The sequence below is a fragment of the Thermobia domestica genome, chromosome 8 (genome assembly GCF_964235325.1).
Source record: "Thermobia domestica chromosome 8, izTheDome1.hap1.1, whole genome shotgun sequence".
Classification (NCBI taxonomy): Eukaryota; Metazoa; Arthropoda; class Insecta; order Zygentoma; family Lepismatidae; genus Thermobia; species Thermobia domestica.
In genome coordinates this window covers 151,111,497-151,172,444 of record NC_137461.1, presented here as the reverse complement: position 1 = coordinate 151,172,444, position 60,948 = coordinate 151,111,497, and the positions used below count along the sequence as shown (strand labels likewise).

At 32.5% G+C, this 60,948-nt stretch overlaps 1 protein-coding gene across 1 annotated transcript; it reads left to right on the top strand.

Moving 5' to 3' along the window:
- Positions 1-19,949: 19,949 nt before the first annotated feature.
- Positions 19,950-49,793, top strand: LOC145693285 (alpha-tocopherol transfer protein-like). The gene is made up of 8 exons (XM_081769134.1): positions 19,950-19,968; positions 21,721-21,885; positions 23,149-23,240; positions 37,689-37,839; positions 42,469-42,662; positions 45,368-45,478; positions 47,210-47,354; positions 48,500-49,793. The coding sequence occupies exons 2-8, from the start codon at positions 21,732-21,734 to the stop codon at positions 48,532-48,534; spliced, it is 882 nt and encodes a 293-aa protein (XP_081625260.1). The 5' UTR covers positions 19,950-19,968; positions 21,721-21,731; the 3' UTR covers positions 48,535-49,793.
- The last annotated feature ends 11,155 nt before the right edge of the window (positions 49,794-60,948 follow it).

Below are 60,948 nucleotides of genomic sequence, written 5' to 3'. Positions count from 1 at the left end.
GTTCGATTTGAATAGAAAAATTAATATATAGATACTAAAACTTATTGTTGTATCGCTCAATCCAAATAAAATATATGATTATCGTCATTTATTACCGTTTTTCTTCAATAGGGATCAATATTGAAACCGGAAATTGCATTTAAAACCATTTCCGGTTTTAGTAGAATGATAAGGGCTAAGAAAGAATATATTCTTGACGCACTAAATACATAAAAAAATTAGCTTCTTTCTATCTTTTATCATTTTTGCTTTTTGGTGATTAACATTGAAATCGAAAATAGCATATTTCTAACACATCTGGTTGACGAAGAGGGCTAAGAATGGGTATAGAAAGTATTCTGGGATGCCTCATATAAGAAAACAGTTTCTCCATATATATATATATATATATATATATATATATATATATATATATATATATATATATATATATATATATATATATATATATATATATATATATATATATATATATACCATTTTTTTGCTCTGATACCTATCGACAGACAAACTGATAGGTGGATATAGTTATTTCATAAAACTTCCCATACTCATGCATAGCACAGTTTGGAACTCCAAAAGTGTAGGTTAAAATATTATCGGTAAGAATATTAGTCCTCAAATCTCAAATTTGTTATTCCAGAACTTTAAAAAAAAAACTGAAAGTATACAGTAAGTCCTAATTTATTTGGATTAAGAGTAGAGTAAATGTTTCTGTTCAGATAGTTCATTTTTTCCTCCTTAATAACACATGGAAACTAAAGCTGTGTGTATCTGAATATGCGATTTTTTAGACTGTACATATGAAAGTTTACTGTTAGTCTTACCAATTCAAATTCAATAATACTAATTTTAGTGAGTTGCTTCGTGTTGAGTATTGTATTATATGGGTCAGAAACATGGACATTACGCAAAAATGATGAAAAACGACTGGAAGCTTTCGAAATGTGGATGTGGAGAAGAATGGAGAGAATTAGTAAGGTCGAGTGGAATGAGAAGGTCTTAGAAATGGTGGGGGAGAAAAGAGCACGTTCAGATATTATTGAGAAAAGGAAGAGAAACTGGTAGGGACATTAGCTAAGAAAGAACGGTATCATGAGGGACGTATTAAAGAGTGTGGTGGCAGAAAAAGAGGAAAGGGATGAAGGAAGCTACAATCAGTAAAAATATAAAAACAGAAAGATAATACATGAAGACGAAGAGGTTAGCGCAGGACCGTGGAGCCTGGAATTTTCTCAGTTGCGGCAAGTAACCTGCCAATACTGGCAGAATACCTTTGATGATGATGATTATGATCATATTATTTGGACACTTCAATTACAAAACATCATATTTTAAAGTTTTAGAATTTAATTCATGAGTGTTGTAAAGCCAAGTAATCTGGCAAAATAACAGTAGTTTAAAATGTTGGCTACCTAATCTAGTCTTCTTATTTTTTTGTAAACGTTTAACATTAAATAGAACTAATATTATTTTCATGTACAAATAACAATAATAATTTTTAGTGTATAAAATAATTTACGTACAATGTTCATTTGGAATATTCTGGATATTCATTACAATAGTTTTTGTAATAATAAAATATCAATTGTTATTTATATAAGTATTGCATGGCATAATATTAGGACAAAGTCAGAGATGCAGAAATCGTCTTTCCGCGTAATTACTTGAAACAATCAATGGCGTACAAAGAATTTCATCAATGGGGTACAAGTTCCCAAGTTCATATCGTTTCAGGATCTTTGTATCCATATCTTAATATGGTAAATATTTATTTTTTCATGTCTTGTTAAGGGGATGGGTTAAAATCCGGAACCTTTTCTTTGTGTACACCACTGGGAACAATGTCTTATTATTCTTAAAGTTGTAAATAAATATTCTGATATACGTAATTGAGTTAATTAGTATCATTATCCCTAAGAGTTTAGTGCATAAATTATATTATGGAAAGTAATATATTAATGATATAGTTGGAAAATTAAAAATTCTTGTCCATGTACTGGAATTCTTATAGTGTCTCATACATCCTCGAACTCGACTCTTCATAGGAATCCAGAAAAGTCATAATTTACTCAGCATAATAAGGCAATTAGGGATGAACTATTGAATTAAGTAATAGCGAACTCCAATCTAGAAAGCCAGAAATAGTTCTGAAGATATATATATATATATATATATATATATATATATATATATATATATATATATATATATATATATATATATATATATATATATATATATATATGCTGACCACACATCGCCAAACGAAAGGAAGTTTGCTCAGTTAATATTACAGAAGTTGGCCTTGCAAAAATCTCTAAATTGTAAACATAATTGGTTATGCTCTAAGGTTAAATTAGCTAATAATTGCAAATAAATTGTTTTGAATAACATGTAGGGGGAGGGAGAAAATTAAAGAAAGTTAAAATGTGTTTGAAAACAGTGATGATTCCAATGGCGCCTCTCCACTGAGTCATATCTCCGTTTGTACTCAATATGTAGGTTAACAATATTTTTACAATACTAATTTTCACCCTGAATGTATCGAACCCTTACCCACGCCTCAGAAAATTCTGTAAAATTATCACTGTTTGAAAATCACATGCATAGACTATAGTGTTTGTCTGTGAAAAAAATGCAGATAGAATCAACTTCCAACGATAAGTGTTCTATAGGACTTCCAGAGGTAATCAATCATTCAAGCTTGCCTCTATGTATGTGTCTCGCTACTCTTTTATGAGGCACGGTAGCTCAGTGGTAGATTGCTTAGCTCTGATGTGCGGGATCACTGGTTCGATGCATGGCCAAGTAAATTGTGGTGGACAACGTTGTGTCCATGCGTTTTCTCGGAATGCTCCCGTTTCTTCCCGCATTCTCATTCCACCAACTCGTCCATCATTCATTCACTTCCCTGGGACCGCGGTGGTTTAGTGGTAGAAAGCGTTCACCTCTGGTGCATAGTTCGATCCCAGCTCGTGCCAAGTGAGCTTTGTGGTGGACAAACACCGTGTGCGTGGGTTTACTCGGGATTCTCCTGCTTCCTCCCACTTTATTTATTCCACCATTTCATTCATTTCTCATTATCACCGTCACCTTTAGCCTCGCCGGTACAATCGTGGTACGTAAAACTTAAAGATTTCATTTTATTTTTCATTCACTTCCCCAAATCATCCATCTCCCTTATTCTAAAGGGCATAATCATGGGACGTTAAACTAAAATATTTTATTTCATTTCGTTACTCTGTTGCCTAGATTATACTTGTAGTTTGTAATGAACAACTTCTTGTCTGTGGGTCTTCTTGGACTACATCCGTTTACATTACTCCTCATTGCACAACTTATTCCATCATCATTCACTTGCTTCAAGCATCCATCTCTCTCAGTCGGAAGCGCAAAATCATGGGACCATAAAGTGAAAGATTTCATTACATTTCGCTACTCTGTTGCATAGATTGTAATGTAAAGTGTGCGCATTGATTATCTTCTACGATTGCGTGCAACCGCTACTTCCTGTCATCGTTGTTCATGACCTATTAAAAGAATATTGACACAGGCATAAAAAGTGGCTGTAGCTATTAAGTATTTCTTCCGGACATTGTGTTTCAGAATTACTGAATAGAAATAGATATATGGCTTACAACGTATTTAACAACGAGTAAGTAGTAAAGTTTCTAATTTATAGTAAAGTTATTAGTTTATAAAGTTATTAGTTTATACTATTATATAAAAGAGTTAAAGTGGATCACTCATGTACTTCCAGGCCATTCTACTACTAGAAACGTGAAATTTGAATAGAATACTGGCTTTGTTACGAAAGCAAGGGGTAAGAATTTTTTTAATGCTATATAATTAAGGTAAAGGGAGATTCAATATTTATGCCACAATAAATCTCATGAATCCCTGAAGCTAGGGAGTTGAAACTCTATCTATAAAATCCTCATTAAAAGTAAATAAGTACGTGTGTGTTCGAGAATTCCGCTCCTGACAGGGAAAAGAGGTGAGCAATTTCTGTAACATTAAATTTACCCTTCATTCATTCAGAAACTGTCCAATACGAGGACCCCCTTAAGTTGAATGCGTAACACTCAGTAGATATATGCAGGGTGGTAGGTAACCCCACCGAAAAACTTCGGGAGACGATTCCTTATATAAAATGAAAGAAAAAAGATCTAATAAACTTGGGCCGAAAAACGTCTCCTTTCAGAGCTATGATCCATTGAAAATTCGAAAAATCACTTTTGAAAACTCCCTAACTTAGAAACTATAGGACCTATCCCAAGCACTTTAAGGAATTACACAGGAACCAGTATGTGCTCTATCTAAATATCCATGTTGTACCATCCTCCGTTATCGGTGAAAGGAACTGTAAAAAGGAAGTTGAAGTATAGGGATACTCCTTTAAGTACTAGTGGTGCGTTCGTTTCGCTGGTACTGGTGAATTATAAAACATGGATATTTAGATAGAGTGTATACCAGTTTCTGTGTAATTCCTTAAACCGCTTGGGATATGCCCTATAGTTTCTAAGCCAGAGCGTTTTGAAACGTGATATTCCGAATTTTCGATAGTTCACAACTCTAAAAGGAGACGTTTTTCGATCCATGTTTATTAGGACTTTTTTCTTTCATTTCGTATAAGGAACCGCCTCCCAAAGTTTGTCGGTGGAGTTACCTACCACCTTGTATATAGAGCTATATAAGTAACTCTTCATTACGAATAAGGTATGTGTTTCAGCGTTTTTGAAAATTCCGCTGCTAAAATTCAAATGTCTCGTTTTTTATTCAGAAAATGAAAACTCACTCAAGTTTCATGTGGGAAATTCGATATATAAACTTTTTTAAAAAAATGAACGAACGCGTGTTTCAGCTCTGTTAAATATTCCGTTTCTAAAGGGATCAATTTCTTCAGTGTTTAATTTCCCGGTTTTATATTTATTAAACCTCATTCATTCTGTGCGAAGAATAGCACTTCTGCTAGTATGAGAATAATTAAATAAATGTGACTAAAGACTGAACGTTAGCACAAAACCATTTCACAAATAAAGTGTAGAACTTTCTTCATATTTTGCAGAATGAAGAAATCAAAGTTTACAGATAATATCCATATAAAGAACCTTTGTCTATCTGTCTGTGTGTTCTACCAGAGATAGATTCTAGTACACTTGCCTTAAGTGGTTAGTAAGGCCACTTGGTCATTAAAGCAAGGGTAGGATAAATATTCCTTTACCAGGTAACTTTAAAAAATGTGTATATGGAAAATTGAAAATAAGATGTAGTGGAGCGATGTTTTAAAATTAGTATTAGAAATTCTGATAGCTACACTTTCACACTTCAATTGAAATTCTTCTAATATAAAGAATTTTAACTTTCTGTAGCATCAAGAAACTAGATCTTTGATAGAGGTATGAAGAGGTGACAATTGAAAATATCATATCATAATATGATATTTTCATTTTTGAATATTTTTTATGCTTCCCAATCAACTCCACTACATGGTGTTAATCGTTGGAGAATGAGGCGTGAATCTTCCTGCCTATTTTTTAAGTGTTTCGTGTTCAACATTCGCTTCAGTTTGAATGAGCCCGTAATATTTTATCCCGCGAGATCTTGGCCACGCAAGACTGTAGGTGATGATGTTTCAGCCGCGAAGGTTTGTTCGTATACCATGTATACATCGAAAATAATCCTGGAGTATTTTACAAATGATTCGTTCATCAAATTAATGCATTTTGGCCGCAGATTTAGATCGTACACTCTTTGCTATGCTTACCTCCACGCAGAGCCGTGCCGTGGACAGTCAGCGCCCGGGGCGAGAGTATACGACGGCGCCCCCATATATTCCAAGCAATTTTTCCTATCTTTTTCCTTTTCTCTCTCGAATTTTTCGCCCGCTTACTTCGGCGCCCGGGGTCATCGCCCCGCTCGCCCCCCCCCCTCCACGGCACGGCTCTGCCTCCACGTTTTTTTTTTGTTTGTTTTTTTTTAATTTTAGTGAATAAGTTAATGGCAATTAGTGATAGCTATACAATGATACAAATGTTTCTGTTGTATTCAGAAATTACGTTAAAAAGTATAAGTAAACATATAAGAAAGTTATTAAGATAGCAAAGTTAATGCATAATTCGAAAATTTTTGATTAATAATTATAGAAATAAAATTAAAACTATGTGGAATATTATTCACCAGTCGGTACACACAAATAAAGGTAATATTGCTAATTTGAATCACATCATTTTTGACAATAAAAGAATTACAAATCCTGCTGAAATTGCAAGTAAATTTAATAATTATTTTATAACTTCTCCTTAGGTAGCTCTTAGTGCTCTTTCCCACCAAGCTGGTACAAGTGGTTCTTCAAATATACCTTCTTATACAAAATGTATTTTTGTTACCCCAGAAACTATTAATGAAATATTAACTATTATAAGAAAGATGAGAAATAGCAGTTCTGCAGGTCTTGATAAAGTATCATTTACTATTATAAAACAATTTGCTTCGATAATTGCTCCCCACTTGGCTCATGTAATAAATTTTCCCCTAGAATCAGGCATTTTCCCACAGCGATTAAAAGTGGCTAAAGTGATTTCCTTGTTCAAAAACGGCAGTCGTTACAATATTAATAATTATCACACTATCTCAGTTTTGTTTGTATTTTCAAAAAAAAAATGAGACGTTAATGTCAAATAAGATAAGGAATTACTTACATTCCAATAATCTAATATCATTATCACAACATGTGTTTTTAACTGGCAAATCTACTGATTCTGCAAGTTTTGATTCTCTTAGTACTGTTATGCTCCCAATAAGTAATAAAAATGGGCAATTGGACTTTTTGTTGATCTTACTAAGGAATTTGACACTGAAAATCATAATTGCTTAAAAAATTATGCTTTTATGATATAAGAGGGACTGCCAATAAATGGAACGAGTCTTACTTGAAGGATAGGTATCAGATAGTTCAAATTACGAACTAAAATGATGGCAAAATTCATTAGTTTAGTAGTTATAAAGGTACAATAGTAACTGGTGTACCTCAAGGATCAGTGCTTGGTCCATTCCTCTTTCTTATATACATTAATGATTTGACACACGAAATTTTGCCTAATAAACGTGTTTTATTTGCTGATAACACCAATGTTATTATTACAGGTAACTCACATGATATTGAATATAATCTAAACACTGCATTTTTACGATTAAGTAATTGTACGATTAAGTAGCAATAAATTAGTTTTAGACAGGGATAAAATTTCCTTGCTAAATTTTTATTATCCTCTTCAAAATAAATTTATTCCTTATGTAATGGTAAATAACAAAAAAGTCGACTTTTCTATTTCAACTAAATTTCTTGGTGTTACCATTAGTTTGAAACTAACTTGGAATGAGCATATTTCTCAACTCAACAAAAAATTAAGTAGTATTTGTTTCGGCCTCCGTAGACTAAGAGGTAATGTCACAAGACAGGCTTTAGTTTCGGTGTACTATGCAAAATTCCATTCTTTAATAACTTACGGTATTATTTTTTGGGATTATTCTACTGAATGTATTAGCACGTTTCGCTTACAAAAGAAAGCACTAAGAGTTGTGTTTGGGTTGTCACCAAAGTCTTCTTGCAAGCCCATCTTTTGAGGACAAAAGATATTACCATTACCTTGTGTGTGTCTACATAAAATTATCTTGTTTACCGTAACAAACACTTATTTATTGAAAATAGTAACGTCTATAAATACAATAGGCTACTCGATTCGTTAATAATTTGCTTGTTATTTTCCAAAATTTCTCGTTTTTTCAAAAAAGCGTATATATTAAATGTACAAAAATTTTCAATAAGTTACCTGACTTTATAAAGCAAAACAAATCATGTTCTATGTTTAAATCTGATCTTCATAAGTTCTTAGTAGATAAGTGTTACTACTCGGTAAAGGAGATTTTTGAAGACAATATATAAATGTCTTTTGTTAATTATGTTATGAATGTGTAAGCTTTAAAAGTCATAGTTATGTATGTATTATTCTATTTGTAAGTTTTTTATAGCATATATATATATATATAATTATTTTGTAATTTTGACAACTATATGCGTACTCGAAAATACTCTCATTTGTATGCAAAACAGGCAAATAAGTAAATAAATCCTACAACAGGGAAGTCACATCGGCAATGGCGGTGAAACTGGCTTTACAGCCCCCTGGCTTTGGGGTTTCCAGTGATGTTTACTTTGAGGTCATTCTTTAAATTTTAATATTTGGTTCAAATACTACAGAAAAAATTGCCATTGTATAATCACATATCCAGTATATACCGGTATGCATTACATATGGAATTATTTAACTTTACTTTACATATTTTAATCAGAACAAATAATTCAAGTTATTCAACAAGCGGAAAGCAATTGATGTCAACGCTGCTCAACCTATTTTTTCAATGAATTTTATCAATCGATACGTAAATGGCACGACATTTCTAGTTGTATGTCCCATGCTGCTGTTCTTTAGGTAGGATAAAGGAGACAAATTAATTAATGAAAGTACATTATGAAATAATTGGCGGAATGAGAATGCAGGAGAAAAGGGGAAACTCGGAGAAAACTCACAGACACGATGTTGTCCACCAGAAATTCACATGAGCGGGACCTTTCGCACTAGACATGATCACTCTACCACTGGACCATCATGAACTCCCCTTAACCGACTCATAGGCATATATATTTAACCCAATTTGAAAGAGACACAAAAACTAAGTAGTAATGGTGAAAAATTAACAAACTTCGTTTCTTTTTTATTTACATTTATTCATTACTAAAATAGGAACATGATAATGTTTTCATGATCCATTGAAACAAGTATGTGTACGCTCTCGATCGTTTCTAAAGCAAATGAGTAATTCATTCAATCATTCATTTTCAGCACCAAGAGACAGATCAACTGTTTAACGTAAACTCTGAATCACACGTGTGCCTATCGAGAATTGAATCCTGGTATCCCATCCCAAAGACTATTTGCAAGCCACATATCTTCGAGGAATTAGTTCACAAGTCTACCGGGGACAGAATATACTGAACCCCTTGAGTAATGTCCCTCTTAAACCTACCGTAAATGACTTCACTACTGACTATTCTCTAGTTATTTTATAACAAGCATTGATTACCCCCTTCACTGGGCTGAAATAAAAACTTTAAATGCACAACTCCTTATGTCATGTGTTCGATAAAAATAACAGTAAAAATTAAATAGTATTGTTGTAGGCTGAATTTGGATTTAAATGGCATCGGAAGTGTCGCTCTTCATGTCAGCGACCCCGAAAACTGTGGATTCGACACTAATATAAGTCATTCCCGATCATTTTTATCTACCTACCCTTCTCCTAAGTTGCAGGGCTGAATTTGATTTAAATGGAATCGGAAGAGTCATTGTTTATCTCAGCGACCCGAAAACTATGGATTCGACACAAATATTGGTCAATTTCGGTCATTTTTAAATATCTCTTCCTCCCTCTCCCCCCTGAGTTGCACCATCAAAGTGAAATGATAAAAACACTCCCAGGCCTGAACCTCATCTATGTTGAAAATTTTATCGAGATCGGTCGGGAGTTGAAGACTTATTAAATCACAAAGGCAGTCACTTTCACTTTCATTTTCATTTTTTAAAAATATATTCCCCCCTTCCTTCTCCCCTACGCTGCACCGTCAAAGTGAAATAATGGAAACTATCTCAGGCTTGAACCTCACCTATGTGGCAAATTTGATAGCGATCGGTCTCGTGGTTCAGTTGTTATTAAGTTTTATTGATTTTTATATTTAAGTTACCTTCCTTCCCCTCCCCTACGCTGTACTGTCAAAGTGCAATGATTAAAACACTCTCAAGCCCGAACCTCTCCTATGTTGAAAATCTGATCTGATTGGTCGGGTGGTTCAAGAGTTTAAGTCACAAACATAGTCACTTTAATTTTCATATATAAGAGATTTTGAATTAGAAATGTAACACACCTATATATCTTTGGTTTCTCATGTTTGCTTTCACAGTAATATTTCAGTAGTAAATCAATTTAAAATTTATTTCAAAAATATTCATTCGTTTCCTAAATGCTTAAAAAAAAGGAAAAAGAAATCTGATTAAGTAAGAAGTACGACCCTGTTTGGAAAGCAGAACACTCCATTCGATACAGCCTTTAAGTTTTGCCCTTTCACTTTTTGCTTTATCCTTTTACTTTTTTTTTAATAAGCACTGGACATTTTATGTGAAAACCCGGTATATGTTTCAATATGAATATGTATAGGAGTAGTATGTATGTTCCGTCACGAAAACAAACTTAAGTAAAGTCCTTAATTTAAACCGGAAGTCAGTTGCATACGTACACGAACTGCAGGCCTATATTTGAAATGTAGAACAAAACGATTCACGTGACATGTAAGAAATAGTTTGTACTCATAAAATACATTGAAAGAGCCAGATACGGAATTTTTGAGGTCGTAAACAAGACCTCGAAGGATTAGTAGCGCTCTCGCTAGCTTGGTAAAGAGATGGGACATTAACCTCCTAAAACTTTGAGGTCATTGAATCTAGTTCTCTGATCTCAAAAAGGAATCGTGCTTGTATAATGATATCCACTAGTTACACCGCACATTAAAAGCAGAATAATTGACATATTTTGATAGCGAATTCAGTGAACCACAACTTAAATTACATTACTCTATTATTAACATTATGATGTAGAGTAAGACAATTCTCAAACGCTATGGATTTGTATAGTTTAGTACGACTGCGTTGCAATTCATTTATTAATTGATTGATTGTTTTTTAAAAAATATATCAACTTACTCCTTCCTTGTCTCTGTTACTCCATGTTTCTTGATTTAACAATTATTCAAAATCAAGATCTATAAGCTTATTTTAATTAACTGATGTAGATTGCATCAAACTCAATTATCTTAAATTTACTTCCTTTCGAGATTTAAGTCAGCTAATGTCAAATGCGAGATAACGTGGAGAAAAAGATTGAGAACATATCCGTTGTTTGTATGATTGAAATTACTTTCCTGTCAATAACTGGCTAATTAAAAGTTGTTTATATCATATTTAACAAAATTTGAAATTATATTATGCGCAATTACAGTATTCTCTTTCCATTCAATGTAAAGCATGAGAAATATTGATTGAATAAATAACACTATACTAAATATATATTTCAATAAATAATACAAATGTATGTAATAATTTTCCCTCTGTTATAGTTTTTAAGACTAATTCAAACACCAGATATTTCCCTCATTATTAATTTACTTCATTCTACTGTTCAATGTAGGAAACTTTTAAGCGTTCTAAGAAACAAATTTTAAGTTATTCACTTAAAAACGAATTTTCACAACTCAGTAGTTGAGATACTCTGAATATTAATCTTATTTTTTTCTTTAAAAAACTGCTTACATTTAACCTCGTTGTTGTTATTATATATTCAGTTTTAAGAAAAGAAATGAATAATTTTCTAATTTACCAGTCGCAGGAAGTTTGTCTTTGTTTACAGTTAAGTTTTATTATTATTATTATTTTTCAATACAGAAAATCCTTATTCATTCATCTATTTTTACTCAAAATAATTTCTGTTAAGATTTTTATTTTCAAAACCAAGAGAAGTTACACGTTAACCTTCGTTATTTATTTATTTATTTATTTATTTATTTATTTATTGTTTTTACTGAATCATTTTACTTTCTTTATAGTTGAAAAAGTCAAATAGTAATTTAGGCAAACTTTTTTTAACTTTGAAACGTTACAAATTTCTGTTTTCGAACACGTTTTCATTTGTGAACTATAATATGTTTCTGTATTTTTTTTAAAAAAAATCATGAATTATGTTATGTATTTAATTTTATGAATGATTTACTACAACTATTAGTGTTTCCAGGAATTGTGTTACCGAAATGTTTCGACTTTTTTAGTTATCATATTCTTTGGCTATGTCGATGAAATGATGTCATAAAATTAAAACAAAATCATATTTTAAAGAAATCAAGATAGATGTTGAACTTATGAAGCTCTTAAAGTTATCTGTAAATATTTGAATTTAGTCTACAACTTCAGAGATGTTCGGTTGTGAAGAGGATTTCTATTTTAATTTGATTATATCGGCACAACACTATGGTTCTTTGAGAACTAGATTTAGAGAAAAGTTTCCATAAGGGAAAAAATAATCTCCTTTTTACAACATGAACACGAACGTAGATATTTTTAGCAAGAAATGGTTTGGTTACTTTGCTCATGAACCTATTGATACACAATTTTGGTTTAGGTCATTTGTTCTTGCAATATAAAGATGGGTTTAAGGTCGCTGGGCGTAAAAGCTGAATTCGCGAATTTGAACATCCTGTTTTACATAATTCCTTTTGCGACAGTGTGATTGAAAGAAAGAAAGGAGGAAGACTACGCGTGCATTTCCATTTGTGTGTATGCACAGTAACATCATTATTGTTCATATAGTTGTTGACACATCATATTGTAACGTATTTTAACTTATTGTAAAAATACTGCAAATAAGCTTCTGACATTGTGACATACATCGCTATACATTAACTTGATGTGGAGTATCCTACAAATGAGTAAAAACGTCATTTAACACATGACATGACCCAGTTCAAAGGTAATCTGATCTAAAAAAATAAATAAATAAAAATAAAAGGACTACGTCACCTTGTTTATATTATTGAGTAAGTAAAATATATTAAGATCATTTTGCTTATACATTATCTTGTTTTAAGTTTTAATTTATCTATTACACATCCAAGAGAAATGTTCGCTTTAAAAAATCAAGAAGAAATAACGCCGCAGTGGTAGCTATTGAGATTTAAACTAATATAGGAAGTGGTTTAGCGTCATTTGTATGTTCTGACAATTAATCTGCAAGATTTGCAATATTTGGTAAGCAATAACTATATAGGTAAACAAGTTTCATCTTCATTCTCTTATTGATTTAACTATTTTTATACTATTTATACTGTCACTGTACTTGTATTTTCATGTTTCGTGATGAATTCAATAATTTACCACACAAATATAAACGTTTATGGAAGCTGCTGGAAGAGTTTAACAATAGAAAAACTGAGGATAAGAGTTGTCTCTGTAAATAGTACCTAGTTACATCTAATCGAATTTTATTAGAAATATCATAGACGTTCAGCATTTAACAAACTAATACATTTTAAAAGTTCAATTATATACTCATGCAGCTATAGAAACTAACTTCATCAACTGAAATATTTACGATTTTCTATACAAAAATAAGCAAAAGTCTATGTCTGATTGACAACTCAGCGCCAATGACAGATGGGTGAAGAAGAGTATGTAAGCTGTCGTGGAACCGCGGGAAAGAGTTAAGTATTTCCGTGTATTGCTCTACATTTTTTCTAGAGAATTTCATGGATCTTGGATTAATGTTGTTATTCTTGCTCAGTAAAAGAAGGAAACTAAACAGCACTTGCAAATCAATAAACAAGGAACCTTACAATTTAGTAGCCTCTGAAAGTATTTTATGACACTTTCTTTTTATTAGAAATTTACTCCATCCCATGGGAAAAATCTATTGAGGTATCAAAGATTAAGGATTAAATATTGATTCGACTTGGTGTAAGAAAATTATATAAACTTGGTGTAAGAAATAAGTCACCAAAACATATTGCATTTCCAAATACTGATACTTCTAAAACCAGTTTAAATGGAAGAATGAAAAGCTGAAATACTCTCTAACTACACCAACAAGGTATGCATGGAGATTAAAAAAAAAAAAGAAAGAAAGAAAGAAAAAAAAGACAACAGGATGTTCTGTGCGCAAAAATAAAAACATTTAGAAACAAGTAGAGGTCTGTATCTGGTTAGGGTTCCTAGATTGAACTGAAGGCAAACTTGGAAGTAAGCAGAAGTAGTGTAATTAGGGACAAATTTGAAACTGAAGATTTCTGCATTTTATTATCATCGTTACTTCTAACGCTTATAATCACTATTACTAACATTACCATTACAAGTAAACAAATGTATACTTTCTCCAACTAAACGAAAACAATATAAAATATTGGTGAATATTGGCACCTACTTTATTATTCACATTCTTGGGAGTTTCTCGCTGCGTGAAGAAGACTCCTATTTTTCAGAATCGTTTTGTGAAAATTTTGGCATATCTATCCATCACGATTCTGGAATTCACTAAATGGAATAATAAACACTTCTGACCAGAGTATATACATTTATTTATTAAAAACTAAATTACAGTGTAACTGTTTCGACAACTTAACGTTGTGTTCATCAGACACTAACTGAAAGAGATATCATAGGATCACAGACATTTATACTAAAAGTGAAAGTACTCAAATTCATTGTCTGCATGGGAAGCCCCCTGAGTCGTACTTCCCCTGGTGTCATCTGTCGACCACCTGTCCTGACTTAATTACTCTCCCACCTGTGGTAATTTAGTTTTTAATAAATAAGTGTATATACTCTGGTCAGAAGTGTTTATCATTCCATTTGACAGATCATTTTTACCAGGAGCATGACAAAAAAAAGCCGATATTTAAAAAAACAAGAAAATGATATAAGAAAATTATTGTGATTGATAAAGAAGTACATATCTTCGCTATTTTTTGAGGTAGTGACCATGAACCTCCAGACATTTCTGGTAGCGTGACACAACCTTCCGTATACAGGCTGTGAAGCCAGTCCAAAACTGGTGTCTTGAGCACTTTACTGTCGTTGAAACGTTTCAATTCAAGCCACTTTTTCAGGTAAGGGAAAAGAAACAAATTGGGGCAAGGTCGGGACTGTAAGTGGATGATTGAATAGTTCCAATCAAAATCTTTGAATTGTTTTAACAGTACGAACAGCTGTGTCTGGGCAGACGTTGTCACGGCTAGGAAAAATTTCATAGTGTAGCAATCTTTTGTGCCGAATTTGGATGGCACGTTATTCAGTGTTTGGGAATATACATATAGCGTAGTCGTTCGTTCTGGTTCTAAGAATTTCGCAAGAATCATACAACCATACCCTTTTTTGTTAGAAAACAATTGTCATGATTTTGTGAACATATAAAGTTTGAATTTCTTCATTTTAGAAAAACCAGAATACCGCCATTGCCTTAATTGCTGCTTCACTCTCCAGTGGCGTACGATATCCAGGTTTCATCCCCCACCACTATGTAAGAATATAAATAATCCCCATCTTCTCCCTAGCGGGTCAAAAAATCACACACAGCTATCATTCTTTGCTCTTTGTGAGTGTCTGCCAGCATTTTTGGCACCTACTTCACACAGAGTTTGTGATAACCCAACTTGTCGGCCATAATTTGATACAATGTTTTCGCAGACACTTCTGGAAACATTTTGTTGAGTTGAGTTAATGTAAATCGGCGATAAAAATTACTCATAATTAAATTTAATTTTCAAGAAGTAAAGAGCATTTAAATGGATTTGAAGAAAAAAATTAATAAAATCACATCTTTAATATTTTAGTTTATTTCAATAAAAATACAAAAACAACTCCCCATACTATCAATGGGTAAGAAAAACAAGGATGACGTATGCAGTCAACATCGTTAAACCCATAGCTTAGTTCATTAGCCCGTAAAGTCGTAGAATAAAACAAAGATGACGTAGACATTCAACACCGTTAAACCCACAGCTTTACTCCATTGGCTCCTAGTATGTATTTCGAAGCCCGACACTCCTGAAATTCCTTTCTCTGATTGAAACTACAGCACTAAAGACTTGTGAGTAAGATAGGGTGTGTCAGATGTTCGAGTTGAAAGTCTTTAGTATTACCATACATTCTTCTATACTTTTCTTTTCTACAGAAGTTCATGCATTAATGCTGATATTTTTACTTAAGTTGAAAAGACAGCCACAACATACAAATCAATAAACGAAGAAACCTAAATAATATAGTAGCCCTTCAAAAGAGTTAAGCACTGCTTATAACACACAATGTACTCTCTTCTTACTGTTATAACCTGAAACCAAAAGTTCGAAAATTCAGCCTATAATGTTCCAAAATTAATGTTCGAGAAATAATAAATAATAAGTTCAACTTTTGACAGGAGAAATAATAAGCCAATGGACACATGAATTTGAACGCTGTGCAATGAATGAAAATTAATATTTCATCATGTACTTAGAGTACAAAAGCATTATTAGATTAGCCATTCTTGCGTTAGATAAGGGTGTTGTTGGATTGCCTATTGATATATGTATGTTTTTCCAGAATTACATTTTGTATATATACAAATATTAAGTATTTAGTACATTCGATTTTTTTCATTAATTTTATATTTAGTGGAAGATCGTTTATTAAAATCCCTTTCGTTATGGTAATTTAATTTCAAAGAATTATCGGACAACGTTTTGTATGAAAAAAAGAAATATTCTGTTGTTTATTTGACAGTTTGAGAGCTCACACCAAAATGGTGCCCATACAATTTCAAAACTGTTTAAAATCACCACTTATTCAACGTTTTCACCAATTAGTGTTTACAATTTGGGCACGTTTTTTATACATTGATTATTATGTGTAGCTCAACTAGAATGTATCCAGAACAATTAATGTCATTTAAAATCTACTACTGTTTAACAGATTCAGGTTTATGATTGTGCCCTCTTGGTTGCAGCATATGCTGTAACTATAATTTATATCTTCTAATACCATTCTATTTTGTTTCTACTTAGTGATGTAGAGGCAGTGCCGAACTGGCCAAGTTGTCTACTTGGCGATCGCCAAGGGTCCGTAGCCCGAGGGGCCGTGCAGGGATCGCGAGGCGCAAGACTTGTAGGACTTGGTCGAATTTTCGCGATCGCAAGTGCTTTCTTGAGTCTTCCAACCTAAAAGATTGCGGAAGCCTAAGTTCATCTTTCCGAAAGAAGTCTTCTGGGGCCCGGCTCTCCTTGATCATACTAGTATGGTTCCGTGAGTCAGTAAAACTTCGTACTTAGCAAAGACCCCCCTCTAGTCCGTAGCGTTAAGTGTATATATATGGGAGAGGGGACATTGGTACGATTTTTATTTACCCGAAATTTTAGAGCATATCGTCAGCTTGAAAAAGATGATTTTTTTTTCTACTTAAACTGTGATTCTTTAGCTACATTTTACAATGTACAATATTGTTTCTACTAATGTCCTACCTGGAGTAAATTACATTTTACGAAAGGTCTGCAATCTGTACCAATCTTCCCCATGTACTGGCTTGGGACAGATTGGTACGAGCAAAGTGAAATATCGCACAGACTTAATAGAGATAACGTAATTTTTTGTTTTATTTTTCCATGAAATATTTTGAAATATAATATTAAACTTCCACAAACTCAAGTATTTTAACAATAGATTTAAGGACCTACAGCAGCAGAAATGCAAAAAAAAAAAAAAAAAAAAAAAAAAGAAAAGAAAACACGTTTCATAAAAAGAATGTGAAGATTTGTCAGAATCTTTAGTAATTAAATATATCTAGTTCAACCTGTTACAAAAAGAAATAAATAAATAAAAATAAAATAAAAAGTCTAATGCTTGATTGTGTTCTCATCAAAATTTAAAATTTCCGAAAGGTATTTACAAAGATAAAAACGTAGTATAAATGGGGTTATGTCTCTATAAGGAAAAATAGAAGTAAATAATCCAAGGGCTACCTACAGTTTACAAAATTTTGAAATCTTTCATACCTCAACTACTAACTGGAAAAGATGTTATAATTTTGATTCGAGCGTCCCCTTGTCTCACAAGGGGGGGGGGGGACTTTGTTATTATAAAGGTAACCAAAAAAGTTCTGTCGCTTTGTCACCTACAACCTTCGAACATCGATATGTCACCTAAGACGTACTTGGAAGATCAAAAATAGTCCCACCAGCATCGACGACCTTCAACCAACGCTCTGGAAGGCCATAGATTCCATCGCGGTAGAGCAGGTGGTAATAGGATGGTGCATTGTCCGGGGAGTATGGCGGATGCAGTAGTGTTTCCCATAAAAGGCATAGAATGTTGTCCCGGGTCATCCTAGTCACGTGGGGCTTAGCGTTGTCCTGTAATAGGAGGACCACTTTGCGATTCAGATATGCTGGCTCTAGAGATTTGAGTTGTTCTCGAATACATACCAACTGCTCACAGTACACAGTTGCATTGATGTTCTGACAAGCTGGTAACAGTTCCCGATGCACGATGCCACGAGCATTCCACCAAACACACAGCAGGACCCACTTCTCATCATATGTCAACACCCTTCCAGAAATTTCTCCTTCCTCATACAAGACAGCAAAGAAACACAGGTATCTGCTCGCGTTTCATTCTAGCTCGGATCCAATCATGTGGAACCCAGCGACCCAACAGTGCTTCCCAAGTTGATGGAGGTGCTTTCGAACGGTTTCTTCACTCACACTGAATTGTAGTCTCAGTTCCTCACATATCTGGCCACTGTTCGCCATAATTGCTGCCTGAAGATATTCATTTTGTAAATGTGGTGGTATTTCGGCACGTGGTGTGTCTTCCAGTGTTTCGTCACCGTTTTTAAACTTGTTAAACCGCCGTTGTACTGTCCGTGTAGTCACGACACTCTCACAAAAGGCCTGCTATATCTTCTCTCTTGCTACAGCGGCGTTTGGCCCCAGTTTGAACTCATACACCATACTCGCCCTTAGGGCTCTCTGTTGAGGTCCCGTGTTTACTCTGTCTCTACGCAAGTTCACTGTGTAACTGAACTGATACAACCAGGTAGTATGTTGGGTATATCAACACCAACAACTGATCTTCGCCTTATCTCCATTCGCATTCAACTCACGGTGTGAGGGCCAATTGAACACAGACCTCCACAAAAAGCAACAGAACTTACCTTTATAATATTAAAGTTTCAAGAACTTCGCCGAATAACTTTCAAATAGGTTGCTGAAAGTCGAATAAATATGACACTTACTACTCGCTTGCTTTTAGCGTCCATGTACAAATATATATATTTGAGGTTGATTTTTGTCAGACATGTGCCTATTAAAATCTGTCGCATGTTATGACCTGGGGGAAAGAATATTCGCATTTTTGTTATCAATGCTCCTAAATGGTTAAACAATTTTCCATTCGAAAATTTGTGTACCTTTCGCTACATCTATAGTTTCGTAAAGTCGAAAATATAATAATAGGAAAGTTTTCCATATTATTTTAGTTTATTTATTTTTATGCTTTGATTACGGAAATCAAGCGATCACACATGAGATAGTCTCTTATTAGTAACTTTTTCTACTTGATGTTAAACACAACGAAAACTGTGATACATGGGAAATGTACAAATAGTAGTTTACCCTTATAATTACAAATGGAAGAGGTAGATTGGTACAGAGCAGTGGGGGCACATTGGTGCGTACCAATCTACCCACATGCATGTGTACTAATGTGCCCCACCCGAACTTCAGGATCATTAATTCCTATAACTGAAAAATTACTCCACTCAGGGCAATTAAACATAAATGAAATTATTTGTAAAGAATTACACTTCCATGCAACATACATAAGTTTTCAAAACTCCAGTGCTTATTACAAATATTAGCTTACAAAGACATAAGTAAAAACTTACTTTTGCTCTAAGAAATCAAGTTTTTTCTGCACAGAGAAAAGAACGCTGCGTACATCCATCAACTGTGCCTCACGATGTTCTTTTGTCACCAATGTTGCCAACACCAAACTGTTGTCCATTTACCTCTTCACAGTGGAAAAACATCTACCTTGTACCTATGTGCCCCGTGTACCAATGTCCCCTTCTCCCCTATATATATATATATATATATATATATATATATATATATATATATATATATATATATATATATATATATATATATATATATATATATATATATGGGTTAGGCCTTTAAATACCCGCGCCAAGGGCCCTCAACTGTGTAGAGGACACGGCCTAACTTAGTGCCTCGGTACATTTATAACGTTTAAAAGTCTAGAAGAGAGAAAGCAGGTAGTTCATATATGTTATGGTTGATGTTACAAAAGTTGCAGCTAAGAATATAATTCGATTTAATCGCTATCTTTCAGTATAATCCTTCATTATCCATGAATGTTTACATTAAAATTACTGTATCACATGACAATTATTTATAGCAAAACTTTTTAATACTAATGACTGAGACCTATGTTTGCACCTGATGGTATAAAATTTGAATTGAGATTAAGAAATAAAAAATATATGATTGAAGTTACTAGTTTGAGTTATTGATTAGTTATAGGTAATATTTCTAGGCTAGTTGTTCGGAATATGTAATATAGTCAAATATTATGAAAAAAAGTCGGTACTGGTGTAGTTTTGGAAAACCATGTTTTGGAAGATATACAGATAAAATTTAATATTTTGCATAAAAAGACATGTTTATAACGAACAAATTTCTGCAGGCGACAGAGTTAAATACAAAGTAATACAGCTGTATTGTATGTTTACAGTGTAGGGTTACTAGTGTAAAATCATTACAACTGCTTTAGGATGAATAAAATAAGTGAGTGCATATAAAAGATGACTATTAAATGTTTTTCTTTTACCGCTAGTATATTTCTGCACAGTGTACAGAACCTGTATTTTATGTTTACAAGTGGAGCGTTACTAGTATGAAACCATGACAAGTGATATTAAAACTCGTATCATCTACAAAACCCATTTCTTTTCACTAAGCTCGCTTGTATGCATACCCACCATCGCTGACGTGCCTGCTTTCTTCAGACGCACTCCCGCGCTAACGCACGGCCTCACCAGTTTTGACCTTCCCTGACTCGATTAGATAACACGTGTGCTTCTAGTGGCCACCTAGCACAGGTTGGTTAGTGTATTCCGCACTGTAGTTTTCATGCCATACAGCCGGAAGCCGTATTTATACGCAAATCGTAAAATAATGGTAAATTTTCAACAATTACTTCTGGTGGCCCTCTTGAATTTTATCTATGCCAAGTGAGATATTTTCACGTTGCCTAGCGGAAACCTTTTAGAGGACAATAAGAACCAAATTAGTGAAAGAATTATAATTTTTCAACAATTAGTTCTAGTGGTGCGCCCATAGTAAACCAGTACGAAAAAAATCAGTATTGAAAATATGAAATAAATAGAAATCTAAACTATGTAAAAAGTAAAAAACTTGAGGAGAGTTAACTTACTTGTATAAGATTATAAAACCATCTTGTAACTTGTAAAATTGCAATTTCATCAAAATTGTATGAAATGCTATCTCATAATGATATTTTTAATGGAAAACTTACGTATATCTCTAAAATATTTTATTCTGATATTTTTAGTTTCGCAATGTTATCTAACATTCATGCCAATGATGTATAACAATGTAGTAATTGATTATTTTAATATTGGAAAACTAATAAAAGTATCTTTCGTTGAACACTTCGAGTCGGTTAGGTAAACGTTAGTGTGTTATCGGAGAGGAGGTGATACTTATCTGTCATATATAACTTATAAATATATTCAATTAGAACTTTTATCAATATTTTCAGAGCTTAATTTAAATTTTAAATGTACCTATATCATACATCCAAAACTTAGGTTAAGAACCCAAAATTTCAAATTCTAATAATGATATGTCATTTATTAGCGGCAGTATTTTTTAACCTAGAAGGAGAAGATAATATTGGGTAAAACTTGTAGTTAGAATAAACGGTCAAAGTGAAGTTCAAAAATGTATATATTCATTATTTTGGTTCTTCTTTCTATTTACAGTATTAGCAACAATGAACAATAAAGACAACAATATCTGTAAACTTTGTTGCTTGGAGACTGATACTAATCTACCTGATGAATATGTACAAATTGCAGAGCAAGAACTCAGAGAAACTCCAGATTTACGGGCAAAGAGCATAGAAAAATTGCGATGCTTGATTAAAGGTATGTTTTCTCAGTAAAATTATATAAAAATCCTGCGTGCTATAAGTTTATTTTTAAAAAAAAAGGGTGTTTTAAATCATTTTTCCCAAAATGTGTAAATATTAAATATGCCTATTCTTTCTGACTTGTTAAGAGGAATCAACCAAATTAGAAACATAATAATACTCGGTAAGGAATGTTCTACTAGATCTGAATTTTCGAAAATATTTTAATAATGTAAACTGTATTAAATCTTCGTTGTACTAATTGTAGAATGTAATTCAAGTTTCCTTTGTGTTCATTTATTTTTAATTACTAATTTAGCAAAAACTTTTTCATCATGGAGAAATTGGATTAGTTCAAAATATATAAATGTAGCACTCCCAGCACATTAAGGGCTTTTATTATTCAGAAGGCGCAAGATCCATTTTGTAACACTGTAAATCGTTACTCCTGCCGTAAATCTCAATGTTATTACTCCTGCCTTTCGTAATTGAAGTAACTATGAAATTACATCACGGTGCCAGATGTTCTAGTGGCTCGAGTGCACTTCTGATGCATTTGGTCCTGGGTTCTATTCTCGATGGTTTGGTCCTGTGCAAAGAACGGACACTTAAACTAGTAGAAATTAAAATTAAAATGCTGAAACAAAAGTGTTTCATTATTTTCAGTTGCAGAACAATTATTGCGGCAGAGAAATTAGTGTAGAACAGTTTGTGAGAGAAGTCACAACGGTAAATTTTAGAATTTGATCGTAACAATTTAACGAAAGAAACTTATTTTAATATCCTAATTCTTGCATACATTAGGTAAGTTTCATTCCCTGAGTTCCTCGCGATAAAATTGTAACTTTTACCGATGTGATTTTCTCAGTGCAGCTACTGAGAACAAACAATGTAATGTAATTAACTTTGTTATTTTTATCCGTCTACATATTTCGCAAAATGTTATCTATTTTTACAGTGATGACCAGTTAACATACATTGATCAATAATAATAATAATAATAATAATAATAATAATAATAATAATAATAATAATAATAATAATAATAATAATAATAATAATATGATACTAAATGTTTTCATTCTGTTAATTAATATTTTCGTGAATAGCAGCAGAAACGAAGTTTGAAACACAAAAAGCACAAAAATTAGCCCTTTAGTTAGTACATGTATATTATTGATGAAATTCGAGATAAGGTAATGGTCTTTCATTTTTTGAAATAGGAAAAATATTTTCACTTTGACTATTGTCTAAAGAGAATTATTTGATTTTATCACAGGCGAATCAAACTTGTATTGTCCAACGGATGACCTATTTCTTATAAGATTTTTGAGACCTTGTAAATTTTATCCAGAAAGTGCCTTGGATTTGGTAAGTATATTCTATAGTAACTTATTTTAGAACCACTTACTTCTATATTATAAGAGGAGTTTACATGTGATTATGACAGAAGTAGTTATGCGCCTGTCCTTTTTTTTATCATTTTATTTTATTATTAACTCTGAACTTTATTATAAATGCAGCTTGTAGCTTATATAATGTGTAACAACACAAGTCTGTGTAACAAAATTTTAAATTTAAAAATTCGACTTATGAAGAAAATAGTCCCGAAAAGATTCATTATAGGTAAAATATATAACAATATCGACTGAGAAGTAATAAATCATTAATTATTTAATAGTTCAGTTGTACAGTATATGATAACTTACTTCTGATGCTTTTTTGTCTTCATGAATTTCAAATGAGAAGCTTATTTTTAAAAGGAAAAGATTTCTGTTTTCAAAATTCACTTTTCAACGTTTTTTTCAATCTTTGGTATGGGCTCTGTCGGATTATGCAGCAGGGTTTATGCAAACTGTAATATTTTGGATAGAAATCAATATAAAATTAATATTTTCTACCAGAAAGAGCTTATTCACTTTCCTTTTGAAACTAAGCTCCTCAAATACTCTAAACTTTTCAAAATATAATATACCATAGTCCGAGATTCAACACCGCGTACAACCAATTTTGGCGAATTTGAGTTTTTGATACCATTAGAATCAGTATAGGATGGCGCACATTCTGGTACACCTATATCACGACAAATGGCTCTGTTATTCCCTCAAAGTAATATCGCGTATATTGAGGCTGAAGCTAGTTTTTATAGTTTTTTGTCTCTCCTGTGAAGTTGGTGAAATGTTACGTATGCGGTATTGAATCTCAGACAACGATATTTTATTCTCAAGTCCGAAACGACTTTAAAACGTATGATGAACATGTTCATGAAAATATAAAGATTTCTTTTCTTTGACAAAATACGAAACCATATACAATAATGTATTATTAAATAATAATAATAATAATAATAATAATAATAATAATAATAATAATAATAATAATAATAATAATAATAATAATAATAATAATAATAATAATAAAGTTGCCATCCATACCTCTGTATTCTTACACATAAATAGTATTGAGTTTAAACAAATATGAGCTTCTCTTGGCCAACAGAGAACTTTTACAAGCTAAAATATTAAAATTTCCTACTGCACTTGCAATGAGCATGTGGTTTTCAAAGGAGACATGGATGTTTTTTCTAGAATAAAACTGTATTTTAATAAAATACTTAAAAAATCTCCCTACAGAACTGTCTTACTCTCTAGAAAATAGTTATAACGAAAGAAAAAGTAAATGATATTTTGCATGTTGTTAACTTATTGCTTTCTTTTACTTTCGTAATTTTACAGGTGCTAAAACATAGTAGGTATGCTTGATTTGATAGTTTTACTGTATTCTAGTCTCTAATAACTTCTGCACGTTTCGAATTTCCTTTTTCCACTTTGGCATTAGGAACGAATAACAATGCTTCTTCGCTGTACTTTCAGCAAATCTATAGTATTTTTTTTTCCACTTTTCAATTGAAGAAATCAAAATAAGAAGAGAAATGAGAAGACAATGCTGTAATAACTTATTTTCTTTAAAATTATTTGCGTTCACAAATTTTATCGGATAAGAAAAACAATAAACTAAATCAAAAGTAAAGAAATCGAAGAAATATTTATTGGATTCAGTATCAAACTTTTTAAAAAATCAACACAGTCAAGAAATGATAATTGATCATTGTCATATATTTCTACTTTGAGGCCTTTCTGGATAGTCAGGAGAAAACTATCAGATAGATCAATATGCCTGTAAAAGATGTGTCTGTTTCTGTGATTCTCTGAATTTCATGTGTGTCTAGGTTTGTCTCTCTTTACTGTTTTCTCTTTTTTATATATATGTTTAGTATTTACGCAAGCTGGTACTATGTCGATTGAAATATTTGGTGTTAATGGCATATCAGTGGAAATACATGATGACGTTGCTGCATAACCCGTTTATCAGTATTCAAAACATCTTCTGATAGATCATGTAAGGGAAATTATTCTGGTTGATTGCTGAACCCGGAGAGAGTATGTCACTCCCAAAATTTGTTTCTGACATTTACGAAAATGCTCTTGAGACTCTGGATTCTTGCTCCTCGTTCTGTTGTGTCGTTTATCTACTTCAATTGGCTAGTTTTCTTTCTACGTGCACTTCGTTTTCATTCACATTCTCTCTGAGCAGCCTGTTGTGGTGGGTTTTCTTTCATTTTTTTCCTCGTTGCCTCCTTTACTTCATCTATTCTTTCTCCGTCGAAAGGATTGTTCCTTATGAGACAGTGTTGTTTCAATTTATACTTGATAGTGCATTTCTGCTTTACATTTTTCACTTTTAAATCAATTCTGTTAATCATTATATAAGGACATACCAGAAATAACCAGCTAATCTAATAAACAACTACACAATATTTGTTCTAGAAGTTAGGTACGTACGAGATAGTGGAAAGAAACCGTCTAGGCATCAAAGAATATTTCAAATTGCAAAATGATTTGCAATTAAAAGTAAGACGAAGATTCACATGCTAGTTATTTGCGGGACATAACTAATTACTTCAGTACTTTGTTTATTATAACATCAATTTGAACGTCCGATTATATCTTCACTACACTGCATGGAACCCAGGGCTTGTTAAAAGCGTGGCATGCAAAACTGTCAGGCCACAGGAGAGTTAGGTCAATAGTGAACCAGTTATTTGAATGATTACCCAAGTAACTTTCAATCTACGCATATCATTATGAATTTTGAAATAAATACTAAAAAATGTATCTATAGTCTCCATTGAAAATCAATAAACGTTGTTACACATATTTGCATCAAGTTTCACTTTTATATCGATGCATTATATTTTTCGTATCCAAATTTTAAATTAAAGTCAAGACCGTTGGTTAGCATTCAGGATATTCTCCATTATTGCCAAATAAAACAGTCGACGGTCTTAATGAGGACGGTCGTGAAAAAAGTTCCAATTTTAGTTTAAAAATGTCAGATATATATATATATATACGGGGTGTTAATGGACTATACCGACAAACTGTAAGAGGTCATTCCTCACATTAAAATAAGAAAAACGTTCATATGGACCTATGGTGAAAAGTGCATAGTTTCAGAGCTAGGGCTGTCCAAAATCGCGAAAAAGCTAAATTTCAACAAGCCCTATTTCGAATTCCAGAAATGTGGATGGTAGTCCTTATCAGCGTAAAAGAAGTCACGCATACACAATCCAAAATTGCATATTACATAAATTTTCAATTTGTTTCTACGATATTCTGTACAGGGTACAATTCTCAAATATTCCCTCAATAGAGTTTTTAGCTATACCTTGATTTCAAGGAGGGTCCAAAGTAGGCAGGAGGTAAGCCTTGACAACAATTGACATCCAGTGCTTCAGAGGGAAGTCGAAAGTGTTAGGAACCGGCAGCTTCATGTTTCTTTGTGTGCGGAATAACGTGTGATGCGATGTATTTTGTCATGGTATACTTTACGTTTTCTTCACTTATAAAGTGCAAGATAACATCATAGCATACTTTTTCCCGAGTACGAGAGACTGTGTTGTTAACGAACCTTAACACTTCCGACATCGCGCCAAATGATTCCGTGTTCACTGCTGTCAAGGCTTATCGTTTGCCTATTTTGGGCAAATCATAAAATCAGAGCATATCTGAAAATTCTGGCATATCTGAAAATGACATGTCTGGGAATTTCACCCTGCAGGGAATATTCTGCATACCCATTGAGCATTAATAAAATATACATTTTTGGATTGTGTATACATGATTTCCTTCACGCCGATAAGGACCACCACTCCACGATTTCTCGAATTCGAAATTGGGAATCTTGAAATTTGGGTTTTTCGCGATTTTGGACAGCCGTAGCTCTGAAACTATGCACTTTTCCCCACAGGTCCATAGGAACTTTTTGACTTAATTTGACGTGAGGAAATATATATGTTTCAGTTTGAACTTCGGTATCACTACACCAATATCTACCACGGCAAACAACAATTTCATGAATAAACCTGCGTAAACGTACTGAACCTTACTGTTTAAGCACTTAAGACGGTCTTAACAGAAATAAAGCACACATGAAATCTCCAACATAAGTTTCTACTTATTTCAAAGGAACCACTTCTTTCATACAAGTTTACGTTTGTACGATACACGCTGCCATATTAGTTTCTCACGTGATGTGTTTTTCACTGTTATCAGCGCCAACTAGTAGCGTTTGATTAAGTCATAAATAGGGGAACATTTTGACATGAATTTGTTGGGGACAAAAAAGAATATATTGCCAAAGGTTATGAAAAGTTATTTAAACACGCAACCTAAACTGATGTTAGAAAAGACTGAATATTATTTTCAAGTCAAGGTTTGCTAAACACGAGACATTTAAAACTGAAAATTAATTCAAGAAACAGGGGACAGTCATGATATATTAATGTCTTTCTTTTCACTTAAATAGCAAAATAAATCCTAAATATAAATATTTACAATGTATTTTGTTGGTAACCAAGTATCCCATCTAGGAGCAAATACTGAGGAGTTACTCATGTATAGTATCGCACCCCAGAAAAACTGTCGTAACTAAAATGTCAATTTTACAAGGTAAACCAGAAAAAAGTCTTTGTGTCTAAAGTTAATTGATTATCTTTTCTAATTTGGAAAATTGCAATGCTATTTAAATGTCTAATTATTATAGAAAAAAACTTTTTTAAATACATGAAAGTGACAATTGTTACACATTATATGATAACAATTTAAACCTATTTTGAGCTACCATAGTCTTATCCAAGGGGTTTGATATATTTTCAGAAAAGTATTCGTAAGGTGGGAAAACAGAAAGTGTTATAGCTCAAGTTTCTTAGTATTTCTTAAACCTTAAATGAAAGAACTGCGGGTGTTTAATGGTAAAAAGTGCTCATGCTGAAATAATTTTCCAATTGCTTTTTAATATTAATTTGAAGTCGTTGAATCCAATGGAATTAGATTTAAACATATCCCTCCGTGGGACAACGAGAAAATAATCTCAAGTTCAAATATAAATAAATATAAATATCCAAATTTTGATTTCATTTTTGTTGGAACACCATGGATGGGTGACTAAATTTATTTCCATGGGTTAGCACTCTCAGCTTAACAAAAAAAAGTATATATTTTAAAAAAAATGATAGGAGAAGAAATTTATTGTGATTGATATACAAGTACGTGCATTTTCTATTTTTCGATAATAGTCACCATGAACCTCTAGACATTTCTGATAGCAAGACACAAGCTTCCGTATACACTCTGTGTAAAAATCTGCCGCTTCAAAGTGCAGCCAGTACACAACTGATGTTTTTAGTACTTCACTGTCATTGAAACGTTTCAACACAAGCCATTTTATCAGGTGAAGGAAAAGAAAGATATTGCTGGGGTCAAGATTGGAGCTGTAAGGGATATGATTGAATAGTCCCCATGGAAATCTAATTGTCTCATCAGTACAAGCAGCATGTATGGATAGGCGTTGTCATGGATCGGAAGAATTTCAGAGCGTAGTATTCCTCTCCGCCGATTTTAGTGGCACGTCGCAGATTATTCTGTTCGTCAAAACACATTTTCTGTAATTGTTCGTTCCGGCTCCAAGAATTCCACAAGAATACACCCTTTTGGTCTAAAACTACCGCTGTCATCCATTTGTGAACTGATGGTATTTGTTTAGATTTCTTTGCTTTACGAGTACCAGAGTGCCACCACTGCGTTGATTGCTGCTTCGACTAATCAGTGGCATACGATAGCCAGGTTTCGACCCTCGTCACTATGTAAGAAAAAAGGTCATCCCTATTTTCACCCCGTGAAAAAAAAATCATGTGGAACTGTCATTCTTTGCTCCTTGTGACCGTCTGTGTCGTAATACCCCAAACTAGAACTTTTAATAAGACGGAATCTCACATTTTAACATGGTGCAGAGCTTGGGTTCTCGATTCCAAATTTATAGAGAAACAGTACCATTTAAACCTATTAATAGAGTGAAGGCTTGTTGTGTGGCTTATGTCCACTGTTTGATCCCAGAAAAGCAGTTCTACAGTGCTTAAATATAGTTATTTCAATAGCTCCAGCAAATTCAATATGCAGGTAGAGATTTTAAAACCCAAACCTGCCCACTCTGGATTGGTGGCTAAGGAATTTTAAGGTGGTTTAGAATTTTAAGTCCGGAGACATTAGATATTATATGAATTGTAATTATTAACTAGTAACTAGAAGTAAGTTAGATCAAAACAGCACTATGAGTAGTACTAAAATTTTGCATTGCCTAGTTTTGAGAAATTATGGTAAAAAAGCAAGACCTGAATCAAAAAGCAGGTACTTTAAGCTTGTTTGCAGATTTCTTACTTTTATAAAGTACTCTCCTAAGTACAAAAATTCAGTTGAAAATGAAGTCAGGGAAGCTTATTCAATAGATCTAACAAGGAGAAAGCAGACTTTGGTAAATGAACTTCGGAGCCATGTTTTGCAAGGTGATAGCGCACATTTAAAGTGTTCATATTACCAACTGGGAGAGATCAATTGCCTAACAGAGAAAAAGCGTCTTAAAATTTTCGACTCGCCGCATATATCGTAAGTTGCGCAAATTTACCAAGTGATGGCGTGGCAGAATCGGTAGCATCTTTGACTCACTTGTGAAGGGTCCCGGGTTCGATTCTTGCTGGAGTCAACTTTTTTGTTTTTGTTTTTTGCTTCAACCAATAAAGTAGCCACTTGTATGGTAAAATGTTAATTCACCATATGTTTAAAATTAATTTAAACAATAGAAATATTCAAATCAGTTGTAAATCTTTCAATGTTTCATGTTAACTAGCAACGAAATGTAATCTATTTCGTAAATATATTGATATCACGAGTTATATTATGGTTACAACAGTAGTTGTGTTAAAAATGATCTTGACGCTTCGTGTCTACATCTGTTGACAGTGTGTGTATTACAAGCACTGGCACAAATGGCACGGGGTTGATAAGGGGGACATGTCCCCTCCAATCTTGGAACTGAGGGACTGTCCCAACCAACAATCCGATTTGAAATGTGTTTTTTTGGGATCCTCCACAGCATTGTTTTTCAACTTCATAAATATTTTGAACATCACTTTAAAAAAATATGGAAACGGTCTTACCCTCCTCTCCCCAATGTTGGAGACAGATTTTCGCCGTACATTATAAGCGGAATAAGGGGGAAATCTCCTTTGGTTATAGTAACATCCAGTATTACCAAAGGGGATTTCCTTCTCATCCCCCTTGTAATTCTCACACTGTCAACAGATGCAGACACGAAACATCGAGAACATTTTTTACACAACGACTGTGGTGACCATAATATAACTCGTGATATCAATATATTTACAAAAGAGATTACATCTCGTTGCTAGTTAACATGGAACATTGAAAGATTTTACAACTGATTTGAATATTTCTATTGTTTTAATTCATTATAAACATATGGTGAATTAACATTTTACCATACAAGTGGCTACTTTATTGGTTGAAGCAAAAGACAAAAAAAAAAGTTGACTCCAGTCGGAGTCGAACCCGGGATCCTTCGCACGTGAGCCATAGATACTATTGATTCTGCCACGCCGTCACTTGATAAATTTGCGCTACGTACGACATATGGGTCGAGACCTTTTTCCCAGTTTGTAATATGAACACTTTAAATGTGCACTTCACCTTTCAGAAAATGGCCCTGAAGTTCATTTAGCAAAGTCTGCTTTCTCCTTGTAAGTAATTTGTTGTTGAAATTGCACCTAGAAATAGACACATTACAATTAAACTTGATCGCAAAGTAAAAATTTCTAGCGACAGTGACAAATCTTATAAAGGCTTGTAGAATTTTTGAATCTGCTACAATGTTCTCAATTAAAGAAAAAGACAGCGTAGAATGTTTGAATCTACTACAATGTTCTCAGTTAAAGGAAAAGCAGAGTAGACCAGAACACGTTAGATAAGTGGTTTCGGATACCTAGTTCGAGATTCAATTTCGAACCTGTCTATCAGATAGCAGATGTTGTAGAAACATTTATGAGATGTCGCGAACGATCAGATTTCCCAGTGTCACTTGAAGCGGTTCTCTTAGGTTTATCAGTTTATGCATATATATTTTTAAAAATCATTCTCGGATTGTTCTTAAAATAAAGCCAAAGAGAAAACTAAAATTAGATACCTAGGATCGTTACTTTATGTATATATAATGCATAGAGATTAAGTGACATTTAGTTACTTTTATTTTATTTCATTATTATATAGACGTAGTTTTGAGGATTGCTTTTAAGCGAGAAGTAATTTTTTCACATTTGTCCACGACAGTTTTATGCTGAATTAATCTATTTCAATATCAATGACCAGACAAAGAATGTACGATTAAGGCATAGTTTCTAACAAAACAAAGAAATTATGCAAAAGGGAAGCAAGTTAGATCAAAACAGCACTATGAGTAGTACTAAAATTTTGCATTGCCTAGTTTTGAGAAATTATGGTAAAAAAGCAAGACCTGAATCAAAAAGCAGGTACTTTAAGCTTGTTTGCATTTCTTTATGTCTTCATGGCATGCAATAAGCATAAAAAGAAATCTTCCTTGATTTTAAGACAATACATAGAGAAAAATTAAAATAAATATAACAACTAGGTCATGAAGGTAGATTTACACATTTTAAAACATGAAAAAAGTAAAAAATTAAAATTAATTAAATCATGAATAAGATAGACATACAACTAGAATAACTATTAATAAGTTTAAAAGATGACAAATGCAATACCAAGGTTATGGAGAACAAACTTGTATTTTTGCGTTTTGATTTGGACAGCGAGAAGAGCAGCTGTTTAGCTTCCAAAGCTCAATCAAGATTAGACTAAATCTTAATATCCCCATTTTTGAAAATCAAAACGTAGTTACCGGGAAAAGCACGATTTAATAATGTATATAGGTCGAATTCATTAGTAGAATATTCAGAATTATAGAGAAATTAAAATCTGGACACGTTGGGCAAATATTTTTCGTAGAGAATATTAGTTAGAAAGAAAAAAGAATTTTTTTTAGCAAACAGTAAATTAAGAGTCCGACAGGCTATTTCCGAAGACTTTGCTATGACATATTTATTATTTAAACACAATTAGTCTTCGACGACAAACTTCGTGAGAGGTCGCTGATGCACAGCGTCCAGGAGGGATAGGAGAAAGCCTCCTTTCATCTTTGGTGAAGCATGTGAATTTTTCATTGTCCATTTACTACTATGATTTCTATCGAATTAGGCAGTATCTATGGAAATACGAATTATTGGAAAACACATTGTTTATATTTAAGAATTATTTCTCAAAGCTTTGGAATAAAATATTAAGTTCTTTTACTATTCCATAATAGAATAGTTAATATAAATTTTAAGCAGTTACTCACGTACTGCAAACACATATATGTATATTTCGACTATGAATCCTAGATGCAGAAAAGTACTAACCTGAAAAGAGAGAGATAATTACAAGGTTAGACAAGAATAATCAACAGATTTTACTAAATTATAACTTTTTAGATAAGATATTTATTCTTATAAGTGTATAATAATGTAGTGATATACTAGTACACAAATATACGAATATATGAGAATATTAAATATTGAATATAAGTATGTACGCAATTTTGATATACTGAATATAATTCTATGAATAACTGCATATGTTGCTTAAGGTAATGGTTGCAAGTAATAATAATAAATATCAAGGCAAGAATTAAGACTACTCAAAGAGAGTAGTAGGTATGCGTCAGTAAAAATTAAATAAATAAATAAATAAATAAATGCATGAATAAATAAATAAATAAATAAATAAATAAATACATGAATAAATAAATAAATAAGTAAATAAATAAAAAACAAGCTTGTTGGGTCCAAGAAAACACTTCAAAGAATTGTATGGTATTCTCAATTTGCCACTTGGATAGTTAAAATAAGAAATAATTTTATTATAGGGTAGTACAAAGTGCGGACTCGGGATATTATATTGTAGCTGGATTTTAATAATATTATTATAAGAATAGATAAAACTTGATTTTTTGCACTTGATAAGTAATTAATTTTCATGATTTTGATGAAACTATATTTTTACGGATATAGATAATATTTTATTCCTGAATAGACTTAGCGCTCTAAAATATAAGATAATTAAGATATATCCTACTATGACAAATAAATTCCTAAGATAGAGACTATTTAGTATTTAATATCTATGACAATTTCAAGGGTACCGAACCTATAACAAATCTATAACTATCATACATTGCTAGATTATGATTGAAACAATTACAAGAATATTCTTATTTAATCTAGTTCTTAATATTCAAGCCAAATAATGAATTAAGATAGTGATTATTTTATAGACAAAATAGATCAAAATAAAGTATCCAATATATAATATTCCATCTTATTTATAACAATATGGTTGTATCCTTTACATGACTTTAGTTATATATATATGCTATATTAACAACTATTATTTTATTTACTAGGCATTAGTAAATAATAGATTTCTATAACAGAAAATATTAGATTAAGATTCATCAAGTAACAATTTTCTTTTTAAAAAATACATTTATTTTACGAAACGAATTCATATTTTATAATTTATCTACTTGCTATGAATAGATTTAGCTTTTATCTTTAATTTATCTTATTAGTTTATAAATTTCGATGGTGAATAGAAATCCCATGTGTTGAGAGGGAACACAGCACTCAAAACACTTAAAACAATGCCACACTTCACTCATTTTTATAATTCTCCATATTCACATTTTTTTAAACACTTGAATGTTAAACGTATCACACATTTTCTACAATAATGACACCTATACTCAATATTATACACGGAATTGAGCATTTGTATCATTCAAATGTCTCTCACTACCTATACATTTATGCAATACAGTGAAGAGAACAATGGTGCATACCACGATTAATTTGCTTTACGCACAAACTGGTAAAGGAAATGTTCTATCTTCTAGTGCAGTAGAGTGATACTACCAATGATACCAATTACACATTGAAATGAAGCTAAAGGAGACATATAACTAGGGCAAGTGAATCATGGTGGAATAAAATGTGGAAAAAACGGGAGTACCTTGAGAAAATCCACGGACACGATGTTGTCTACCACAAGCTTGTTTGGCCGGGGATCTAACCGCGGTAAGATAATGCTGTATGAGGAAGAAGAAAACGCTCCTCAAGTTTCTACAACATAATTTTTCTTTCCTCCTGTTAGAAAGGTGTTCCAAAGCAAGAATAGAAAATGGATTACTTACCGGAAAACGTTGAAAACACAATTACATACACTAGAAAATTTCACTATAAGTACTTTCACTAAAAGCTTCATCAGATAATGAGGAGAAGTAGTATTCCACGACTTTTCATTCCTTCCAACTTATTTTCCTCCTTAGCTGATGAAGCTATATAACATACGTTTTTTGAAAGCGTTATTATGTGTCTCTCCATACTAATATATACGCTTAAAAGACAAACAACTATCTCTTAATCAAATATTAGAAAAACAGTTTTTTTTTAAAAAGAAAATAAAGTTTACATTTCCAACGCTTTGTCACTTACATTAGAATATTTTATTATATTACGGAGTACATATGTATATGAGAGAAGCTCTCCATCTTTTTGTACTTCAATAAAGGTTCTAACTCAAAGAATTCAAAACATTGTCAGAAGTGGACTTAACAGTGCTGAAAGTTTTCATTGCTCACAGAAATGTAATTCATCTCCAAGCGAATGTTACCAAAAGTATTAATGCTAATAATTGAACATTAATGGACTCTTCATTTGAGGTTTATTCCGTATCCATTTCAAAAATTTAGAGAATTGATACCTCTTTGAATTATAACACTAGAAATAATTGATTTTTGCAAGCAACTTCAGATAATGCAAATTGTGTAATAAATCTAATATTTGATTTAATTCTTCTAAACATTAACATAAAGTTATCATTAACTTTAAGTGCTCAACTTGAATTCCATACACAGTTTTCTTGCATATTAAACAGAAGCAAAACATCTATTGCAAGGCAATAATTGTGATTTTCGAAAAAGCAAAGAAATATTAGGAATGTTTACCCAATAAGAAAGAAAGAAAGTTCTTACCACTCGTCTGTTCTGCTATATCTCTTTTTACTACGACAGTGAAGGAAACATTTTATTTAATAATTAAGAATTTTCGTTTACATTTGGACAGGAAACTATAGGACAAGAACTGGATCTTGATCATAAATATTTTCTTAAAACATTCAGAGAATGCTAATAACGTAGATATTGAAAACTCCAATTTCAAGTATGATATGAAAGGGAGAACATAACAGCAGAGTTGTTTGACGCGCGCTAAGTGTGATTATTGTACGATGCTTCAAGAAGATTTTACACTAAGAGCCAAGACGGTTTTACCAATAGTTTTCAGCCGGCTGGCATGGCCAACTGGTGTAAGACCCTATAACGACAATCGCAAGATCTGTTTGCTGCGGATTCTAATCCTGCTCGGGGCGTGGATGTTATATTTTGTCTTTTCATCATTCACTTCTTTATGATCAGTTATCATCATCATCATAGTCTTATTCAACCTAATGAGCATAACCATGGATTGTAAAATTCAAGAATATAATAAAATACCTGTTGTTATTTTCACCCCCCTTATTCACATTCCTAAGACAGTACACAAGAAAAAACACAGGATACGTGTGATCTTGGAGATGACTTACTTCTTATTTCTTAGTTGTATGATTTCCAATACTTTCTGAATTGAAATTACTTTAGTCTCTTCACACTTGTTACGCGTATAAAATTTGTAACATTTATTTTCAGCTATTTTTCTTAGCATTTTTTAATATTTTTGCTGTTGTCTTATAGACCCTATATATGTTGTCTAGGGTTATCAGAATATAAGTTACGAAATAACTTGAAAGAAGTTTTTGAACTGATAGAGTATTGTTTTTCTACTAACTAGTACCAGTTAGTAAATATAAACAGCTTTCCGTGTGCAATATCCTAGATATGTTTAAAGGATACTGTTTATTTTTAATCTAAGTCCATATAATAGAAGTTATGCAATTAGAAATAGTTTTTTTTTTTTTTTTTTCATCTTGGTTGCTACAAATTTTATACAATGTTTAAAAGAAAACTTAAGAAAATTTACTTTTTTAAATGGTATTTTTCCATTGTTCTTGTACGATATGCTTTCCTATACCTATAAACATTTCCGACATGCACTGTACAGTACAGAGATACGGTAACTCTGTGGTTGAGCTGATGCAATGGATCCGTGATTCAATTCCAGATCAAGTGACTTTGAGTGAACATTATCATGTACATAGGTTTCCCGATTTCTCCCTCGTTTTCAAACGACAAGTTTTTTCCATTATCATTCCGCTTTCCTTTATCTAAAGGGAATAACTGTCCGGCTCAAACTAAATATTTTATTTGAATTTCCACGGAGATTTTTTTAAATCAGAAGTGATGCAGTAATACACAGTTAGTGCAAATTTCATAGATAATATCATATAAAAATACAGTATGTAATTTTCTATTTTCAATAGCTGTCTCCATAGCGTACACAAGCAAAGGATATAGATATTTCGGGTGTAATAAAAATGGTGCCCACGAACAACAGTGTGTTTTTCTACAGGACAAAATAAAGCGAAAATGTTACATGATGGTTTGCCCTCCGGGGCCTCCTTCAGCCGCTATGGGAAATCAAATTTCTCAATGTGGTAACGTCGTGGATTAACTTGAAGCCTTTAACCTTACTCTACGAATACAACAAGCAGTTGAATCTATGCTACAATCATAAGTGATGATAGTGTGAATCAATATCGACTTTAGCTGCTATCTGGAAAGAATCGATATAACTATTTGAAAGATTGGTAGATCTAATCTATGGTTCTTTATTTGCAACGTTGCCACATAGTGCAATTTGTGTCTCCAGATGAGGACTCGAAGGGTATATATATATATATATATATATATATATATATATATATATATATATATATATATATATATATATATATATATATATATATATATATTTGCTTTATTTTGACTTGTAAAATAATGCTCTGTGGTCTGTGGGCGCCATTTTTTAGAACACCCGATATATATATCGGAATCCGTGTATACCTGTAGTCTGATGATCTCTTCATTCTTAACGTCGTTTCCTTTTTATCTATTTCTTTTAATTTTTCCTTGTTACTTTCAATATTCTGAAAAATATGCTTGATGATTAAATGTGTCAATGGTTTTTACATAGATAAACTTTAAAATAATTATCATACATTACATTTTTCTTATTATAATTCTCCACTGTAATTTCTGTATTGTAAAAGTAAACTGTGTTTATATCTTTAATTTGATATATAGATTCATCGATACTACAAGCATAAAGAGGACTATGCCAAAGTTTATCAAACTCTATCCATTGAAAAACATTTGAAACTAATACAAGAATCCTTGGTTTATTACTTACCTGGAAGGGATCAGCATGGAAGAAGAATACTTATCATCAAATATGGTACGTTACCTAGTATTTCTTAACTCACATGAAATTTTGTGTAATTAAATATTTGTTAAAATAAGACACCAGATCTTCCAAAAAAAAAGTTAATATGTTTTAAAATTGTATTCTTATCATTTTATATATATTAAACTGTATCTATGGTGCTATTATTTACAGTTCATTTCAACAATATTTAATTTCTGATTTAAAAAAATATTTAAATTCGTAATTAATCGATTGATTGTTTGTAATTTCATATTTCTTTTCAGCAACAAAGCTATAGCAAAATTAGAAACAATTTATAACCTTAATACAAAATACAATAGGAAAGATAGTGAAAGGATTTAAAGAATATTTCATCAGAAATAAGGATGAAATGAATCTAGATTTGACTAGAAATACATACACACGCACACAATCAAATACAGGATGTAGGCGACAAGGATAAGATTCGCGTTTGATAACGTTACCTACAAAAGAGGTGGAAGAAAGAAACAATAAAAGGTGGGCTTAAAGTAAGGTTTAAATCATTATGTTTCTTGCTCACATCGGATATTGAACTCTAGACCATGCATGCGTGTTAGCTACTTGCCACGAAGAGAGCTTGTTCCCCTGAAAAACAAAATTCTAGCACATCATTCGCTCTCTCATTTTTTCCCAATTTCGAACATTAAGTAGTTATTTTGTTCTGAACTTTCTCTTTCGGTTTAAAACTTACAATTGAATCCTAAGGTACCTAAGTTATTATTAAGTTTAGAATACGAAGAAGGACTTGGTTTACCCCGGACGCTTTGTTGTTCATGTCACGTGCACTTTTCACGTTAAGTTTACTCTAAATTAAAATATAAAATTTTGAGAACCTGTTAGTATTATATGTAGTTAATAACTGAACATTATAATCATTTATATCCCTTTGGTATTCGAGGGTTAAAGCGAGTCACAGTCCAAAGTACACAATTATTTGATTTATTACCTGCATTATTTTCACCAGAGATGTGGTTAAATGTATGTCAACCTACGGTCGGATTCAAACATGAATATATATATATATATATATGTTTCATGAATATATATATATATTAGAGAATAATATACATTTGAGAAGAGATTGGAGAAATGGCTATCTTCTGTTTCACTATAACAATCTATTGAACCAAGGAGATCATTAATAACGTAGCAGTTTTCAGTATAGGGAAATAATGAATGATAGTTATTTTCTTTTAAGAGAATCAACTTGAAAATTGAACAGCTTATATGCAAAATGTATAATCAATTTACAAACATTCTGAGTTATATTATAACTGTTAGTAGTCCCATTATTGCGGTTATCTCCAATGTAATAAATAACTCGATGAAACAAGATTTCCTCAAAACTTCTTCCAGACATATAGTAATGAACAAAACTTAGAATTAAAATAATATTTTCTCTATATTACTGAATGTATTACTCTTTATGTGCACCTCAACATCTCAATTCACTCACAAAATTCTCTTTATATTCGTATTTCACACGGAACTTAATAGTACACTCATTGCTTTAATCTTTATCTAAATTACGATGAACCGGCTGCTACTCCAACATACATCCATATCATATATCATATCATACGTCCGATAAAAATATAAAGTAAAATAAACTATGGAACAAGCAAGCCTAACTGGTGCATTTTTCCTAACACTTATTGCCAAAAACTCACTTTACTAATGCATCTGCTTACAATCCTTCTTAGGTTTCATTACGTTTATCTTATTTCAGCATCTTAATCCCTTCCCTAATAAGTAAATAAATAAAATTTAAAAAAATATTCTTACTCTATCAGCCTCATCGATTTCCGTAATGAACTAAAGCTCCTTTCGTGAAGATCTCCATTATGATCCTTCTGACTAGCTAGCACTTTTTTCTCTCATAACTCCACATTTTGCTGTGGGTTCAGTTCTCGCTATTATTCCATAATCTGTAGTCCTTTGTGAAAAACTTAAATTCTTCTGTTTCTTCATGTTCTGGCCAGTGACGTGTTTCTATAATCCTGCTCTCTTGCAGTAGAGGTGTAATTTGGAACGGTTGGTACTATGAGAGTTGATCTTACATGATGATTTGTGGACAAGTCACAAGTCGTGGTTTGGAGCTAACATTAATATTAGATCAAGTTCTTCACAACCTTGGTGTTGGATAAGGACGCAAAACACATACACACAAACTCTATTTTTCATATCATATATTCATAATTATATCATCTTATTTTACGTTCGAAAATTATAATGCCTCTTTCAAATCATTCAACTTTTTTTTCCAGTTCCTTTACGTGAGGCTCTCTTTACCTTTACAGTCGCTGTGCTTAGCTACATCTTGTATGAACTACTGCTTACCTCCTTTCAAGTACTTTCATTTTTCACCTTTTTCTTCGTCTGAACAGCCAGCAAATATCTTCTTCAACTGCTGTTTGCTCTCTATTTTACTCCTAATTTTTCCTACTGTATACCTTCTAGTTGTACTTTTGTTTATGTTTGGCAATATAAAGTCTCCTTCATTGCCTACTAAGATACCAAATTTATATTAAACGAACCGATACTGATTCCGAGTTTCTTCTGAAAAAGTCTTCAATATGACTCTAACCACTCTTTCATTTTGCGCTATCGACTTGAATTACTTCTGGGAGTGATTTAATAATTAATATTCAATTCCTGTCCTGATTCATCCTTGAATACAGAAAATTTGTTAAGTTGATTAACAAGCTGTCTGGCTTAGCAGAAATGCTTTGCAATATGACTTCGTCAATTGAAGCAATAACATCGTTTTCCATAAGCTGAAGAACCGCCCTTCAGATGAAACATTGTATTTGATCTCCTAAACCCTCATGCACCTGTTAATTTCTCCTGCCTCGCAAAACGCCAAAGCGCTGACAAAACTTTCTACAATCATTGAAATTTGTTTGACAGATATCATTCGGGTTGAGAATTTGTATTTAAATACAAGTTATCAATGCACCTGTTCTATTACTGTCACAATATATACCATCTACCGAAAAGTAAGATAATTAGTGGTTAATATCTGACACTTAGCGTTGTCGTTTCTAATGCTGAATACCAACAGTTCCCATTTCTAACTCTTTTCCAGGTTCACAGAAGGCTGTCTTCTAGATTGTAATACGTATCCAGCAACGCTTCTGCTGGATGACCATATGGAATTTATAACTTTCTACTGTAGCTTTGATTCTCTCTATACTGTTGATACAATATCTTTAGCTGATCATAAGTTTCACAGGGAGCTCTCGCCAACATAAATCACGTTATTTGTCGCAGAAGGTTGACTAAATTAATTTTACAAAATTGAAACTTGTTTGTCCTTTGCACCACTAGCTGATACACAAAGTTGATTAAAATGCTATTTATATGCCCGTATTTTACTTAGTTATACATCAAAGGTCTCTAATGACATTAAATAAAACGTATTATATCTATCGTTTAGCGTAATTATGAGCATACCTTCGAAAACAGATGAGGCAACTATCAGAGTTTAAATTGTAGTTTCGCTACTAGAGTTATCTCTAATATGGTAATGACTTAGATATATGTAGCCAAGATTTTCTCAAAATGTCTTCTAAGCATAAGTAACATAGTTCAGGCCTAAAATCGTTTCCTCTATCGGTCACGAAAGTCACGAAAAAGTCACGAAATCAGAAAACGGTCATGAAAGTCACGAAAAAGTCACGAAATTTAGCTTTTAGGTCACGAGTTTTTTTTAACTGTGCAAATGTAAGTACAGATTGGAAAATTTTGTTCTATAAAACGTCAAAATTCACCATCAAAAATGTCTATGGCCGGCTTTTAAACGCTATCAAATCGCAAGAAAAGTGCGTTTCTATAGCATGGATGAAAAGTCGGCGTAATTTGCACCCAAATTCGCTTTTGAAAATGTTAGGAAATCTTATGATTTGGTAAAGAAAAGGTCACGAAAAAGTCACGAAATATCATTTTGGAATTTTAGTAGACACCCTGTAGTCTCCTCAATGTTACATTGCGAGATTCTCAGAGCAAAGTTAAAATGAGACTGCTTTTACCTGATCAGTTTCTAATACATTCTCATTGACTGATAATAAATATTATAAATACGAAACAATACGATATTGTATTAAGAAGCAAACAGGTATCAAAAATTTTCGCGGTAACCCGACAGAACATCAGAAAATGCGACATTTGGTTACCTTCTATTGCAGCTATTTTCTTGCGTTCCAACATAAATTCCTATTTTAAATATGATTATTATAAATTGAAAAATGTTAATAAATGAAGTAGTTAGCATATTTTATGGAGGATATTCCACATAAATACTAATATCTTACAAAACTCTCACAGGTTTGTGTAACTGAACTTCTTATTGGTATTTTATTCACTTGTATAACACTTGTAAGAATGCAATATAAATTAATAGATTAATGCTTTTAAAAAAAAAAAAAGTTCTTAAATAGAATTGTTGCTTCGAAGAATTAATTTTCCCATTGGACTTACACAGAATGCAAGTAAACTAGTTTATATCATATAAAAATATATGTAAACTGCTGCTCATAGAAATTATCTACAGATAAATATTATGATCCTAAAGTTTTGAATGAAGAGAAAAAGTATTATGATTGTGCGATATTTCAGGTGCAAGAAGTTGTAGCGAATTTCCTGTCAACGATTTGTACTTAGCTGGCATGCTGTGTATTGAAACAGTTGTGATGGAGCCGAAAACACAAATAGTAGGAGACGTTATAATATTTGACGTTAATGGAATGAGCCTGTCCCACATCTACAATTTTACACCACGATTTGCTAAAATGCTTCTGTATGTGATACAGGTAAGAATGTTATTATTTCTTCTGTTTCATATGGGACAACAAGAAAAAGATATCACTCAATTTTAGATCCACTGTTATGCATTTTAGTTGTTTCCGCGAGTCAGTCCTCCAGCATGCCTAATATTAAAAACACCAGATATACAAGTTCTTTATCCTACAACATATCCGAGGATTATTATATGTTTGAATTGTATTTGGTTAATTACCACTGGCTTCTTAGGCCAGACACAAGTTGCCTCAAATATGTGAAAAACATTTTAAGTTAGGTTTCTACTTTGGGAAAGTTAGATTTCTATCTCCTATTAGTCTCTCTTATGGAGATTTCATGCCTATCACAAGTGAGTTCACGATAGTGTCAAAGTAATCAGGTTAGTACAAGGCATAAAGAAAGAATGAAAAAAAGTAGTTTGAAAAATGGCTAAACAGGAGTTCCGTACAAAAAAAAAAAAAAAAAATCAACGATCAATATAGGAGAAATAAACAGAGCATTGATAAAGATAGAAATTACGATAGAAATTACATGAGGTAAATCCAGTAGATATAAACAAATTTAGAGGGAAAAAGATACCGAAAGATTACTTAAGGGAGAAATCGTGACAACTTTAAACAAGTAAAATAAGACAGATATAACAGCTATCATAAAATAACATTAACAAACTAATGTAATTTTCTTTTCTTTCTTTTCCTTTTTCTTTTTTCATTGGATGAACTTTACAATAGCGTATCCAATACAAAACTGAACAAAACATACGGGAAGGCCAAGGTGATATTGGAAAATGAAGACCAAAAATAAATTGCATGTTTGCGCTGAGACAGCTCGTTGAAGAGTTGAAAATGCATTCATGTTGTTCAAAAGAAAGCATTTGAAATATTTTTAAAAGACATTTAGAAAGATTCATATCTAACAGATGCGAATTTTTGAATAGCTGTAGAAATAACAATAGTAGATCAAACAATTATACAAAAGCCACCAATAAAGAGGGCAGAAAAACTATGAAAAAACGAATAGTTCGAAGTGAAATGTGAACATAACAATGCAAGTGTTGTTTCCTATATTATACAATATCAAAAGAAAGAAAAAAAAAGAATAAAAAAGGAAAAAAATTAAACCAGAATGCTAAAATCATGTTTACGTTTGCAAATGATGCAGGTTTAAAGCGACGCAGAACTACAAAGTCGATTGGATACTTGTACAAATACTATGGTTTCCGTATAAGCCAAGAGAAAACAAAGTTGTGATCATTTTAGGAGATAAACCTCAGCAAGAAAAAGTAATAATAATAATAATAATAATAATAATAATAATAATAATAATAATAATAATAATAATAATAATAATAATAATAATAATAATAATAATAATAATAATAATAATAGTAAAACTACGAGGGAAGCCATTAAAGATAGAATAAACTTTTAAGTAACTAGATGTAGAAGTTACAGTAGATGGTAGCATAAGAGAAGAAATTATTAAGAGACTGTAGCTAGGAACAAGATTTCATTGAAGCGTGAAACGTCTGAAATGAAATCGAAACAAATCTAAGAGAGCTATGCTACTATATGTTAATGTACTATATGTATTTCATAACTGTAATGACTAAAGAGGGCAGTTGTGGCAAAATACAATAAACATTTCTGTATTTTGCCATTTTTACAAGAAATCGTGAATAAATTACATTTTTGGTAATCATTGGCCATATTTGCCATTTTATGATTGCTTCTTAAATGATATGAAATTTCTAGTGTTACATCCCTGGGTTATGCCTTTAGGCTAAACGAAACAGATGATTAATGAAGGTGGGTGTGATAATAAAAGAATTGGTAGGATGAGAAAGTCCTGAGAAAACCCACGAGTACGAATTTGTTTACCAGAAACTCACTTGGCCTGGGATCAAACATCTTTGATGCACAATAAGTACAGATTGTGGAATTTCAGTTTATGCAGATCTTTCCGTTCTCCCGTTTGTTTACTTTTGCTCTGAATATTTTCTTTAATACTTTTCTTTTTCAGACATTATATGTTCGTTCTTGCAAGATAGCGTCCATCTTTTGCATCACTACGATATAAATGATAGATTGTGTTTCTGTAAATTTTCACTAGTTGCGCCAATTAAAAGAAAAGATATTATGGAATATAAAGTTATCACAGTTTTTCTTCTTGTCCTTTTCGTGTTTTGAATGTATATACTTTTTTCTTTACTTCAGTATAAGAGTACTTTGAAGTTCTATATAATTTACTTGATCATATCTATATATTTGCTTTGTTATATGTTTCAGTTTCAATATTACCTAGTTGTAAGTTCATCTACCGTAGATTTGCTTGTCCTTTATTAAATAGTTCATTGTTTTGATTTGAGTTGTGCACTTGAACGCAAAAATGCTTTCCCACTGCTAAATCTTAATTTACCAATAACTTTATAATAACTTAACAAATCTGAATGAACTTTTTTCGACGTACAAATAAATGTAACTCTCTGTATTTTACCAAAGATCTAAATTCTTTTATCTTATTCCAAAATTATTGGCAAAATAAACTCTAGTTAATGTTGATATCGACTGTGCAATGCATTTTTTTCTAAATATGAGTTTGGTTATTCAAGTCACTGTTCATATAGAAATAAGTAAATACATAGTATACAGTGTGAGTTCAACTTCTATTAGAAACTAATCAAATCATTGATGTATATTTGATTAATATTTTTCAGTTCAATTTCCCGCTGAGAGCCAAAGGTATCCACATCGTTAACCAAAATAAACTCTTTGATATTGCGTATACTGTCATCAAACCTCTGTTGGATGAAAAGTACAAAGGAAGGGTAGGTGAAGAATAATGTGCGTATGTGTGTGCATGTTGGTATACTAACTCCTTGGTTCATAACATACCTAGGTATGTAAACTGTGAAAAAAAAATATGCCTATGAATTTGAAGAGAACATGAAACAATAGTAAAGATTAAAAAATAGAACTAAAGACAAAATTCTATTCTAAAATCATTTTTTCGTTCATTCATTTTTATTTATCTGTTTTAACTAGGTTCCAATATTGAGAAATCTCTTCAGTGTAAGTCCCTGCTTTGCAATTTCTTTTTTTAATCTTCTTTTACTATTATAACATCTGGGGTATTTAAAACTATGACAAATGCCCTGCTTGGATGCTCTTCCATAAGTTATAAAATTCAGATCTTTTTCTTCCCCCAGGATTTTAGTGCCATCCTCATGAGAATTCTATATCTTCTCTATTCCTTCGTGGCCATTTGGATAACACGCGTGTTTCCTGTGCGCGTATTGCGGGTTCGATCTCCGGTAAGGGATCCTTACTTCGCATACGAATCCGCGTTATGATCCGTGCCCCACTTTACAGTAGATCTGTTTTACGTAGCCTCGGTATTGAAACGATTCGAAGCTCTAATCGATTAAGCTATGAATCCTTTATAATTTCATCCTTCGCTCGGTCTTTTACTTTCCAACTGTGTCACTAAACTCACTTTGGAAGACAAACCAAAAGACAAATGACACAAATGATAACTAGCTATTGCATTTCTCTCTTTCTTTATAATGCTTCTTTTCGAAGGTGAAATATCTGTGCTTTTGGCTCTTCATAAGTTACCAGTATACTGAGAAATGTGTTTATCATTTGAATTTCGATTGTTGAAGTGTCGTCTTCAGGTTATAACAAGAAAGAAAGAAAACACAGAGTATATACACTGATAGAAACACATTTAAGAACACGTAGCAGGAACTCCCTGATCTGGACTGAAGTTGGTAGACAAAAGAAAGGTTACTATAGATACTAGTGATGTCAACGTGGTGCTCGTGAAATATCTTGAACACGTTATACAAATTGTTAAAAAAATATAGTATTCACATTAATAGAACGTGTAAGCATCCTGAATGGTTAGGTATCCCATGCTCACTGTAAACCTCAGGGTAGCTGGGTGATGAAAGTTGCCGTAGCTCAGCTGGCAGCGTTCCACTATGTACTTGTGAGGATTTGAATACATGAGAGCGATCTTAATTATTACAAAGATTTGTTTTTTTTTTAAAGAAAAAGAAGGGAATTAGACGGTACTAAACGACTATGAAAAGTTTTAACTTTTAATCTCATATATGTTTAATTTTATTTTTTGAAGATTTGAAATATTTTCACTTTTTGTTTTTTATGGTCTGAAGACAATTGAAAGATTTAAATATTTGGTTAATGATTTTGTTTGATGATATTCAAGCATTGAATCATAAAGTTTGTTTCCCTTTTTGCACTTATGGCATTTTCAAAACCCATAAATTATCATTTAGTGTCCTTTTCAAACACATTTCTGTTAGTGAATGCATTCTTCTGTATTTTAAATAAGTTGTAGTGTCTAGCTGAAAGGCAAATAAATTCCTTTTTTGTGTTTCATTTGTCATATGTCATAAAATTTATCAGCCATTCCTAGACTTAATGTAACGAAATTGATAGAAGATGTTCATTAGAATATAATTACTAAGTTAAAGAATACAGACTTACAGTAATTTTTGAAGTTCTTTCATCAGTCCTTTTTTTCATTTCAGTTACACTTACATGGTAAAAATTGGAGTTCTCTACACTCACACATAGACCCAAAAATTTTACCAACTGAATATGGTGGAGAACTAGAAAATGCAAATGGGAAAAGGTGGGCAGAAATTGTGAAAGAGCATAAGGCACACTTTGAAGGTAAATTTTGGTTTCTTATCGTAAATATAAATATATGTTTAATATTTCAAAATATGAACGAACTCATCTCTGTTCTAATGGCTTTACAATATAAGAAATGTCAATAAAGGAAAAAAAAGTAAAATAAATAGTACAATGAAACCACTTGAAAGTTTTCAAATGGCAATCATTAAAATCTCTGTCTCAACTGACTACATGCCTTAAGCTTCTCAGACCGCAACGAGTTTTAAGAAATTTTATATGGGGTAATGTATATTTAATTGCTGATATATTTGTGAAAATTATGTGAAATATACATATAACTCACACTAGTTTATATATTTTTAAATATACAGTGTATTAAATGCTAAAATGAATTTGCCAAAAGGAACTAAAGAATAATAATCACAAGTGAGAAAATAATATAATTTTAAAGGAAGCTATAATTTAACTTTGTTCAAAAGATTCTTACAAGTAATTTGTTATAATCCCTTATCGCCAATATTTAAATCAGCATGGATGATTGTGAAGTGTATATGAAACGTAGACAAATTAGTTACCTAGTCACGTAAGGACAGTTGAATGAAATTACTGGCTTGTTTATTCGGCTTTATACAACTTACTATGCCATTAAGATTACAAAGTTAATGAAAATCTGCGCCAGTTTCTACTTTTTGTTTTTAGCTCATTGATTTATATGATCTATGTTTATATTTATATTTCTTTGAAATGAACTCATATTTTTAATGGATTGGTTTCACTGATTTTTAATTCATATCTATTTAAATTAAATATCCGTTACTTCATGAAAAATTAATTTTTCGTTAGATATAATTTTAGTAGTTAATAATCTAATTAAATTTACGTAATATTATAAATTATACGTATAAAGTTATAGTCTATATAATGCAAATTCATTTTGAAAAAGTAAGAGATATTCAACTTAACTTGAAAAAGAAATCAATAAAATCATATCTGAAAATTTCAGTAAATATCAACGAAAACACAAAAACTTTCATTTATAAACCAATGACTGAAGAAACGCAGATGACGCAAGCACTCAAAATTATTAAGTATATCTTATATATTTTACAAACTAACTGTTGCAATTTCTATTTCGTAAATTAATTTAGTTATTTTCTTTCTTTTGTTTTTCTTTCATATAGATCTAATGAAATATGGCCACAATAAGAGAAAATAAAGTTCCAAGGAATTTGTCATGCTTCGTTCTTTTCCCGTGTCCTGGGAAAGTCATCTAAGTGCTCAACTGTAATTTACAGTATGTCACTGTTGTCATATCATTTCTCTTTTTCATCTGTAATAAACATTGCATAATATTTAAGTTTTAAAGAATACGATATTTTATGGTATAAGCTTAGAAATATTTATATTCAAACATTACTTAAGTATTATTAAAGGAAATTCAGTGATTGTTAATAAACTCATTGACTTTCTTAAGAGCCTGTCTTACTAAAAATAATACTAAATTTACCATTTTCTTTCGCTTCATTATTCATCAGTGAAAGGAGATAATGAAATGCAAGTTACCACAATCATAGATAATGCTATTCTATAACAGAAAATATGAACCTGAAGAATGTTCAGTGTTGCAATTCGTAGAAATTACAATGTTGTCAGAAAAACAATTTCCCTAAAATCTAAGTTAAGACAGTGAGTAGAGGAATGAACTCAACTGCATCTGATTACGTATCATGTTGTTTTGGTTTCTAGTGAACTACTTTTTAATTAACATTATTATTTAATTTTAATAACTGTATGTTAAAACTATTTTGTTTATTACAAACTAAATACAATTATTATTTAAAAAGTAGTTCACAGGAAACCAAAACAATATGATACGTAACCAAATGAAGTGGAGTTTGTTCCTCTACTCGCTGCCTTAACTTAGATTTTAGGAAAATTGTTTTTCTGGCAACACTGTAATTTCTATGGATGGCAACACTTATCATTGTTCAGGTTGGTATTTTCTGTTGTAGAATAACATTATCTATGATTGTGGTGACTTGCATTTCATTATCTCCTTTCACTGATGAATAAACAAGCAAACGAAAAATGGTAAATTTTGTATTATTTTTAGTAAGGTATCTAATGTGCTGGGTAAGGTATCTAAGAGAGAGAAAACCTCAGTGTATTTGTCAGTCGGCGTGAGATTAAGTAGAAAGCGTGATTTATACAATTTATCTACATTAAAACCTAGTCAAACTATTAAATTTGCTTGTTACGAATTCTTGTTGATAATTGATGTTCTTATTATCAAAATTCACATGTACTAGGTTTCTGATTATTTTATTATGGCACTAAAGGCAATGATGATTTAAATATTTTGGTATAATTTACTGATTCATCTGACATTTTGTTGCAATAAAGGCGTACATAGATATATATCATACTTCCATATGTTATAACATGTAATTAATTTTATTAAAGAAACAAATAATTAGATTATGAAAGTTGTTTTATTCTTTATAATATTACTTGTTTAAGGATTACCCCAAAGAAGAACGATTACGTGTTTTTCTAATGCTTATTTTGAGTCAAGTAACTAGGTAAATCAATATACCGTAAACAAAGCTAAGCTACAGTTAAAATAATGTACAAATTTACTAAGAACAACTCTTACAATTACTGTTATTATAAAATAACTCAAAATTTCTTAATTTTTGAGTTACTTATAAACAGAAAAAGTAATATTAGATTCATAATCTACTTATTTACAGAAGTAGAAAAGTATAATACGTTCTCCTCACAGTAGTTGTTTTACCTCACAGTAGTCGTAAGTATAGGAAATGAATTTGCGTACCTTCTATGCTACATCCCAAATCATCTTATCAATTATTTCTTTTTAGATCTGACTTATGGACTACTAAAGAGAGACATTACCTCACTTGAATTGTTACTCGTGTCAATGAATTGTTATCCATCGAACCAAAAAAGTAAAAGTCAGTAAATGTTACGTTGAAATAAACATATTTTCCTTTTTACAAGTACTAATTGCGAATACCATTGAATGAAACTGGCAGGCTGTTTTGAAGTTTAACGTCCCATTCATGACCGAGGCTATATGAGATATGGATATACAGTTTAACATGAGATCCAAATCATATGAGTTCCCGTCGAGAAAATCCAACCGCTGCACAGTGGTACATTTTCCCAATTTCCTGGCCAAAACCTCTAATTGCATATTTTTGCTACTCAGTTGTTAAGTATATATTTAAAAATAGCTTAAAATCATTGTAGTGCCGTGGTTGTGTAGTAGAATAGTCTTATGATCTTAATTTTGAAAGGTGAAATGAAACTATGTGTTACTATTCGGTTCAAAATCTCTTGTCGTCGCGAATTTTATCGAGGAATTTTTAAGCTTAAAATATACAAAACGATAATTATGCCTGTTGTTCTGTATGGCTGCGAAACATGGTCACTTACTCTGAGGGAAGAACATAGACTGAAAGTATTTGAGAACAAGATCCTGAGACGAATATTCGGACCCAAGAGGAACGGGAATGGGGAATGGCGTAAACTTCATAACGAGGAACTACGTAATTTATATGGTCTACCCAACATTGTTAGGGTCATCAAGTGTAGGAGGCTTAGGTGGGCGGGTCATGTAGCTAGAATGGAAGAAAGGAGAAACGCTTTCAAAGTCTTGGCTGGAAGACCAATGGAAAACGACCATTAGGAAGACCTAGGCGCAGATGGGAGGACAATATTAAGATGGATCTCTCAGAGATTGGAATACAAAGTAGAAACTGGATGCAGTTAGCTAAGGATAGAAGTCAGTGGAGAGCTTTTGTGAACGCGGCATTGAACCTCCGTGTTCCATAGGCCATAGAGTTAGAGTTAGTTAAAATGAAACTATGCAGTGGATTAAATTTATAATATTTAGTAATAGTGTTTTATGCATGTTTTATTTATTCAATTTGTAAGTTTGTCAGCATAATTTCAGATAAAGCTATCAATAATTATGTACTGTCTTAATATGAACTAAAATGGTCATGATACACTCTCAAAAATACTAAATAAAAATACATTTTATATACATTTAACACACATAATTATATACCAATAAAATTACTGTTTGAAAGATTATATGCGTGTTGCAAAATAAATCAAACCAAATGAAAATCAAAGAACGTTTTAAAATTAAAAGATAATAGTAAATAATTTAAAAAATAATTAGAAGTTTATGCGTAACAGTAATTTAGTCACTATCAAAATTTATAACTAAAGTTTGTAGGTCATCTATTTGTTTTTCTATGTATCCCATTTCTGCAACAATAATATCAGATTTTTACGGGTATAATGAAATTTTATAGGTTTGTAGAATTGGGGAGATGATGGGTGTGGAGTTTTTCAAATCATTTTGCTGCATTCAATTCTCATCTAAATGGGAATAAAAGATGGGTCAAACATCCTTGCATCAAATGTATTTTTATCTTCGAACTTTTGATGATATTCTGTACGGCAGAAACCCTCATCACATCCCTATTTGGAAATGAGTTCAATATTTTTCCAGATTCAGGGTATGAACAACAGCATCTTAGACTTCGATTACTCTCTTAGCTGCAGCTTTAGCAGAAACACTAATCTTTTCCTCAGGATAGCACTTCCTGTTAACTTCTAGAACAGTTCTATACTCAGGGAAAATATTACTATTGGCATCATTTGAGCTGATCTCATGACATTACATTGCGATTTTGTTAGATTGACTTCAACAATAACTGACAATGCCTTTTCCCCTGTTAATGGGACTATAGAATCCGACGATGTTGTATATGCCTTTCTGTACTTGGATGTTCTGGTCGGAGTTGTAAAGTTAATGCTCTTTACTATTTTGGTAGCCTCGGTTTCCCCTGCAGCTCATAGGTTCATTTGCGTTGCATATGCAAATTCATTTTTAGTTATTGTTGCTCACAATGTCACTGTTTTCCTCCTTTATGAATGGTCGTTAATTTCCTCTAACCCAGTCACTGGACGCCCACCTCTCTGATGCGTTTCAGCAGCATTGATAGGAAAACTGATGCCCTTTTGCAACTATGTTGGTTCTGGTTAAGAAATGTTTAGGTATTTTTTCTTGTCTTTTGCTATCTACTTTTAAAATCTCATATTAAATTATTTAATTCAACTTTTATGTCTCTAGAGTGCTTCAGTTCTGACCCAGTAATTTGCATTTCTTTCCGAATTTTACTGCTGTCTTTTCTCGCATAACATAAAATAATTCCTTTGTTATTAGAGTTATATGTCTGCTTCCTTATCCTAAAAGTAAATAAAAGATAAAAGTACTTTTTGTACAATTTATTCAAATAATTAGCAAATACTGGGGTAAACCTAACTGCGCAGTTTATGATAATATGTACACTTACACGTAAAATGGCAGCTAAAAGCAGCAGTTTTGAGTGCAATCATAAATAACAATATCCATTTATAAAACTTGAGGCACAGTGTTACTCGATAGTGCAGGATCAGTAACTTTAAAGCTGTGCGAAAATTAATAACAAAATGCATCATTGAATTATACACATATATAGGTAAATTACTTTTTTTTTATTTAAATGTTATGAGTAATTCTCAATAAATGTCATACTAAAATATTCTTCAAATCTCCGGGAATTGAATATATGTTCTGGTTTTCTTTTCCAACACTATTGTTTACAACATTATAACTTTAGGAAAACAGAACTTCAGAATCTCCTCTCACAAGATTATCTCAAGCTGATTGAAGTGGATGTTTAGATTATTGTTCTGGCTTCGTATATTCATCAAAATAGATAAGGTAAACAACAGTTGAAAGCCACATCCTTCCTCTTTAATTTATAATAATATTGAAAGCTAAATTAACGATTTTGATTTTAGGGTTTTGGCCAGGAATTTCGGAAAATGTACCACTGTGCGCTGGAAGGGAAGGCGGCGCATGTGTTAATCATACCTCTTGAATGTGGGAAACTCTTGAATAAGGGAACTCTTGAATGATACTAGTACTCAGCCCCTTTCTGATATCTTTCCAGGTTATTTTGGTTCTACATATGTTATAAAAACTAAATTTAATGACATGAATTTATCATCAAAAGCCGTCTAGAAGCTAATTGTTTGATTACTTCTGGTTTTCATTACGAAGTCAGTAAAGACATAGGTGGAATATATACGTTCAAGGATTTCAAGACCCAAAGGGGAATCCAGAAGTTATTTCACCGCATGCAGTGGAGAAATTGAATCATATTCTCAACTCACAATCAGATAAAACTAATGCCGGTAATGTATAGTAACAGAAAAGCTAGAAAGAGACCGAAGCCCGATTCTTTACCCCTGATGGGTATCTATGAACACGTTTCTGAAATAATATAAATCTGCTTTTGTTACAAAACATTTATTATAATACATATATTTTGCTTTCATGATACTGCTATAATCATAAAATACGAAGATTCATCTCTATATCTGCAGTTATCTTTATCAACGTAAGAAAAATGAATTTCATGTATTTTTTTTAATATCTATAGCTTATTATGAATTTATCACTCATTTATATTGAAAGCTTGATTTCACATAAACTGAAGCTGTTTGAAGGTCATAGAAAATCATCCAGTTATTGATTCACCCATTGCTGTATGTTTCCAGGTAGACAAGACTGTTATATTCATTGTATTCAAATTACTAATACCATTCTGAGCTCAACATATCAAACAGTTTCCCTCTGTGTATGATGTGTATATTGCTTCCTTTGGGAGTTATCTTGAGTTTTGAACACTCTCGGTGTCAAAATGAGAGTTGAAGAAACAACAAAGATATGCATGACCCCGTAAACATGGGAAATGATAACTAGTACTCTAATATGCAGCACTTTCTATTTTTCGTCGAATTCGACCACCCTTTTTTCTCTGATGGTGGTTTAAGGTACTACCGGTGGTTAGATTGCAATCGAAGGTTACTGATGTTTTTTTTTTAAATCCGAAAATCTAGAAAAACATAATTTTTTTTAAAAAAAATTAATGGAGCAGCCATTTTAGACGCCATCTTGGATTTTTCGGCCATAAGGAGCAAAATTCAATCTGAAAACATTTATATTCGTGTTTAGCATGGTCCTATTATCTCTAAAAGTAGAGGCTACTGAAATATCTGAAAACATTGTCGTTAAAATAGTTTCAGAGAAAGTTTTTCTGAAATGTTCACTAGTATATCAGTCACATCCAAATTTTTCCGCTATAACTTCTTAACTTTCGTGTTACAAAAGAAGTTACTGACCATTTTTTGTAGCTTAATTCAAGATTTTTCAAATGGGATATTGAAACATCATAATTTCATGAGTGGTAATGGAGACATGATGATTTAAACAGCCCTATATATAGATATGACGGCTATTTGATGACGTCATCAAAGGGGGTTCATATCCTTTCATCAAGCGACTCCCGACGTTTTTTTATTATTATTTTTATTTTTTATTCCTTGATGTATACATAATCACTGTGCAAAATAACACACTGGTGTCCTGAAGTGAAACACTTTGGTGATATTTGCATTAACTCCACAGCCTATTCAGTGTTCAACCAGTGAAGTATATCGCTTCAAGTTAGATATCGGCGCCATCTCTAAATCTGCGTCTGAGTATGCTCTCTACTCGTCAGTATCTTTGAAATGAAACCTCAATTTAAGGATGAATTAATGCTCTTTTAATAGCTTGAAGCCGATGAGCGATTGAACACCGTACAGTTGGTGGAGTTAATGCAAATGTCACCAAAGTATTTCACTTCCGGACACCAGTGTGCCATTCTGCACAGTGATTACGTAGGCCTACATATAATCCGCCATCTCCACATGACAAAATATGTATCCTTGAAAGTAATTGTTGATTTGAAATACACTTAAGAAGTATACTGTTTGTATAAATGAGTTCCTTAGACATTATTCTATCTTTGTAAAGTAATATATTTTACCCTAATGTTCCCAATGGTAATTCAAACCGTTCTCAATCTGCGCCGTTGTAAACATTTTTAGCTATTGAATCATCTGAGTGTGTTTTCTTTATATTGAGCGTGAAGTCGAGCGTAGCTGAAAAAAATGAGCGTGAGTTAAGTGCACTCTTTTTAAAAAAATGAGTGGCAGGTTGAGTTAACTCATTGCTTGCACTCTGAGTTTAAGCTGAGCTAAGCTCATTTCAAAAGTGAGCATTTACAACCTTGCATAATTTTGAAATAAAGATACGCATTGGAAAGCAGTACTGGCACCTTTTTCTGGAGAAGCGATTTTTCCAGTCATTTAGAAACCATGTACTTATGAAATGAATATTTCAATTTAAGTCGATTTGAAGGCCGGAGCAAGAATATCCAGCTACACAAATTATAAAACTAATATAATTAATAGATGCAACACATGTACTATCTCCTAGTGTGCAAAACTGAAGGATGAAAGTAAGTTTCGCTTGCTATGTCACTCCCAAATGGGATTGATTAATGAAATTTGAACCATACATGAAAAGTAGTGCTATAGTATGATACAGGATGCAACAGAAAGAAAAATGTGATTAGAAGAACAAAAATGGCAGTTTTATACAGAGAAAATAACTTACACTAAAAGCACTGAAACTCATGATGCTCCCTGACATTACAGAAGTGAAATAGTCCTTAAAACGGTGTGTATTACCACGGACGGAGATGCATGCTCTACAACGCGCTCCTATGCCGCTCACAAAGTTGGAAATGTGTTGTAATATGGTTCCATTACTCCACCAGTACTGTTGACAACTGCTGGATGCCCTTTTGAACCTGGAAGTGCTACAAGACGTCTCCCCATAGCACTTCAAACGTACTGGATGGGATTCAAGACGGGGGAAAAGACAGGTCAGTCCACTCGTCGAATATCCTCTCGTTCCAAGAGCTACGCTACGTGCACTCTTCCATGCTGTCGCGCATTATTGTCCATAAAGAAATTGACGCCAACTGCGCCTCTGAAAAGAGGCACCTGAGAAGGAGTACAGTATCACAATAACGTTAACCACTAAGTGTGCAGCTTCAAAAATTTGGAGGTCGATATGCCCATGCAACATTGTCTCCCCATACAAGAACACCGGACTACCAAAATGATAATGTTCGGCAATGTTCCTGGGTTCATTGCGTGTTCCCATTTCTCGCCAGATGGGTGCACGTCCAGAATCACTAATTAGACAGTATCTACTCTCATCTGGGAAGAGAACGCGGCTCCATTTCTCCTTGGTCCAGCCATGATGTTCTTGGCACCATTTCAAACGATGCCATCAATGTGCGAGTGTCAGCTGAATACAAGGTAATAGCCGTCAGGTAAGTAGACCATCTTCGTGAGTAACGTGCAACTGTGAAGCGTTAGATTAGACGACTTTCAGTCCTTCAGTCCTCTTAGATGTATTTGCAATTGCACCAATTGATTGGCGTTGGTCCCTTCCTACATGCTTTACAATATGGCGGTCATCTCTGCTATAGTTGACAGTGATCGACCATTACCTCTCCTCCGCACAACATTGCCTGTGGTTCGGAATGCTCCTCATGCATGTGAAACAATATTGTGGGCAATATCAAAATTCTGACAACATGCTTTCGGGCTTTTATTCAACTACTCAATATTTTGTTATTTTATCTATCTCATTCTTATGTTTTGCACACCATGTAATTTCTTCCACTTATTTAATTTTGACGCTTACTTTCGCAGCCAATCAGAACGCGTAAAATAACGTATTCATCGGCACCTTCTTTGTTTTTGTTAGTAAAAGAGCATTGGATGTTATGCGGGAAGACAGTCACAACGCCTCTTGCAATATATAACTTTAGGTTAACCATCCTTATACGCATCTTGAAAATATTTATTACCAACAAAGATTCACAATATACATGAGCTTTGTATATAATTACAAAAAAAAATAATATTTAAGGGGAATTTATACATTTTATATTAGTTATTAGATAGATTGGGAGTAGAGCATGAAGGGCATTTGCCCAGTTGCCTGGTGGGCCAATCCACCTTTGAGTCTATAGTACACAATTTTAAGACATCAAAATTGAGTTACAATGAACAATGTATCTAATAGACTGAATGAAGATTTTTTTAGGGGGAAGGGGGTGCAGAAAACTAAAACTATTTTTTGTGTTTGATTATACAAAGGGATAGTGAAGAACAATGCAATGTGCATTTCGCATCACGTTATGGTAGTATTAGTAAGCTATTTTGCTTATACATGTGATCCATTAAAATAAGAATCGGGAGAGTGACCAAGATTGTCATAACGAATTCTAACAATGCTATTTATTATGAATCTAGATAGTTTTTTTTTTTTTAATCTATTTCAGGGCTCTTTTTATCAAAAGTCAAAGCAGATTGACTTACACGTGTCGGATGACCTTCATAAGCATGTTGTGATTTAAACTGAACATGCTAGTAATTCTCGCATCCAAATTGTAGTCTTATTATTTACAGATTTTGTTAGTTTAAGAAAAAGAAAAAAATACACTACACGTGTGTATTCAATAACTCTAAAGCAAATGCGTAAACCTATTGTAGCTTCTAATATTAAAGGTTATTGTAAGTGTTATTTGATACTAATTAATGTAATACATAATGAAGCATACAATCAGTTCATGCTTGTGCCAAGTATAGTATGATAAAATATTTATTAGAATGACTATAACGCACACGGCTCATGAGCTTTTTTTTTTAAAAAAAAAAACTGAACTAAAGAATAACAAGACAAATATTTTGTGGAACAGCGTTCCGGCCCCAGGGCCCTACGAACGAACAAAATGCCAAAATAAGTAAGATTCGTATAAAATGAGTTTTACCAATATAAAAATTCACTCATGACAATTCAATGAACCAATAGTAGCAATGTTGATAGCGCTAAAATCGTTTCAGATACGTAGTCAAGAAAAGAATTACTCACCTACAGAAAATTTTCATATATACGTATATGTATTAGGATGGTCCTTATATTTCGTCTTAAGAAGATTTTTGAGTCTTACTTCCTAAAATGGTTCCATATTATACCAAAGTAATCCATAAGAAAAATTATCTCAATTAAATAATATGAAATGGTATCCCAAGTGATCTCAAGTTTTGGATGCACTTACAATCCTTCTATATAAAAGAGAAATCTTGACTGAGTGATCAACGTCCAGACCAAACTGCTTAGGCTATAAATTTGAAATCTCGTCAGGGCATAGGATTTATGATGTAAGGTACCGCTGTGAAAAGAGTTTTGGACAGTCGACCGAAAAAGAGGGGCGGGAATTATTATCTTGAATTGTTCATATCGCGTAAACTCTGAATATTAGAGACATGAAACTTGGTATATGGATTTAAATTTAAAATAATTAGACATGTCTTTCAGCATTTTTTTTAATATTAGACCCAGAGGGGAAGAAAATGTGATGAGAAGGAAAAAGAGGGTACAATTACATTATAATAATATGTCCACATCTCGGGTTCTCTTAGGGTTAGAGGTGAAATTTAGTATTTTGATTTCTCATTTATAATAAAATAGTTACACCTGTGTTCCACCGTTTATATATACCCATGCTCTAGGAGGAAAAAAAAAGTAGGTTACAATTGTTATAATTGGATGGGCATATCTCGAAAATCGTTAAGATTAGAGACATGAAATTTGGTAATAAGATTTTTCATTTAAAGTAATTAAAGATACGTGTCAACGTTTTTAAAAATATTTTCCTACAAGGGAAGAAAAAGGGGGCAAGAAAAAAGACTCGGGGTACAACTGTTAAAATAAGATGACCATATCTCAAAATCCCTTAAGGTTAGAGGCATGATAATTGGCGTTTAAGTTTTTAATTTAAAATAATTATAGACATATTTTAGCGGTTTTTTTCGCCTAGAAGGGAAGGAAAAGGGTGGGGTTTTAACTAAAATAACGTGGCCATATTTCGAAATCCTTAAGAATAGAGATATGTTAAAGGCGTATTTTAATGTTTTGTTTCCCTTAGAAAGGAAGGAAAAAGTGAAAAAAGTGGGGTTGCAATTGAAGCGCATAGAGGATAAAGGTGTTACGTTACATTTTTTGAAACGTTGCATTCTGGCGGTTCATGCACGTGTTATATCTTAATCATGCCACGTAACACATTATTTAGTGAGTCCTTATCTGAGTGCAGATATTTAGAAACGATGAAGGCGGTATGTTAAAGGACAAAGTTGTGACAGTCAATTTTACCGTCATTTTCAATTTGTTACATAACACCTTTATTCTCTAAGCGCTTCAATTGTCATAATAAGATGGCTGTATCTCGAAATCCCTTAAGATTAAAAATATTTTAGGAACATGAGAAGTGCAAGACCATAGGCTGAGCAAATGCCTATGGTCTGGAGGCGAAGTCCCCAACTAGCCAAAGGCTAGTACACAATATGAGGCAAGGTAGCATCTAAGTTCAGAACGGATAGAGGGATTGACACTACATCTTGCATAAGGGTAATAAAGATAAAACAGTATTTATTACTGTATAGTTCAATTACTGCTGTTTCTTTATGCTGTGACCATTTGACGAAGTGTCTGTTTGAGGAAGTGATCACTTCTTTGAGAATGTGATCGTTTGAAGATTTAACCGATTCTTTTGAAGATATGTCTTATGTATTTTTGAGGAAGTGACCATTTGATGAAGTGACCAAGGTGACCGTTTCGTGTTCTTGACAATGTGTCCCTTTGATGGAGTGACTTTATTTCGACGATATGACCGTTTGAAGATGTGATCATTTGACGAATTGGCCGTTGATAATGTAACTATGTTGCACTTTTGACGAAGTGACAGGTTAACGAAGTGTTACCTATTTCTGACGATGTGACAACTTTGAGGTTTTGACGAATTGACAAGTTGACAAAGTGTCGTAAACCGACCCAAACTTGAAGTCCTCCTTCTTGTATTCGGGTCTAAACTTTTTAATAGAGTCATGTGACAGGTTTGTGGCATGCACTTTTCACCACAAACACACGTGTGATGTTATTTCCAACTTATCTCTAACCATTCAATAGTTATTACCTTTATAATATATGTTTATTAACTTGCAATTAATTGTCTTCCCAAACTTACTAGGCGCCTTTGCCTCACATTGTACGTACATTGTAAGTGCATTCAAAACTTGAGATCGCTTGGACACCATTTAATATTGTTATGCTAGGCTATGCTATATCTATTGCTATGTCCACCCCAACTACATCATTTCCAAAGGTCGAAAATATAAAACTACAACACCTGATCAATCAAAGTGGTCACTGTCTGCCAGGGGCGGATCCAAGACGGACTTCTGGGGGGGGCGGTCGGTAGTAATACTGTTACTTAGAACTACTTTTAAGAGCTCCAAACTTTTTATGGATGGGTTTACTTATATATAAAATAAGAAAGTTTGCTCCTCTTGGGGGGGGCGATCGCCCCGATCGCCCCCCCCCTGGATCCGCCCCTGCTGTCTGCAAGCAAAAACCTTTGCCAACGATTGAATCCCGTGGCAAAAGAAGTTTGTAATGTGAAGACGTCCCGTAGTGCAACTTGCACCATCCGATCATCTGGGACGGTTTCCCTTTCCAAGAAGCGATCGAAATGCCAAAAGAGGTGGTAGTTAGTGGTAGACGTATCAGGGGAAT

Coding starts and splice junctions, on each gene's coding strand:
- LOC145693285 (XM_081769134.1), top strand. CDS start 21,732: ATGAACAATAAAGACAACAATATCTGTAAACTTTGTTGCTTGGAGACT. Junction 42,663..45,367: donor TGCTTCTGTATGTGATACAG/GTAAGAATGTTA, acceptor AATATTTTTCAG/TTCAATTTCCCGCTGAGAGC. Junction 47,355..48,499: donor GCATAAGGCACACTTTGAAG/GTAAATTTTGGT, acceptor TCTTTCATATAG/ATCTAATGAAATATGGCCAC.